The sequence below is a fragment of the Budorcas taxicolor genome, chromosome 3 (genome assembly GCF_023091745.1).
Source record: "Budorcas taxicolor isolate Tak-1 chromosome 3, Takin1.1, whole genome shotgun sequence".
NCBI lineage: Eukaryota > Metazoa > Chordata > Mammalia > Artiodactyla > Bovidae > Budorcas > Budorcas taxicolor.
Genome location: NC_068912.1, coordinates 30,760,373 through 30,832,461, shown reverse-complemented (window position 1 = coordinate 30,832,461; position 72,089 = coordinate 30,760,373). Strand labels below are relative to the sequence as shown.

The 72,089-nt window shown below is 43.3% G+C and overlaps 1 protein-coding gene across 2 annotated transcripts; it reads right to left on the bottom strand.

The window, feature by feature from the left end:
* Positions 1-34,791: 34,791 nt before the first annotated feature.
* SLC16A1 (solute carrier family 16 member 1) lies at positions 34,792-66,954 on the bottom strand. 2 transcript variants are annotated; one of them, XM_052636629.1, is made up of 6 exons: positions 65,986-66,240; positions 58,644-58,823; positions 49,604-49,864; positions 44,181-44,324; positions 42,285-43,151; positions 34,792-39,105 (listed from the first exon to the last, which is right to left on the bottom strand). In XM_052636629.1, exons 3-6 carry the CDS (start codon positions 49,818-49,820, stop codon positions 38,828-38,830), a joined length of 1,506 nt encoding a protein of 501 aa, XP_052492589.1. In that variant the 5' UTR covers positions 49,821-49,864; positions 58,644-58,823; positions 65,986-66,240; the 3' UTR covers positions 34,792-38,827. The 2 variants fall into 2 exon arrangements, with proteins under 2 accessions (XP_052492589.1, XP_052492588.1); XM_052636628.1 differs by lacking the exons at positions 58,644-58,823; positions 65,986-66,240 and adding an exon at positions 66,708-66,954.
* Positions 66,955-72,089: the final 5,135 nt, after the last annotated feature.

Sequence of the window (72,089 nt, the reverse complement as noted above, 5' to 3'; positions counted from 1 at the left end):
GAAAGTAGCAAAAGAGAAAAGATGCATTATTTATAGCAGATAAACAATTTGAATGACAACAGGTTTTCTTATCAAAATCCATGGAGGCCAGAAAGAGGTGGCACGTTTTTCATGTGTTAAAAGAAACGTCAACCCAGAATTCTATATCCATCAAACATGTCCTTTAGGTATGAAGGAGAAACCAGGACTTTCTCAGAGGGAGGAAAATTAAGAGAACTTTCCCAGAAGACCTGTCTCAAAAGAACGGCTAAAGGAAACTCTCTAAACAGAAAGAAAATAATGAAAGAAAAAATCTTGGCCCATCAGGAAGGAAGAAAGTGCAACACAAAATTAAAAGTATAGTGACAACATCTTGAGATAAAGAATACTTTGAGGAACTTCCCTGGTGGTCCAGTGGTTAAGAATCCACCTTCCAATGCAGGGAATATGAGTTCAATCCCTGGTTGGGGAGCTAAGATCCCACACGCCACAGGACTACTGAGCCAGAGCACTCCAGAGCCTGCGCACCACAACTAGAGAGAAGCCTGTGTGCCGCAAGGAAGATGCCACGTGCTGCAACTAAGACCCAACAGCAAAATAAAAAAGACAGGAGCAACCAAATGTCCACTGACGGAAAAATGGGTAAAGACGATGTGGTACATGTATACAAAGAAATATTAACTCAGCCAGTAAGGGAATGCAGTCATACCATTTGCAGCAACGTGGATGGACCTAGAGATTGTCACACTGAGTGAAGGAAGTCAGACAGGGAAGGAGAACTGTTGTATGACATCCCTTATATGTGGAATCTAAAAAGAAACAATACGAACGAACTTACAAAGGAGAAAGAGACTCACAGAGACCGAACTTGTGGTTGCTGGGCCAAAGGGATAGTTAGGGAATCAGGGATGAACATGTATACACTGCTGTATTCAAAATGGATAACCAACAAGAATTTATTCTATAGCACATGGAACTCTGCTTGATGTTATGTGGCAGCCTGGATGGGAGAGGAGTTTGGGGGAGAATGGATACATACCTATGTATGGCTGTGCCCCTCTGTTGTTCACCTGAAACTGTCACACCATTGTTAATCGGCAATATCCTAACACAAAATAAAAAGTTAAAAAAGACTACTTCAAATTGCTATTATAGATGGAGAGAAGTCCCACTAACCCACATCGGAGAATTTAAATTGTGTCTCCGTAAGTCATTACGATCTTGTTTGATACTTTCTCCTGCAGTGTATCCCGTCTATCCAGACTGATTAAATCATAGTGAATTGCTTTAACTTCGTGATTTTAATTTTCTATTATATTCATGTTCACTATAAATCTTTAAAAAATATTACTGTGGAATTTTAAATTGTCTTTAAAAAATCAATATAACTTTGGAAAGAATGATGCTAAAGCTGAAACTCCAGTACTCTGGCCACCTCATGCGAAGAGTTGACTCACTGGAAAAGACTCTGATGCTGGGAGGGATTGGGGGCAGGAGGAGAAGGGGATGACAGAGGATGAGATGGCTGGATGGCATCACTGACTCGATGGCATCACTGACTTGATGGACGTGAGTCTGAGTGAACTCCGGGAGTTGGTGATGGACAGGGAGGCCTGGCGTGCTGCGATTCACGGGGTCGCAAAGAGTCGGACACAACTGAGCGACTGAACTGAACTGAACTGAACCCTATAGGAGCGAAATCATTATGACCGGCTCAATAAATTCAGAGAAAATTATTGTCCAAAAAAAGTAATTAAAGGAATACTCAGTTAGAAAGAGAAAGTAGATCATGGGTGAACTGAATAGAATATAGACTTTTAGAGTCAAAAAGACCTACATTCAAATTATGATCATGGGATAACATTTCCTGAAAGTTTAACTCTTCAGAGACTGTTTCTTCTTTTGCAAAATGAATTGTTTAGAAGATTAGAGGAGGTACTGCTTATCAACAAGCTGTCTCGCATGTAATAGGGGCTCAATACCTAACTGTTACTGATAACATTTACATAGGATATATGTGCATCCTTAAAAGTCCTGTGCTTGTGGAAGACATAAAAAGAAAGGACCTGTTTGGGAAAACATATGAACTAATACTTGCATTATTAAGAAGTCCCAAAAGGTTGAAATCAACACTACATAAATACCTTATTCAAAGTTATACTTTGTTTTATTCATTTTTAAAAAATTATTTATAAAAATTAGTAATAAGTACTTTTAATTGAGAAAGAAAATCACACAAAAAATTAATAGCAAGAAATCAAGAGATGAGACAATGAGATGAGATGGGACAAACTGAGATTATAAGGGCCCTGTATGAGTGCTTTTTGAATTAGCAGCAGATACTACTTCTCCCAAACCACTCATCTGTAAAATTGTCCCTGTCAACCACACTTGGGTATGACCAGTGTGGGAACAATAAAAGGTACACAAAAATGATACTTTTCTTAAATATCAATCTTATATTTAATTATTGATATATTATCAATCTCTTATTTAATTATGTTAAGCTTTGACATGTGCAGAATTCCATCAAAATGTCTCTGTGTAATTTCATGGGAAGTATGTTTAACCAAAGCTCTCTGGCTGATCTTGAAGGAACCATTTTCCAAGCTTGTTTGCCCAGCTGTTGCCTGGAAGCCGTGGGGCTGGGATGAAATCAGTGATGAGGTTGGCAGGTGATCAGCCAGCCTTGGACAGAATATTTCAGATAATTGCCTGTATATTACTTTTTAAGCTTCTGCAGTTTTAACTTTAATAGATTTTTAATATTTTAAACATGTTTTAAAGTTCACATGTTTTTAGTTTTTGCACAAAGGCTCAAGTTGGATCCAAGTTTTTGTCCTGCTATTGCAATGAGAAGCTATAGGACTTGTTTTTAGTCCCACCGTCCTCACTGAACGGTGGTGCCTGTGGCCAGTCTCCCTGGGCCCGGCTAACATGGGCACTGTAGCACAACTCAGAAGCTGGCCACATCCGGTTATCTGACTGTCAGCTCTACGCATTCCACTTAACACTGCTAACTTTTGAGTCACCCATAGAGACATGGCTTCCTGCTTCTTCTCGGCAGCTGGGAAGAACTGGGAACGCTGAACATCATAAAGGAGCTGGTCAAGGCCACATAGAGGCCTCTACCACTGAAATTTTGAGTTCTTTTCTATTAACAGACAGCACTGACACTTGAAACATGCCACTAATTAAATGCCTAGATGTGAAGAAAAAATAAATAAGATTATGCTTAAAATAGGCCCTCAATAGATAGAAAATGAATAAGAGAGAACTCATAAACAGAGAAAGAGTAGACTACTCTGCACAAGTAGAAGGGAAAATGTTACTCTTTAAGAATTTTTTTTCCCAAGTGTGACAGCATTTAATTAATGAAAGAAAAAATTACGTTTCCCTGTGACTTCCCTGGTAGTCCAGTTAAGACTCTGCACTTTCACTGTAGGGGCATGAGTTCGATCCCTGTGCAGGGAACTAAGATCTTGCATGTCACAGGGCCAACCACACACACACACACACACACACACACACAAACACACACACACACACACACACACACACTGCATTTCCAGCCTCAGTCTGTACTTGTAGGATCTACCATTCTATTGAGATTTTCTTGGGCAGTGTGTCATCTAAGATGATCTAAGAATAATTTTTTTAAACAATAACATCTCTTAATTATTAAAAAAAAACCTTATAAAAATGTTTAATGAAAATGCCCAATTCTGATGAAGCTGGGGTGACATAGGCATATTCATCTAGGGCTGCAGCAGCTCAGGTTGATACAAAATAGACTTGAAAGGCCAGAATCTCATGAAAAACAATGCAGAATAGTTTTCTATTATATTACTCCCAGAATATATGTTTAATAGTTTGATTTCCTTAACAGTAAATTAATATGTGTGTGCACGTGCTCAGTCGGGGCTGACTCTTTGTGACCCCGTGGACTGTAGCCCGCCAGGCTCTTCTCTCCATAGAATTTTCCAGGCAAGAATACTGGAGTGAGTTGCTGTTTCTTCCTGCAGGGAATCTTTCTGACCCAGGGATCAAACCCATGTCTCATGCATCTCCTGCATTGGCAGGCAGATTCTTTACTACTAGCGCCACCTGGGAAGGACAAATTAATACGTACAGGATCAGTTCAGTCACTCAGTCGTGTCCGACTCTTTGCGACCCCGTGAATCGCAGCATGCCAGGCCTCCCTATCCATCACCAATTCCCGGAGTTCACTCAGACTCACGTCCATCGAGTGGGTGATGCCATCCAGCCATCTCATCCTCTGTCGTCCCCTTCTCCTCCTGCCGACTATGGTTTTTCCAGTGGTCATGTATGGATGTGAGAGTTGGACTGTGAAGAAAGCTGAGTGCTGAAGAATTGATGCTTTTGAACTGTGGTGTTGGAGAAGACTCTTGAGAGTCCCTTGGACTGCAAGAAGATCCAACAAGTCCATCCTAAAGGAGATCAGCCCTGGGTGTTCATTGGAAGGACTGATGCTGAAGATGAAACTCCAATACTTTGGCCACCTCATGAGAAGAGTTGACTCGTTGGAAAAGACCTTGATGTACAGGATAACAAACTACAAAAATGTACAGGTTGAGCTTACAGCCTTTTTTGAGGTGGTCACTTCTGAGGAGTCCAGAGAATTATCTCACCACTTCAGCTTTTCCAACCAATCTGAGCGTCCTGTATAAAATCCCTTTCTACTCAGAGCACCTAGAACACTCAGAGGGGTTTCAGTTCCTTGTGCAAAACCCTAACCACTGAATGGGTTTGATAACATAGCCCAAAGGAGCAATGTAATAGACTCAACCGGATGAAAGTAGCATTACTGCTTACTGCTGTGAGTTTTTCTCTTACTGCTGTGAGTTCAGTTCAGTTCAGTTCAGTCACTCAGCTGTGTGTGACTCTCTGAACCCATGGACTGCAGCACACCAGGCCTCCCTGTCCATCACCAACTCCCGGAGTTTACCCAAACTCATGTCCATTGAGTCGGTGATGCCATCCAACCATCTCATCCTCTGTTGTCCCCTTCTCCTCCTGCCTTCAATCTTTCCCAGCAGCAGGGTCTTTTCAAATGAGTCAGCTCTTTGCATCAGCTGGCCAAAATATTGGAGTTTCAGCTTCAACATCAGTCTTTCCAATAAACACCCAGGATTGGTCTCCTTTAGGATGGACTTGTTGGATCTTCTTGCAGTCCAAGGGACTCTCAAGAGTCTTCTCCAACACCACAGTTCAAAAGCATCAATTCTTCAGCGCTCAGCTTTCTTCACAGTCCAACTCCCACATCCATACATGACTACTGGAAAAACCATAGCCTTGACTAGATGGACCTTTGTTGGCAAAGTAATGTCTCTGCTTTTGAATATGCTATCTAGGTTGGTCATAACTTTTCTTCCAAGGAGTAAGCGTCTTTTAATTTCATGGCTGCAATCACCATCTGCAGTGATTTTGGAGCCCCCCAAAATAAAGTCAGCCACTGTTTCCCCATCTATTTCCCATGAACTGATGGGACCGGATGCTATGATCTTAGTTTTCTGAATATTGAGCTTTAAGCCAACTTTTTCACTCTCCGCTTTCACTTTCATCAAGAGGCTCTTTAGTTCTTCATTTTGTGCCACAAGGGTGGTGTCATCTGCATATCTGAGATTATTGATATTTTTCCCGGCAATCTTGATTCTACCTTGTGCTTCCTCCAGCCCAGGGTTTCTCATGATGTACTCTGCATAGAAGTTAAATAAGCAGAGTAACAATATACAGCCTTGTTGTACTCCTTTTCCTATTTGGAACCAGTCTGTTGTTCCATGTCCAGTTCTAACTGTTGCTTCCTGACCTGCATACAGTTTTCTCAAGAGGCAGGTCAACCTAAATCCCTTATTTACTTCTTGTCAATCCCTTACTGAATAGCTACAATGTCGAGCTCCAAATCAAGGGTCAGGAATTAACATCTCTGCTAGAGAAAGGTGCATCTTAGGCCAGACTGGTGGTGCCTTGGACCTAACCATGGCCCTCCCTACCCCAAAGGATGGTGTTTGAAAGGCCCTCATGATGAGTCCCTGGGAGAAGTTTTGTGCAGTTGGATGATACACTTGGTCACATTAGACTCAAAGCTAGCATCCGTCTGGTTGACACTGTGCTGCTAAAGTCTATTAATACCTGCAATGGGTGATCAGCCATTACCAAATCATGTTATTGTTCTACTCTAAGCACCTGTCATAAAATATTCAGAGCTAAAAATGAGTTTCAGCTTAAATGGTCACTAGGGCTTTAGTCTGGGCTTCCCGGGTGGCACCAGTGATAAAGAACCTGCCTGCCAGTGCAGGAGACATAGGGATGCCAATTTGATCCCTGGGTCAGTAAGATCCCCTGGAGGAGGGCATGGCAGTCCACTCCAATATTCCTGTCTGGAGAATTCCCATGGACAGAGGAGCCTGGCAGGCTACAGTCCATAGGGTCGCAAAGAGTTGGACCCAACTGAAGCGACTTAGCACGTACGCATACTTGCAGGCCTTTAGTCCCGTTCTGTGGTGAGCTCAGGTTTTATCATATTTTTGCATAGGCTAGATGTGGCCCACAAATGGAAGAGTTCCAGGAGAAGCACCAAAATGGCCCACCTGACACTGAAGGTGGGGGCCTCGGTGGTACAGGAATACGTGCTGGGAGGAAGACCCAGAGCCCTCCATATGGCTAGTCCTATCCCTAGCCTGACACTGACTCTGTGAGAGGCCACCTAAGGCCTGCTTAGTGGCGGATTAGAGTATCTATCCTCCCAGAGGTGTTTGCACCCTTATCAAGAGATATACTTCTGAGAGGCTTCCCTGGTGGCTCAGATGGTAAAGAATCTGCTGGCAATGCGGGAAACCCAGGTTCAATCTCTGGGTTGGGGAGATCCCCTGGAGAAGGAAATGGCAACCCACTCCAGTATTCTTGTCCTTGGAGAATCCCAAGGACAGAGGAATCTGGCAGGCTACAGTCCATGGGGTCCTAAAGAGTCAGACACAACTGAGCTTCTAACATTTTCACTTTCGCATGAATAAAGAAGATGAGAATAGATTTTGTTAGAGCATTGGAGGCCTTGGTTATCTTGAGTTAAAGAGGCTGCTAAGGGAGAACCTGGATGTTCCAAATGTGAGAATTCCAGTTTTGCACAGAGCCTTCCTCACAGTTCCCTGCTCATCCTCTCCTTTCCACCTACTTCCCTTATTCTCTCACCTCCTTTCCTGGCAAGTCAGTGCCCCTTGTTGACAGGAAACCACTGCCCCTTGCTCTGAGAACTCTCTAGAGTCCTCCCCAAGTGTGCTTGTCATGTGGCAGCTGACCTCTGGAGCAAGGAATGCCAGAGAGAGAGCATGGAGGAGCCCCCTCTTCTTTTTATTTCCTAATCTCTTATACACCATAATTTCTGCTACAGTCTATTTAATGGAAGGAACTGAGTTGTGAGATTTAGCGTACAACCTAAAGGGAGGTGAGTTGAGCGCCACCTTTGAAGGAAAGGGTATCAAAAAAGTTCTGAACATATTTTGCTTAAGCTGTGGGATGAGCCATTGTCACCGCCCTGTGCAGTTCAGTCCATCAGCAGGTCCTGTTGCTCTCCATTTAAAATGTATCTCAAACTTGAGCGTATTTTTCCATTTTATTAAGGTATGATTCATATACAGAAAAATGTACCCTTTTGAGGATATAGTGCTGCAAGTTTTGACAAACATATAAAGTCATATAATTAACACCACAATAAAGAGAACAGTTCTGTTAACTGTTAAATTTCCCCCATGACCCTCAGTGGGAAATCCGGGAAGGTCCTCCTGGGCTTTCTAATGCTAATGGAAATAGGCAGTCTGTCTTCATGGTAGCTGAATCTTCTGGAAACTCTCTGGGAAGAGGGGGTATTGATGTTTTTCAGGAGGCTCTCCTTTAGGCAGATAAGATTTCTTTCTGTATCTTTTATAGCTTAAAATTTTCACTTTTCCAACTGTGAGGGGCCCAGTGGCTCCACACCTCTCACCCTCTGGAAGGCTAGACTGGCTTCCTTATTTAGTATACTAGAGGCTGTGATGTGAGAGAAAGCAGAAGCTACAAGTGCCCTGAGACCGAGGCTCTGAAATACACACTGAGACAGGAGGGAAGGGGGCGGGGTGCAACCCTTAAAGAATGACACAGCTGCTGAGAAAAACTGACTATGACAAAAACTGGTTGGAACAAATTAGTCCTAAGATGGCAGAAGATTCGATGTCCAGTGGCCCTTGAGCCTCATTCTAAGCTCACTAAGACGTTAACATATGCTGCCAGAACACACCCACAGGCACCACGACAGTTCCAAGGTATATCATAAAAGGCCAAAAAGTGAGTGGTGGCCCAATTCCTGGAATTCCCTGTCTCTTCCCCAAAATAGTTGTAGCAATCTTCCTACTCGCTAGCCTAAGAAATTGCCCAGCCCTTAAAAACTAACCACCCCATGCGTCAGGGCCACGCTCGCCCTCTGAGATGGAACGCGTTCTGCCTGTGGAATGTCTCTCTCTCTGCACACCTGCTTTCACGCCACTGTGGCTCACTCCGGAAGCCAGGACCCTCACTTGGCATCCATGCCAGGGACTCACTTAAGACCTAGGACATGACCATCCTTGTCCCCCATTTTCTTGCAACATCTCTACAAAGGAAGAGGAAGAAGGTGGGCCTCTCTCCTCCCCCACTTTTCCTTTGATTATAAAAATGTAGGCAACTTAGTTCTTGAGCCCTTCTGCCTACCTGTTTCTGTCCCTCACAAGTGTAGTATATTAATAAATCTACACAAATTAGCTAGTAAACCACCACCACTGCTTCTTCCCTATCACTTTACCCCTCACTGAATCCCTTTTGCACTGAGACATAGCAAACTGGAGCTTCATTCAGTCCTGGGACAAGTTGTGTGGTTTCAATACAGTAGCCATTCTGCTGAATTCTCCTGGTCTAAGCAAGACGCGAGAACAGGCCAGACTCAAAGACTGGAGAAATAGACTCTACTTCTGAGGGAGGGAGAGCAAAGAATCTGTAGCCATATTCAATCTTCCACAAAGAGTTTGACTGGTATATGGAGTTGTTATTGTTATTTGCCAAGTCATGTCAGACTCTTTGAGACCCCATGGACTGTAGCCCACCAGGCTCTCTGTCCATGGAATTCTCCAGGCAAGAATACAGTAGTAAGTTGCCATTTCCTTCTCTAGAGGGTCTTCCTGACCCAGCTATTGAACCTGTGTCTCCTGAATTGCAGGCAAATTCTTTACCACTGAGCCACTGGGGAAACCGGGAACATGGGGTAGGTGAAGGCAAACCGTCCTTTGCCTTACTGAGCTGGAGTCTTGACGGAGCCATAAACCTCCCTCCCTACACACTGCTCTGCTCCCTTTAGAAAGAAATCAGCAAAAGCCTGATCACTCCCCGAAATGTTCCCCCGAAGCTCCCAGCATCTCTCCCTTCTCACAACCTCTCTCTGTTCTGTAGCTGAACTACAGCCAAGCTCTAGGATCTTGATTTGTTTCTGTTTGTTTTTAATTTTGTTATTTGGTTTTGGCTGTGCTGGGTCTTCCTTGCTGTGCATGGGCTTTCTCTAGTTGCAGAGACTAGGGGCTATTCTCCAGGTGGGGCATGCAGGCTTTTCGTTGCGCTGGCTTCTCCTTGCGGAGCATTGGCTTTAGGCATGCAGGCTTCGGTAGTTGCAGCACACAGGCTGAGTACTTGTGGTCCACCGGCTCACTTGCCCTGAGACGTGGGATTTTCCTGGGCCAGGGAGCAAAGCTGTGTTCCCTGTATTGGCAGGTGGACTCCCAACCACTGGGCCGCCAGGGGAATCCGCTCTGTGATCCTGGGCATGCCACTTTTCCTCCCTGGCCCTCCCTCTCAGATACACACTGCTCTCCCCACCTTTCACAGCCTGAAAAGTTAGCTCAGAATGAGTTGAGTGGAGAATCAGGAAAGCTCTCTGAGGCTCCTTAGACCTCCCAGTCACAAAAGAAATTTTAGAATAACAAATTTGGGTGAAAAAAGTGAATGATAGAATGGAAGGGCTTGGTGGGGGCACTCACAGGAAGTGGCATGGAAGGGAGCTAAAAACAGAAAGTTACCTTTAACTTCCCTGCCTCAGAGGGGTCACATGCTGCCCTAGGCATTAACTGTAACATTTGGGGCCAGTTGTCTTGCTGAGATGATAGCAACTAATAGCCCATAATTACCCATAATGACTTCATAGGGCTCAGCTCAGGTAGGAGCCCTGGCATCTCCAGGTAATGGCTTTTATTCCCTTTTAATTTTGAGCGTGTAAGCTCCCTGTATGGATTGAAAGGCATTCATTAACACAAGTGCCTTTGATAATTAGGTTGGTTTTGACTCATGTGCTTTTCATTAACTACTTCAAGTCAGTATGGATTAGGGCCCTGCTTCTGGGCCAGGGCAACAGAGACAGAAACTCAAAGTTTTCTCAAAAGGGGTCCTTGGTGTCCAAAGAAGACAGAGGGAGTTTCATAGCTGTGCTCCTGGGGGAAGAGGAAGAGCAGGCGGAAGACGCTTGAGGGGACAGCTGCAAGGGACAGCACCCACAGGCTGAGCCTCAGTTTTCTCATTTGTGAATTGAGGCTTACAATCAGGGAATTTATCAGGGATTCCTGCCTGCATTTTTATTCATGTAAGGACGAAAGGCTTCCCTGGTGGCTCAGTGGTAAAGAATCTGCCTGCCAGTGTAAGAGATGAAGATTCGATCCCTGCGTCAGGAAGATCCCCTAGAGAAGGAAGTGGCAGCCCGCTCCAGTGTTCTTGCCTGGGAGATCCCAGGGGTGGAGGAGCCTGGCAGTCCATGGGTTTGCAAAAGAGTTGGACACAACTTAGCAACTAAAACAAGGAAAAACAGAGAGGTGAGATTTTGAAATTAAGTGGGAGTCCTGACGTGGACAGCTCATAGATCCAGGTAATCTCTGCCTGGTTTGTCTTTGACTGGGCTATTTTATAACCTGTAGAGGTAAAAGTTTAAATACACATGCATGCATGCATGCCTAGTCACTTCAGTCATGTCTGAATCTTTGCGATCCTATAGGCTGTAGCCCGCCAGGCTTCTGTGTCCATGGGATTCTTCAGGCAAGAATCCTGGAATGGGTTGCCATGCCCTCCTCCAGGGGATCGTCCCGACCCAGCGATCGAGCCCACATCCTCGCCTCTCAGTCTCCTGCATTGGTAGGCGGGTTCTTTACCACTAGCGCCACCTCATAGTAGGGCAGTTAATTCATTTCTAAAGAAATGCAAACCGGCCATTCCACAATGGATGCTATTGATTCCTATGGGTATTGGCCAGTTTTGCCAGTTCCTCCAGTTTCCAACTATTTGTTTATTCATTTTTACATTCCTTATCTGACCATAAATCTGTAGTCCTTTGGCATTCTTTGGACTTGGTTGTAATACCTCAGGGCTTCCTCATTTAATAATGAGTTAAGTTTTTGACACAGGTGCATTTTGTATCTGAGTAAGAGCTGTATCCTCTTAACATCTTACAGAGAAGCATAAGAAGGTCCAGAGAGAGGATGGGACGTTCTCAGGATCACACAGCTTATTTGCGCCAAAGCCGTGACCAGAGGCAGGTTCTTTTGACTGATCTGTGTTCAGTAATCCCTGATGTAACTCACAGAATTGTCTGAAGAGCCAGAAGGTAGAAGAGAGAAAATGGTGTGAAAAGTGAGACACGCTACTGTGAAGAGGTGAGGGGTTCTTGTGCAGCGGGTGGGGGTGGGGAGAAGAGGCTCATCAGGTCCTGGGTTTCAGCCTCACCTACCAGGCACGTGAGCATAACCAGGTCATTCCGCCTCCCTCAGTCTTATTACCTGCCCTGCTTACCTCACAGAGCCCTGGTAAAGAGGAGGTGAGGTGAGAAAGGGTGCTTGCGAAAGAGTTCTCATGATTTTTTTAAAATGTACCCACGTATTCTCTGATACTCCTCTCTTCAAGAGATGGAGCCGCATTCCCCTTGCTTGCATGTGGGCTGAATTTTGTTAGACGTGACTCAGTTCTGACAGGGTAGAGCAGAAGTGAGGGTGTGTTATGTGTGTGACTAGGTCATGAAATAGCATGGTGGCTCCCACTTGGCTAAACTGTCTCGAGTTTCTCTTGGGGAAAAGCCAGCTGCCCTGTCTTGAGAATACTGACAGGAGAGGGCCTCATGAGGAACAGAGGCCTCCAGCCAACAGCCACGTGTAGTCAGTTTGAGAGATTTCAGGGCTGATCAAGGAAAAAGATAACCAGGAGGTTGGCAGTAGCAGACAATGAGCTTTATTTGGGTTCACACAGGTAAAAGGGCTTTCAAGTCCTTTATAACATGAGACTTTCCATGGTCAGTCACTTGGGGCCTTCACCGAGAAGAGGAGGGCAAGGAGACTCCTGGAGGAGAGGGAGATGGAGAGGCCCCTCATGTCTAGATGCTGTGTCCAGCAACGTGATGGGGAGTCTCAAGATGAGAGAGCCCCAAGGGGCAGCGGTGGCTTGGATCGTCAGTAGCCCCAGAGTTTACTGTACTGACGGGCTTGCAGATGGGGTTCAGCGTGGGGAGGGATGCAAAGCAGGCAGGGTCCAAATGGCTAGAGAGAAATTTAAAACAACTGGGGGTGTAAAAATTTGAATTTGGCACCAGTAGGCTTTTCAGCCAATGGTCTCAGCTGGCGTGAGGGGCCATCTTTGCCTCATTAAATAACCATGTCGGTCTTAGAAGCAGAGACTTCAGTCCCAATCAAGCCTCAGGTGACTGTAGCCCCAGAAGAATTCGATTGAAATTTCATGAGAGACTCTGAGCCACAACAACCCAGCCCCCACATTTCTAACCCTCAGACACTGTGTGAGATACAAATGCTTGTTGTCTTAAGCTACTAAGCTTTGGGATCTTTGTTCCACAGCAGTAGATAACTGATACAGCTGCACAGAGCCAGTCAAGTGGCAATAAAGGCTGGCTTTGTGCTCACGCCCCCTGTCTCCCAGGAGACCAGTTGTTGCTTTGGGACCGAAAAGGCACAAATCCCATCAGCAGCAGCCGCTTGCTTTCTAAATTATTTAGCCCTCCTTTGCCTTCATCCACGCCCCAGATCTTTTAAAATATCAAGACTTTAAATAGGCTTGGGAACCTATCAATACCTTTCTCTCCCACCCTGCCACACTCTCAACCCAAAGCCAGAAAGGTCTTGAAGAAAGCTGTGTCTGCCCTGATTGATCTTTCCCCTCTGCTGTGGCTCAGAGTCATTGACTCCAACTGAGTGCTAAGTAGGGAATTGGCTTCACCAGTCCTGGGAGCTGGATGATGGTGCTGCCAAGCTGGCGGACACCTGTCCCCTTGCAGTCTCACCACCCTCAGCCTGGATGTTCTTTCAGGGCTCTGGCTTGAATCTCTCCTGATCCAGCTTAACTCTGTACCCTTCTCACTTTCTCGACAAAGGAGTTTCTTCCCAGCAAATGCAGCCTCCTGTTTGCCCCAGCTCATGGGGCTTTGTCAGAGCTGGTGATCTGAGCCCAGCTCCTCTTGCTCCCAGCATGGCCCACTGACCCCCTCCCAGAAGGGGACAAAGCCCACACTGTGTGTGGCATGCTTCATCATCAGCCAACCCTCAGCTCCCTTGCTGCCCCAGGGAGGCCAGTGAAGCTTCTGGGGATCCCTGCACCCCACACAGCTGAGACCAGGAGAGGAGTCCTGAGCTCTCGTCTCAGCTCTGTCCTCTGCTCTCCTGGGTGGCTCCCCTGGACCTCCATGTCCTCACTTGCTAGTCAAGAGCGGGGCATCTGTCTCTCTGGGCTGCAGAAGCTTGAGTCTCCATTTGACCAATAGAAAAGCTAAGACAGGCAGTCCAGCTTGGCTGGGTCCCTGGGACCAGAGTTCCTGCTCAGTGCTCAGTCCCCCAGACAGCCAGGCTAGCCCTCACCTGCCACCCAGACCCTGCACTGGGGTGGCAGGGCCGGGAAGTGGGCCCCGGGATTCAAGGATGGTTCCCTCCTGTTTCCCAACCTCCCCCGGGGTTCTCCCCCCATCTCCTCTGTCTGGTGAACTCTGACGCTTCCTTCTGAGCTCAGTGCAGAGGCCACCTTCTCTGATCCTTCCCTGTCCCATCAGAGGAGGACTGGAGGACCCGGGGACCCCTCCAGCCCCTTCCCACCCTATCCTGGTACGAGGAGAGCATTCCCAATTTACACCTATTCTCTCTCCCCCTGTTAGTTTGTCACCTCCAGCCAGGATAGGAAAGGGCCCCGGGTGCTCACGGCTGTGTCTGTGTTTCAGCCCTTCCTGGTTGTTGCAGCCGTAAGTTTGAGAACCACTTGGCTAATTCCCAGCCTCTCCTGACTAGGGAGGCACCACAGCTTCAGCTTAACACACCCCACTTGGGCTACTGGAAGGGAGGACGCAAGATCCGGCTCAGCCCGGGAGGACCTCAGAAGGGCCCTGGAAATGTCTGACTGGAGCCAGCGGCTGACGGGGCTGCTTACAGAAGGCCATGGGGTGTCCAGGCCATGGGCTGACCGTCTTACTATGCATTGGCTCTGCTGTCTGGGGGCAGTTCGGCACCTCAGCTGTGGGTCACACGCGCGTCCTCAGGGCTGCTGAGGGGCGGGGCCGAGGTCTACACATCCTGTCTTCCTCACAGCCTGGGCCATCCTGGCCCCACACAGAACCGTGCGCTGTGGCTCTGCGTGGCAGGAGCTGACCGGTATGAGAAGAGCTGTCAAGCAGTCCCCACTGTCCAGGCACTGGAAGGGCCACTCTGAGATGATATGTCCCTTCACGGTCAGCGTTCCACCAGGGCCCCATCAGCCGGGTCAGATCTAGCCGCGTCGCTGTGCTGGGAGGGAGGCTGGGCTAGGTGACTCCTGTAAGTTGTCAGTTGCTCAGTATGAATTCCTTTCCACCACAGTTTAATACCTGAGTAAGTAAAGTTCCTCTGGTGAGCCCTTAGGTGATAGCTGAGGAAGGTAGTTTTTGGGCAGTGGATCCAGGTCAGCGTTTCTGAAATCACTGCTCCTGGACAATTAGTACCCTGTTCCTCTAACTGCGCTGGGTCACCCCAGCTGACCTGTCCCTGAGAGATAGGAGCCAGGGTCCTGACTGGGGTGGTCTGTTTCCTCCACCCCTTCCTCTCTGCCCTCCCCTGAGAGGCCCATAGAAGGAGTGAGTAAGGAACGGGCATCCAGAGTCAGACTATCTCTTTAATTATCATCCAGAAGTTCCAAGAGAAACCAGCTCATTCCAGTTCCCACCACGCAAAACAGTGCAAGCCGCTCAGTCGTGTCCGACTCTTTGCAACCCTGGGAAGCAAGAAGCCAGCCTCACCTGAGGAGGGCTCACTGGTGCTCTGAATGGAGCACCTCCTGCCATGCAGAGGCCCTAAGCAAAACTTAAAATCCCGTCTCCTTTTTTGGGGGGCGTGGGGGTAAGCAATTAATGAGTGCTCTGTTCATAATGATGGAGATCAGAATTATGATTTGTTTGCGAGTTTTTCATTTTCTTTCACTTTCTCGAGAAGCAGCTTCAGTGCAGGAAAGGAACAAGAAAAAAAAGGGAACTAATATTTAGTGAGCATTTGTTAAATGCAGCAGGATTCTGTGTTAAGGGCTCTCATGAAATTGCTACCAGTTGCACAGAACCTGTTCCCCTTTCTTAACATATAAGGAGGAGATATGTGATTCTCCTCTGATCAACACAAGACCCGGGTGCAAAGGTAGGTATCTCCATTCAGAGCACCAGTGAGCTTTCCTCAGGTGGGGCTAGTCTCTTGCTTCCCCAGTGACACACAAGTTCATCTGTTGGCTGGGGTCCATGAAAGCCTCTTTCACCTCCCAGGCTTGTGGGCCCCTCCACACACACACAGAGGCATATGTGGAATCTGGATATGTGAATAAGCAGGATATTATTGCATACAATGCAGTGTAAACCAGAAACAGATTTGACAGTTGCCTGTTAAATGGGACGTTTGTATACCCTAATACCCAGCATCTTATTTCTTATACATACATAGGGAAATGTTAGGACTGTGTACAGAACACATGTACAAAATGTCTTGGTATCATTGTTCAAAGTGAAATCGTAGAAGTAGAACATAGAAACAGTAGTAGGATTAGAAACAGTGCCAGCATCTATCAAAAGGTGAATGGGTGAACAGATAATGGCATATTCACTGTATCAGCTGGGACCCAGTCTGGAAAGCAGAAGTTACACTTTCAATTAGAGAAGTTAATACAGCGTGTTGTTAGCAGATGCCCCGGAGGGCTGAAAGAAGACAGAGGGAGTGCTGAGCTCGTCCCTTAATAAAAGTCAGAAAGCAGCTCCCCGCTTTCTGGAGAAGCAAAGGGTGGAGAAGCAACGGGTCAGGAGAGGGTTATATAGACTTCGCAGGGGCTTGGAGGAAGAGCTCTAAGGAAGTGGAACTCTGACCTCCGAGGACCCCACCCACTGCTGCCTCTGAGAGGAAGTGAGAGGTTTGAGGGGAATGAAGAAAGGACTGGAGGCTGGGGTTAAGTGCCACCACTGGAGAATCGCTGGAAGGAACCAGCAGGGATGGAGATAAAGGGAGCCTTTTCTTCACTCCTCCACCCTTTTTCTTCAGTGCTCCCCGTTAGCAGAACCTGACAGATGCCAACTGAAAATGCATCAAGAACCTAAGCGCAAGAACTTAAAAAAAAAAAAAAAATTATCAATTTATTTTTCCTTCTGGCTGTGCTGGGTCTTCGCTGCTCCACCAGAGTTTTCTCCAGTTGCGGGGCTGGGGGTGCCACTCTTCATTGCAGTGCACAGGCTTCTGGCTGTGCTGCCTTCTCTTGCTTCCGAGTGCAGGCTCCGGGACATGCAGGCTCTGTAGTTTCGACTTGCCGGCTCTAGCGCAGAGGCTCAGGCTCAGTGGTTGTGGAGCGTGGGCTTAGTTGCTCCTAGGCATGTGGAATCTTCTGGACCAGGGATTGAGCTGGTGTCCCTCGCATTGCAAGGTGGATTCTTAGCCACTGAACCACCAGGGAAACCCCAACTATACACTTTCAAATGGCTAATTTTAAAAGGAAAATTGGGGTAAAAAAAAAAAGGCAAGAGAAAATATGAAATTTAGGACAGTGGTTACTTCTCGTTTGGGGAGAAAGAGGGAATGGGATGGAGAGCAACACAAAGGAAGATGCAGGGAGTTGATATTTCACCTCTCTTGGGTTGCAGCCTCATGGGTGTTAACCATATTATGTTTTATAGATCATATTTCCTTATCTTATGGATGTATCTTATGTTTCGTATCTTATGTATCTTTCTTACCGTATGTCTTTTAAAATGCATTGTTGTTCAATCAGTCATGTCCAACTCTTTGCGAGCCCACAGACTGCAGCATGCCAGGCTTCCTACTCCGGTATTCTGGCCTGGAGAATTCCATGGACTGTGTAGTCCATGGGGGTCACAGAGAGTCGGACACGACTGAGCAACTTTCACTTCACTTCTAGGTTTTAAAATGCGTAGAATTTTGAATTTTAAAATATAAATGAGAAAACATTCAGAGGTAAAAGGAGGGAATGTAGCTTGGAGGCAGGCTAGTTGGAATAGTGGACGTGGGCAGTGCAGAGCCCTGACGTCTGTGGGACAGCCCGGGAGGGGCTCCCGGAGGAGGGCGGTTGGGGTGCAGGAAGAGGGCAGCCCGGGACCCTGGCGGTGGGGCTGCAGGTCTGCCCTTGCCCACACGAGGGCGCCCCACGCTGCTACATCTAAGCGGCGGTGGCGGCCGGGCGTGCCAGGATGGGCTGGGGACAGGAAAGGAGAGTAGCCCGGGAGAGGCCTTCTGGGGAAAGCAGGGTGGAGGAGAGCATCCTGTCCACCTACAGACTGGCCCCTCAGGTTTCTTGTGTGGTCAAACCTTGAAGACAGTCGGTGTGAGATTCGAATGGAAACAGAGCCGGCTTTCAGGCTGGGAGGAACTCATGGGAGTCTCCATCAAGGCTGCCTGTGGGGGGCGGGGTGGGCGTTTGCTGTTTATTGAGGGGTGTGTGGTATGCCTGTGCTGCGTTGGGAGTGACTATCTAGGTTAGAGGGTGTGGGTGTGTGTTTTCCCCAGGAATATAGTGGAGAGTGGGAGCAGGGCGCGGAGAGGGGCTGTTCCTGCTTCCCTAGGGTCTGAGGCTGGCACAAACAGGAAGAGGAACCTGCAGCAAGATCCAGCTGCTGAGGACTCAGAACTTTTCCCCCCCAGGAGCCCCGGGTGTGAAAGAGGAGGGAGGAGCCTGGCTGCTGGCCTGTGGAGGACACCTCCCTCAGTCTGGCCCAGCAGGACTGGGGCCTTCCTCGTGGGTCTGCAGACACCCCCTCCCCCACCAAGCCTTCTAGTGGTGGCTCAGCACCCAACGCTGGCATGCCACAGCGCCGTCAGACCCTGGATCCTGCCTCTTCCTGCTGCTCAGGGACTTGGTGTTACTAACTTGTGCCCCAGGGCATAGCCCAGCAGAGGCCTGTGACCTGAGAAACCCCGCTGACCTCACTTTAGGCCAGAACATTTTTTTTCTCCTAAAACCAGTGGCAGGGAGCCCAGGTTTGAGGAGGGTATGAAGAGTGGGAGAATAGGCCATCTCAAATACGCCTCCAGGGCAGAAGGATTATTTTGAGCTGATTATTTTCAGAAACTGCAGACAAAGGAAGCTTCTGAAAAACAGTAGAAATGACTCTTTTGAGAGAGATGTGCATTTATAAAAGAAATCTCCATTTGCGAGGGTGTCTCCCCCAGTGGGTGGAGAAGTTGACTATAAATCACAGAATTATAAAAATCTGTGGAAAGGGCGTTTACTTAAATCTACATAACAATCCTTCCCCTTGTTTACTCTGCTTTTCCTGGTAATCTCCCAGAACTGGCTTCCTCCCTGACCCGCTCTCACCTTTGCTTCCTCTGTTTTTGACGGAAGGTAGTGTTTAAACTGCTAGCTTAGGCCCCTTGGGAGAGTTAATTTTTTTCTCCTGGGTATCTCCCTGGTGTACAAGTATATGTGAATAAACTTCGGTTTCTTTCTTATTTGTCTTTTTGTTTACAGAGGTCTCAGTCGAGAGCTCAGAAGAGCTGAGGAAAGTTATTTTTCCTCCCCTATGGGGGATGGGGGTGAAGGGGGTTGGGGGCACAGCTAGGGGGACCTGGAGGCTCCTCCCCATCCCACCAGTCACAGCTACTGCATGTAAAAGTGCTCTGTGGGCTGTATCCTGAAGCCTCAGCCCAGAATTTGAGAGCATTATAGTGGAAATTAAGCCCAGGGTGGGAGCCTCTGGCCAGTAAGCTGAGGCCCCGGGCAGTGTCCCAGAGCAGAGGAGAAAGTCCTGCAACTTCTCAGTCAAAGGAAGAGGAGGGATAGGAAGTCACAGGTGTCCTCTGGATGAGCAGGACTTTGAGGTGCCAGGAGACACCCTATGGGGGAGGGAGAACAAGAGCGAGGCTCCAGACGTCTCCCCAGGGGCGGGGCCCTGGCTCTGTACACCTCATCTTTCTAGGCGCCTCATTTCTAGGTCCAGCCAAACAACCATGAGGAAGATGTGAGAGAACAGCATCCTTCTGGGATGGGACCACCCTGGGGAGTAGCGGAAACCTGGCTGGTTCAGGGAGCAAGGCTTAATGACCATGTAGTCATTAAGAAGGCATTAGTGGGCTTCCTTGGTGGCCCAGTGGTAAAGAATCTGCCTGCTAGTGTAGGGGACGTGGACCTGATCCCTGGGCTGGGAAGACACCACCTGCCACAGGACGGCTGAGCCCAGGCACCACAGTGACTAAGCCCTCGCTCTAGAGCCCAGGAAGACAAACAGAGAAGGCGCTGCAATCAGAAGCCTGCAAACTGCTAGAGAGCAGCACCCACTTGCTGAAACCGGAGAAGTCCCAGCATAGCATCAAGACTCAGCACAGCCATAAATAAATAAATCTTTAAAAAAAAAAAAAAAGGCATTAGCATCAGTCCTGGGTTGGTTGAAATTCCACTCAGCCACCTAGTAGCCATGTGAACTTAAATGAGCAGATTACTTAATTTCAGTTCCATCATCTGCAAAATGGGGACAATAATCACATTGCAGAATTATTAAGATTTAGAAATTAGAAGTGTGGAATGCTGAATCAATAGTAAATGCTGTTACTATTGAAACTGCTGCTGCTGCTAAGTCGCTTCAGTAGTATCCGACTCTGTGTGACCCCATAGACAGCAGCCCACCAGGCTCCACTGTCCCTGGGATTCTCCAGGCAAGAACACTGGAGTGGGTTGCCATTTCCTTCTCCAAATCATGAAAGTGAAAAGTGAAAGTGAAGTCACTGAGTCTCGTCCAACTCTCAGCGACCCCATGGACTGCAGCCCACCAGGCTCCTCCATCCATGGGATTTTCCAGGCAAGAGTACTGGAGTGGGGTGCCATTGCCTTCTCCTATTGAAACTGACCCCCCACCAAAAAAAAAAAACCTGAGTTCTTCTGCTGAGTTTATGCTTAATCTCTCTATGCAAAACTTTATTCCCTTTCTTGTCCCACATGTGTTCCCTTCAGGATTGAGGATTATCAAAGAAAAGAGTGAATTGAAACCTAGCAGGGGTCTCCCAACTACAAAAAGCCTTTCCATTTGTTTGTAGGAAAAGGCCTTAGTCTTCTAGGCCTGAGTAGACTCAAGCAGTTACTGACTAGGGAAGTGAGGGAATGCTGAAATAAAGGAGAAGCAGCCGAGAGACAATAGTTGAGTGATAAATCAGAGTCCTGATATATAGCAATCTGACATATATCTTTGAGTTGTTCTGCAGGAACTGAGACCCCTACTCAGGTGGAGGTCAAGCTGAGCACAAGCACACAGATCCAGAGGTAGGAACCAGAAGGCTGGTGATTAAGATTCCTGAATTATCACCCTGTTACCTCATCACCAGCCAGTCAGAAGAAAGTCACACACCCTGCAGCCCTTCACCCCAAATGTTGCCTTTAAAAACACTGCTGTGAAAGCCAGCTGGGAGTTTGGATCTTTCGAGGGTTCAAGCCACCTCTCCGCCTTGCTGGGCCCTGCAGTAAACGCTGTACCTCCCTTCATCACAGCTTGGAGTTAGTAAGTTGGCTTTGCTATGCCATGAGCAAGCAGACCCAAGTTCAGTTCGGTAACACTGTCGTTATTTTCCAATGCCCAGACCCACGTAGGATGGATGGCTCCAGGCCTCTCTCCTAGGCTCTGACCAAAGCCAGCCTGTAATTTGCCTGCACTATCCTACTGTGACAGTGAATGGCTAAGAAGATGCTATGTTATGACAGGGGCGGATTCATGTCTCTCTGTTGAAAAGAGCCTCTGGGGAAATGCCTTGGTTCCAAAGGCTGAGTCTGTTGGATGGTGGGCCTGTCCTTTCATCAGGAATCTCACAGCAGAAGGAACATAGAGCTTTCAGAGAAGGAGACCGGGGGTGGCGTCTGTCTCCACTGCCTGCCCCAGTAGAAGCTGGGAGCCCAGGAGCTCTGTGTAAGGCTGTGCTGATGTCCCTCGTACCTTGCGTATCATGAGGGTCAGAGGTCAGGGGTCAAGACCCTTTGGCTGGAGGAGGAAGAGAAAATGGCCTGAACTTAGGCTTTGCTACATTGTAACTTGTATGTATAGCTTTCCCCTTCTCTCTGCTCTGGAGTCTCTCAGACAACCAGTTAAAACTCCCTTAGGTGAGGTAGGGAGATGCCTCCCTGGTTCATAGCACATAAATAGTTGGTTAATAAATGTTGCTGGAACTGAATTGCATACAGCCACTAAGGTTGATGGGAGGGAAGGGGCTTTATGTGAGTTCAGTCTACAGGCAGGAGCCTGTAGGTGGGCACCACCCAGGATCAAGTGCCAGGAGTTGATGGGGGCCCCGCCCTTCCAGGTGTGCCTGCTGCTGAAACCTGGCAGCCACCCTGGGTTTCTCCCTGTTCCCACTCCCACCTTACTCTGTCCACTCCGCCTTGTAAACTCGATTGAATCTGCTCAGCCTTTTCTGTTGTCCTCTTCTTGGCAACCCTATTTCCAGCCCAGACTACTGTAACACCATACCTGAAACCCCTGCTTCCAACTGACTGCACAAAACGCATCGAAGTGATATTACTGAAACCAGAATGGGAGCTCCTTCTCCCTGCTTAAACTCTATGTGTACCCACTGCGCTTCCCTGGTGGCCTGCCTGCCAATGCAGGAGATGTGGGCTTGATCCCCTGGTCAGGAAGATCCCCTGGAGAGGGAAATGACAACCCAGTCCAGTATTCTGGCCTGGGAAATGCCACGGACAGAGGAGCCTGGTGGGCTACAGTCTGTGGGTCATGAAAGAGCTGGACACAGCAACTAAACAACAGCGGGCATCCCCATTGCCTACAAGATAAAGCTCAAATTCTTCCAAAAATGACATGTAAAACTCCATGCTCCTGCTTTCTTCTCCTTTCTTATACACGCCCCACCCCACCCCCACTCTGGGCACTGGGCAGACTTAACTGTCCACTAGTGGGGAATGCCAAGCACTCTTTTTTATCTTCCAGGGCTTTGTATATGTATATGCTTCCTCAAGGTGGAAATTAGCATAGACACACACACATAGACACACACACACACACACCCTATTTCCTCCTGCTTAGTCTGGTTAATTTCTGGCTCTCCCTCAAGCCTCATATTAGACTCCGCAGCTACTGGGACCTGGCGCTTGCCTCTGTCCCCTCCCCGCCCCACCAGTGTGGGCCTGGGTGCCCCCTCTGTGCTCCCAGGCCTTCACAGAACACTTGTGCATCAACTCCTTGCCTTCGTGATCCCAGCGTTTGCTCCCCTGCACTCTCCTCACTACTTCAGGATCTGGCCCTGCCTTGTTCACTGCTGTATCTCCAGGCCCTGGCCCAGCGCTTGCACGTGGCAGGCATGTAGCCATAACCACTGTAACATTTGCCAGAGCCCAGGACCTGGGAGGGTGCCTCCTGGCATAAATGCGGTTAATCCTCACATGGTTAAGTAGCACCCAGAATCCATCCCCACCTGTTTCCTGTCCTTAGAAGCGGAAAGCTAAAGCCTCACCTCCCAGACTCACTTCTCTGGGAGTGGTGGGTGCACACTGAGAAACCCTCACATGGGATTTGGAGGGTGGAAGGGAACCAGAGACCGCCTTCCTGCTGCTTTGGCTGCTCCCTTCTGGCAAGCAGGGTCACACAGATGGGCATCATTTCTGGCAGCGTGTCCAGCGTGCGGTCCCCACCCCTAGCGGCAGCAGTGGAGCCGCTGCCTGCTCCCGGGATCACAGCCAAGTCAGTGTATCCTGAACTGAGAACACAGGTTGCCAGTGGCAACCTCCATTTGCCCACCTTCCTCTCCTGCCTGGGACTAGGGAGCAGATCTCCAGAGACTCAGCCTTACCTCCTCCCCTCCTCCATCCAACCATCCCATAAGCATCTAGCCCCGTCCGTCTCGTCACTCTGTTCAAAACACCTTGAGTGGTTCCTATTTCCTGCAGTGAACTCCGGCCGATATGACTGTTGTCATCCATATTTTACAGATGGGAAGACCGAGGCACGGGAAAGCAAAGTGGTCTTCCCAGAGCTACACAGCCAGTGAGTGGTAGGGCCAAGCTCGAAACCGATATTCCTGAGCTCCGAGCTGTTAGCCCACCAGGCTCTTCTGCCCATGGTATTCTCCAGGCAAGAATACTGGAGTAGGTTGTCATTTCCTTCTCCATGGGAACTTCTTGACCCAGATGGAACCTGTGTCTACTGCTTTGGCAGGTGGATTCTTTACCACTGAGGCATCAGGAAAGCCCTCCTGCCAGCATACCCTCTCCTGTTAGGCAGCTAAGAGTATAGAGGATGCCAAAGGATTGTCCTGTGAGAAGAAAAGTAAATCAAAGCAGTTGGTTGATACTTAAATACTAATTCCTTTAGTATTTAAAGGACACCAGTCTTGCTGACGACATGTGTGGGCAGCCAGTGGGCTAGCCCCTCTCCCTGGACAGATCTTCCTCTGGAGTCTTCACTCATTTATTCATTCATTTTTTTATAGATTCAACAAATAAGTGCGATCATAATCAGATCTCCCATGCCTCACAGAGATGTTCCAGGGGGAAACAAGTCTTCTACATTTCGTTGTTGGCTAGCCCCCTTTCAACATCCCCTCTTTCCACAGGTGGACACCAATTTCTTAGCAATGACTCCAAGCGTGCTAGTTGCCTGTGAGACGTGGAGAGTGCTGCTGGATTGCCTATGCCTGTAATGAGGACTTATTCCTAGAGATCTGAGATAACTCGGATGTTGATTCTCCACAGCCACAGGTCTGCCAGCAGAAGTTCAGCCAAAAGGTAGGAAGGGAGGGGAGGGAGCCTAACAATGGGTGTAGAACACAGATGGTTTTTCATTCACTTCTCTGAGGCTGTGAATAGGCTTCGCAGGATCTCCTGTGTTTGTCCCTTTATCAGACCTGGGCTTGGAAAATGTTGCTGGTAATTCACTTGAGCTCCTGAAGGCCACCTTCTGGGTTTTTAGGGTCCTCATCACACTGTATTGTAAGCACTGGTTTTCTGTGGTTGCCCTCATCAGACAGAGACTGTGTTCCTAGTCTAACCCAGGGCCTTGTGCATGGTCTGCGTCTCACACTTGCTTGCCAGTCGTTTCTACCTTGGTGCCAACACAGGTCTCTCTGGATGCTTTCCTCCAGGAGAAATGTTGCTTTCTCTTTCTCTACCCAGCTCAAATCAAAAGGGCTCAACAACTTTGCATGTTATCCCCTCTATCTCAAGGAGCTCACAGTCTGGTTCAGGTTTAGAAAAGCAAACTGACGTGTGCCATGCAGTGCAGTGCCAGGAAAAACTATGACAGACTTTGAAATGGGCACAGGCTCACTGGATGTTCTTTCAGTGGAACGCTCTGAGTTGTCTAGGATTCCAGGCTGTCTGATCCTCTAGGGGACTAACTGCACATTTGATTGTCTTTTTGCTGGGCCAGTTTGTAACTCTGCAGTGATGGAAATTAACTTGTAGAGGGCTGATGATGGTGCACATGCTTCCTGTCTGATGTGCGATACAAACTGTTTCTGTTCAAGGCAATGCAAATGAGTTTTGTCCAGTACAGAGTCTGTTGTTGTTCAGTCACGAGTCATGTCTGTATCTTTGCGACCCCATGGACTGTAGCACGCCTCTTCCCTCCACTGTCTCCAAGAGTTTGCCCAAATTCCTGTCCATTGAGTCAGTGATGCTATCCAACCACCTCATCCTCAGTCGCCCTCCCCTCCTTTTGCTTTCAGTCTTTCCCAACATCAGGGAGTTGGCTCTTTGCATCAGGTGGCCAAAGTATTGGAGTTTCAGCATCAGACCTTCTAGAGAATATTCAGGATTGATCTCCTTGCAGTCCAAGGGACCCTCAGGAGAGATAAGTCTCTGTGAGTCCAGTTCTCATTTAAAAGTTGTAAGATCTTACTGATTCTTTCCTTAATTAATGAGTTATATAAACATGTTAATTTTATTATTTCTCTATGAGAGGCTTGATTTTACCACTTTGAAAATTATGCTTCAGTGGTCACTGTTTGTGACAGAGGCAGTGAAAATAGGTACTGAGTATTTATTCTGTGTCAGGTTTTATAGTTATTGTATTTAATTCTCATAGCAGCCCTATAAGGTAAGTTCTATTTATTAGCCCCATTTTATAGATATAGAAACTGAAGCCTAGAGGTTAAGTAACTTGCTTAAAGACCAAGAGATAATCAGTGGTCTGTCTGTACTTTGAACCCAGAGACCTGGGATTTGACACTAAGATTCATGTTCTAACTGCACTGTAGACAGAAAGACACTCAAAAACAAATTGGGGCAGCCACTGTGGAAAGCAATATGGAGGTTTCTCAGGAAAACAAAAATAGAGCTACCATATGACCCAGCAATTCCACTCCTGGCTATATGTCTGAAAAAAAAAGTACTAATTTGAAAAGATACATGCATCCCAGGGTATATAATAATAGCATTATTTGCAACTGTTAAGATATGGTAACTTCCCAGGCAGTCTAGTGGCTGAGACTTTGAGTTCCCACTGCAGGGGGTGAGATTTCGATCCCTAATCAGGGAACTAAGATCCTACATGCCATATGGAGTGGCAAAAAAACTAAAAAAGAAAGGATATGGAAGCAGCCTAAGTGTCTATCAACAGATGAACGGATAAAGAAGTGGGTATACATACGTATACACACACACACACACACACACACAGACACACACAGACAGACAGACAGACACACACACACACACACACACACACACACACACACACACACAGTGGAATACTCATGGGCGGTCCTGCTGTCAGTCACTAAGTCCTGTCTGGCTCTTTGCAACCCCACAGTCTATAGCCTGACAGTCTCCTCTGTCCATGGGATTATCCAAGCAAGAATACTGGAGTGGGTTGCCATTTCTTCCTCCAGGGGATCTTCTGGACCCAGGGATTGAACCTGCATGTCTGGCACTGGCAGGCGGATTCTATACCACTGAGCCACCTGGGAAGCCCACAGTGGAATACTATTCAGTCATAAAAAAAGGATGTAAACTTCCCATCTGCAGCAACATGGACGGACTTGGAGGGTGTTACACTAAGTGAATTAAGTCAAAGACATACTATATGTTATCATTTGTATGTGGAATCTTAAAATTACAGTAAACCTGTGAATAAAACAAAGAAGCAGACTCACAGACATAGAGAACAATCTAGTCCCGCTACCAGTGGGGAGGGAGGGGCAATATAGGGGCAGGAGGAAAAAATGTGTTATCAAGAAGGGATTCTATGAAATCACATGTGTGAAACTTTTGAAGATTGTAATGCGCTCATCTCCTCCTGAGAGAGCACCGAAATCGCAACTAGCTGTTGAAGAACCATCAAAAGGAGGATGGCTGGAACCCACTCCCAAAGACAATGAAGAGACAGTAGGAGGGGTGCAGGCATGATAAAATCCAATCCTAGACCTGTCAGACGGGCGACCCACAAACTGGAGAACAGTAATACCGAAGGAAGTCTCCCACTGTTGTGACAGTTCCTAGCCTCATATCAGGCTTCCCAGCTTGGGGATCCAGCAAAGGGACTGGGAATCCCCCGGGAATCTGACTTTGAAGGCCAGTGAGATATGATTACAGAACTTCCACAGGACTGGGGGAAACAGAAGACTCTTGGGGGATACAGACACAGCCTTGTGGACACTGGGACCCAGGGGAAAGGAGCAGTGGCCCCACAGTAGACTAAGCCAGACCTGCCTGTGAATGTCTGAGGGTCTTTTGCAGAGGTGTGGGTCAAGAGTGGCCTGCCGCAGGGGCAGGGGTCCTAGCGGCATCTGTCCTGGGAGACACCAGTTGGCCTAAGTCCCCTTGGAGGTCGCCAGCAGCCCTACAACAGAGCCTGCGGACTCCAGGACTGGGTTGCCTCAGGACAAGAAACCGGGAGGGAGCTCAGCCCCACTCTTCAGCAGACAATTGGATTAAAGTCTTACTGAGCATGGCTCTGCCGACCCAGATTTCCCCATAGCAAGTCCCTCCCATCAGACACCTTGCACAAGCCTCTTATCCTCATCCATCAGAGGGCAGACAGAAGAAGCAAGAACTACAATGCCACAGCCTCCAGAACGAAAACCACAATCACACAAGGCTAACCAAAATGATCACATGGATGACTTGTGGCAAAGGGGCCTGTGTAACTCAATGAAGCTATGACAAAACGTGGCCCACTGGAAAAGGGAATGACAAATCACTCTAGTATTCTTGCCTCAAGAATGCCATGAACAGTATGAAAAGGCAAAAAGATATGACCCTGGAAGTTGAGCCCCTCGCCCCCAGGTCAGTAGGCATCCAGTATGCTACTGGGCAAGAGCAGAGAAATAGCTCCAGAAATAGAGCTGTGCCAAAGTAGAGACAAAGCTCAGCTGTGGATGTGTCTGACATCACAAAGTCAAGTCTGATGTTATAAAGAACAATATTGCATAGAAACCTGAAATGTTAGGTCCATGAGTCACGGTAAATTGGAGGTGGTCAAGCAGAAGATGGCAAGAGTGAACATCAACATTTTAGGAATCAGTGAACTAACATGGATGGGAATGGGCAAATTTAATTCAGATGAGCATTGTATCTACTACTGTGGGCAAGGATCCCTTAGAAGAAATGGAGTAACCTTCATAGTCAACAAAAGAGTCCAAAATGCAGTACTTGGGTGCAGCCACAAAAACAACAGAATGATCTGTTCATTTCCAAGGCAAACCATTCAAAGTCACACTAATCCAAGTCTGTGCCCCAACCACTAGTGCCAAAGAGTATGAAGACAAACTTCTAGACCGTCTAGAACTAACACTCAAAAGAGATGTCCTTTTTAAAATAGGGAATTGGAATGCAAAAGTAGAAATGCAGGAGACACCCGGAGTAACAGGCAAGTTTTGCCTTGGAGTACAAAATGAAGCAGGGCAAAGGCTAACAGAGCTTTGTCAAGAGAACATGCTGGTCATAGCAAACACCCTCTTCCAGTAACACAAGAAACAACTCTGCACATGGACATCACCAGACGGTCAATAATGAAATCAGATTGTACAGAGTTTCTCCATCTTTTATATTCTTTGCAGCCAAAGATGGAGAAGCTCTATGCAGTCAGGAAAAATAAGGCCTGGTGCTGACTGTGGCCCAGATTGTGAGCTTCCTTTGCAAAATTCAGGCTTAAATTGAAGAAAGTAGGGAAAACCACTAGGCCATTCAGGTTTTGCCTAAATCAAATCCCTTATGATTATACACTGGAGGAGGTGAATAAATTTGAGGGGCTAGATCTGGTAGACAGAGTGCCTGAAGAACTATGGATGAAGGTTCATAGCACTGTAGAGGAGGCAGTGACCAAAACTATCCCAAAGAAAAAGAAATGCAAGAAGGCAAAGTGGTTGTCTGAGGAGGCCTTAAGGATAGTTAAGAAGACACGTGAAAGGCAAAGGAGAAAGGGGGAAATATACCCAAATGAATGCAGAGTTCCAGAGAATAGCAATGAGAGATAAGAAAGCATTCTTGTGTGAACAATGCAAAAAAATAGAGGAAAACAATTGAATGGGAAAGACTAGAGATCTCTTCAAGAAAATTGGGGACATCAAGGGAATATTTCATACAAGGATGGGCACAATAAAGGAGAGAGACAGCAAGGACCTAACAGAAGTAGAAGAGATTAAGAAAAGGTGGCAAGAATACACAGAAGAACTATACATAAAAGGTCATAATGACTTGGATAACCATGATGGTGAGGTCACACACCTAGAGCCAGACATCCTGGAGTGTGAAGTCAAGTGGGCCTTAGGAAGCATTACTACAAACAAAGCTAATGGAGGTGATGGAATTCCCGCTCAGCTATTTCAAATCCTAAACGATGATGCTATTAAAATGCTGCACTGAATACTTCAGCGAATTTGGAAAACTCAGCAGTGGCCACAGGACTGGAAAAGGTCAGTTTTCATTCCAGTCCCAAAAAGGAGCAATGCCAAAGAATGTTCTAACTACTGTAAATTGTGTTCATTTCACATGCTCACAAGGTAATAGTCAAAATCCTTCAAGCTAGGCTTCAACAGCATGTGAACTGAGAACTTACAGATGTACCAGTTGCATTTAGAAAAGGCAGAGGAACCAGAGATCAAACTGCCAACATCCACTGGATCATAGAGAAAGCAAGGAATTCCAGAAAAATGTCTACTTCTGCTTCATTGACTATGCTAAGGCCTTTGACTGTGTGGATCACAACAAACTGTGGAAAATTCTTAAAGGGATGGAAATACCAGACCACCTTACCTGCCTCCTGAGAAACCCCTATGCAGGTCAAGAAGCAACAGTCAGAACCAGACATGGAACAACAGAATGGTTCAAAATTGAGACAGGAGTTTGCCAAGTTTGTCACCCTACTTATTTAACTTCTATGCAAAGTATATCATGCAAAATGCTGGGCTGGATGAATCACAAGCTGGAATCAAGACTGCCGGGAAAAACAGCAACAACCTCAGATATACAGATGACATACCACTATAATGGCAGAAAGCAAAGAGGAACTGAAGAGCCTCTTGATGAGGGTGAAAGAGGAGAGTGAAAAAGCTGACTTAAAACTCAAAATTCAAAAAACTCCGGTCCCATTACTTCATGGTGAATAGATGTGGAAAAAGTGGAAACAGTGACAAATTTTATTTTCCTGGGCTCCAGAATCACTGTGAATGCTGACTGTAGCCATGAAATTAAGACACTTGCTTCTTTGAAGGAAAGCTGTGACAAACCTAGACAGCATATTAAAAATCAGAGACATTACTTTGCCAACAAAGGTCCGTCTAGTCAAAGCTATGGTTTTTCCAGTGTCATGTATGGATGTGAGAGTTGGACACATCTGAGCACTGAAGGAAGCTAAGCACTGAAGAACTGATGCTTTTTAATTGTGGCGCTGAAGACTCTTTAGAGTCCCTTGGACTGCAAGGAGATCAAATCAGTCCATCCTAAAGGAAATCAACCCTGAATATTCATTGAAAGGACTGATGCTGAAGCTTCAGCTTTGGCCACCTGATACAAAGAGCTGACTCACTGGAAAAGACCCTGATGCTGGGAAAGATTGAAGACAGGAGAAGCGGTTGACAGGAGGATGAGACTGTTGGATGGCATTATTGACACAATGAATTTGAGCAAACTCTAGGAGATAGTGAAGGACAGGGAAGCCTGGCATGCAGCAGTCTGTGGGGTCGCTAATAGATATATGCCTTTGCAACTGAACAAAAACACACTACAGAATTTAAAGAATCCTTCATTCAGTTAAAAAACAACAACAGATCAGCAGGACAACAAAAATGATCTGGGGACTCAGATAAGGCCCCCTGTAAAAGCAGGGATCAACCAAGTTTCAAAAGTCAGATAGGAGTTGGTGCTGAGGAGAAAGGAGGGAGGGGCTTCTGCTGTTGCTGCTAAGTCGCTTCAGTCGTTTCCGACTCTGTGTGACCCCATAGACGGCAGCCCACCAGGCTCCCCCGTCCCTGGGATTCTCCAGGCAAGAACACCGGAGTGGGTTGCCATTTCCCTCTCCAATGCATGAAAGTGAAAAGTGAAAGTGAAGTCGCTCAGTCGTGCCTGACTCTTAGTGACCCCATGGACTGCAGCCCACCAGGCTCCTCCATCCATGGGATTTTCCAGGCAAGAGTGCTGGACTGGGGTGCCATTGCCTTCTCTGGAGGGGCTTCTAGGCATTAGCATTTAGGAAGGCAGGGGTCTGAAACAAGGTCTTAGTTAAAGAACTAAGTAATTCAGTTGGGCTGGGGAGCAGGGTGTGGGCTGAGGACTGATCTGATGCAGAAGCTAATTAAGAAGGGCCCTATGGGTCCTGCTAAGGACTTTGGACTTTATTCTCAAATTACAGGATTTAAAGCAGAGTGAGTGATTAATGAATTTTATCTTTATTGCTTTGAGGTTATAAAGGCAGCTGAAAATCTGGCCTTTTTAGAAAAGTCTTTTAGCAGCAGTGTTGAGGCTGGATTGAAGGTGGAGAGAACTGATAGGGAGGCTGTTAAAAATGAAGCCTATGGCAGGGAAGAGGGCACTGTAAGGAGAAACAGTAAGTAAAGTATAAGTATTTGGGCAACCATAGAGGAATGTGGGGGTGGGAATGGGGAGAGGTGTGGAAGGGGCTGGGGCACAGGTAGTTTAAGCTCACAGCTCTGTCTGCTGCAGGCCTGTTTATGCTCATTTTTTAAAGTTAACTGATTTATTTGGCTGTATCAGGTCTTAATTGTGGCACACGAGATGTTCATTGCATCATGGGGGAATCTTTCCTTGTGGGGCAAGGACTCCCAAGGGTTTTTTTTTTTTTTCTTTTGGTTTAGTTGCTCCATGCATGTGGCATGTTAGTTCCCCAGCCAGGGATCAAACCTATCCCTGCATCCCCTGCATTGCAAGGTGGTCCTTGTTTATGCTCATTCTTAGCATCTGAGAAACAAGATAGTACTGGGAACTTACAAGGTTGTTACCAAAAAGTCTCTAAAGTTCCCATGCTGAAAAGTATATATAAATAAGGCCTAACACAAAAGCAGACCCCGGTTTCATTGCTGGGTCAGGAAGATGCCCTGGAGGAGGCTCAGGATGCCCACTCCAGCATTCCTGGGCTTCCCTGGTGGCTCTGACGGTAAAGAATCTGCCTGCAATGGAGGAGACCTGGGTTCGATCCATGGGTTGGGAAGATCCCTGGAAGAGGGCACGGCAACCCACTCCAGTATTCTTGCCTGGAGACTCCGATGGACAAAGGAGCCTGGCGGGCTACAGTCCATGGGGTCACAGAGTCGGACACGACTGAACGAGTAAGCATAGCATAACACGAAAGCACCCAGGTGGCACTAGTGGTAAAGAACCCACTTGCCAATGCAAGAGATCCAAGAGACATGGGTTCGATCTCTGGTGGGAAAGATCTCCTGGAGAAGGAAATGGCAACCCACTCCAGTCAGTGTTCTTGCCCGAAGAACCCCAGGGACAGATGAGCCTGGGGAGACCATGAGTTGCAAAGAGTCAGACACGACTGCAGTGACTTAGCAGGCACACATTTTTGTTTTGGTTTCAAAGGAAAAAAAAATAAGATAGGGAAAGATAGACCACAATGACAAGAACTATTACAAACCTTCTCTTGATAGCTATGGATGTGCAGATTGTCAGCATACCAGGTGATTTTTAATCACCTCCTGGCTACTTAATGGCTGCTAGCCACTTCCTCTTGGGACCTGGCCAGAGTAAGCTCCGGAAATGCAAACTTTTAATTCTGGAATCAGTAAAGCACATTAGGAAAGGAAATCTCACAAGTAAAGAAATCACAGTATGAATTCCGAGGCCAAGGAAAATGACTGTAAGTCAGATTGTGAACTCACTGGGGTCAGGACCATTGGTGCAGAGTCCAAGTGATTGGTCTCTATTCATCCTTCAAGATTACCCAGGATACAACCTTTCTCATTCTTGTGTTTCCAAACTTCCATGCAGTACAACCTTCAGCTCCAGCAGCTGAGCTGTATGCAGGGGCTGGGGAGAGTGGTAAAACCCAGTTAAAGGGTATTTTTCACTTATACCCACTGGTGGTACAGTGGTAAAGAATCTACCACCTGCCAATGCAGGAGATGCAAGAGACAGTGGTTCAATCCCTGGGTCGGGAAGATCCCCTGGAGTAGGAAATGGCAACCCACTCCTGCATTCTTGCCTGGGAAATCCTAGGGACAGAGGAGCTTGGCAAGCTACAGTTCATGGGGTCACAAAGAATGGGACATGACTCAGTGACTGAGCACACACACAACACACACCCTAGGATATTGCATGAATCAGATGATATACTGCAAAGGCCCTTGTGTACTCCAGTGACTGTTCTGGTTGATGACAACTGACACTGTTTAATTTTTAAAACTACTATGAGCTCAACTAATACTACTGTTCATTCAACTGTATGCAGCGTACATTCACAATCCTCACAATAATTATGTTTAATTTACCAAAGAGGCTTAGACAAATTAACTTGCTCAAGGGTATATACTTTTTTGTCCTCTTTAGGCCCTCCTGAGATTGGGTTAGAGACTTCTCCATGTGATGTCCTGTCACAGCACTTACTATGCAGTCTTCCCTCTGGAACAGAAGCTGTGGGTGCCAAGGAACCCTGATCATTATTATCCCTTCTGTCTAGAAACCGGACAGGCACATAGACAGCACTCCAAAAATACTATTTAGGTGAATGAATTAATGAAGGTTTTATCTCATATCCATATTCCTGTTTTCCTTTTAACTTGCTCTTCACTGTCTGTTTTCCCTTACTACAAAGTAGCATGTAAAGACATTATTACGTTCATGGCTGGATTCTCAAAACTTTGAACAATGCTTGGGAACTAGTAGTTCAGTTAAGTTGCTCAGTTGTGTCCGACTCTGCAACCCCATGGACCGCAGCACACCAGGCCTCCCTGTCCATCACCAACTCCTGGAGTTTGCTCAAACTCATGTCCATTGAGTCGGTGATGCCATCCAACCATCTCATCCCCTGTCATCCCCTTCTCCTCCCACCTTCAATCTTTCCCAGCATCAGGGTCTTTTCCAACGAGTCAGTTCTTCACATCAGGTGGCCAAAGTATTGGAATTTTAGCTTCAGCATCAGTCCTTCCAATGAATATTCAGGACTGATTTCCTTTAGAATGGACTGATTTGGTCTTGCAGTCCGGGGAACTATCAAGAGTCTTCTCCCACACCACAGTTCAAAAGCATCACTTCTTCAGCACTCGGCTTTCTGTCTAGGTTTGTCATAGTTTTCCTTCCAAAGAGCAATCGTCTTTTAATTTCATGGCTGCAGTCACTACCTGCAGTGATTTTAGGGCCCAAGGAAACAAAGTCTGTCACTGTTTCCATTGTTTCCCCATCTATTTGCCATGAAGTGATGGGACCAGATGCCATGATCTTAGTTTTCTGAATCTTGAATTTTAAGCCAGCTTTTTCACTCTCCTCTTTCACTTTCATCAAGAGGCTCTTTAGTTCTTCTTTGCTTTCTGCCATAAGGGTGGTGTCATCTGCATATCTGAGGTTATTGATATTTCTTCCGGCAATCTTGGTTTCAGCTTGTGCTTCATCCAGCCTGGCATTTCACATGACATACGCTGCATATAAGTTAAATAAGCAGGGTAACAATATACAGCCTTGATGTACTCATTTCTCAATTTGGAACCAGTCAATTTTCCCATGTCCTGTTCTAACTGTTGCTTCTTGACCTGCATATAGATTTCTCAGGAGGCAGGTCAGGTGATCTGGTATTCTCATCTCTTTAAGAATTTTCCAGTTTGTTGTGATCCACACAGTTAAAGGCTTTTGTGTAGTCAATAAAAGCAGCAAAACTTTGCAATATGTTGTACCAATTTATTCAGCCACCAACTGATGACAATTTATTATTTAAATCATGTTATCAATGTAGTAGGGAAAAATTCAAAGCTCATCAATCTTTCAGTTTACATTAAGAACATTTACATTTAAGAACTAGGTAGAGAGGACTTCAATCATGACTGGCTTCTCATTATATTTCTGCTCTTTTTATTAATCAGGTGCCTCTTCCTTGTAGGGGCAGTGAACAAAGACCAAGGGCTTTGGGATTCAAACCTGCCTACTTAAAGAGCACCACTCTCATGCGGTGTTAGTTTCCACTCATTACCAAACAGGGACCATTACATTTGTAAGAGTAAAATGAGGATAGGTCTAAAAGGAGTTTGATCATTTAGCTAATAGTCTTACCTTTAAGAGTCACTCCCAAACTATCCTCTGTGAGGCTCCACCCACCTTGGGAATTAGAACAGCTCAATTTTTCCCCAAGTACTACATATCTTTGATATATATATATTTTAAATAGGTGCTTACATTTATTAAGCCCTTGCCTAATACAAGCTGTCACATATCAACTAAACTTCATTACAGCCCTGGGGCAACAAATGGCATTAATTATTAACACCTTTACAGAAGAAAACACCTGATGCTTAGGGTTGAGGTCACATAGCCTTTGTTTGAACCCTGGCAGTCTATACTGCTAAACATACCAGTAGGCTGTGATTTCTTTGCTAGCTATTCCAGTGTCTTCTAGCAAGTCACAGTAAAAAGCCAGCAGAAAGTACATCAGTGCTGTATAGCCAAGAAGAGATATTCTACTGAATGACTGTCACAACGGCCCAGACTAAGTGGGGAAAGGATGACTGAAATCTGAAATCCTAAAGCTAAAACACATTTCAGGAATGATGTATTTGAAACCGCCTTAGATGCTTCTAATCTGAAGCAACTTGGCTTAATTGCTCATATTTGGGTAAGCCAGGCAAGCTTGGGCCATTACTTCCTCACAAGTTTTCATAGTAGCCAAAGTCTGTCATTAACCTCTTTCTTCAAGTACCTGACCTGATTATTAAAACAAGCCATGTTGCAAAGGTAGACATACAGTGTTCACCTTTTCTCATCTTTCCAACAACAAGGGGGTGGGGGGTGGGGTGGGGTGGGACGAGTGACGCACACCTGATAATTAAATATATATACTATGAACCATTTCCTAGGGAAGATGTAAAACCTGGACATTGAGGTTTTTCATATAAACCAATTCTGAATTTATCAATCTGAAATTCAATACAATAAAACAAGAATAAGATTATTCATTAGTGTGATTAAACCAGGGATAAAAATACCTCCCTGAATTTTCTAGTTTTAGCATCATCCTTTACTGAGTACTTTCTGTAGAAATTATTTTGAATAGGTCAAGATGATTTCAGTTCTCAAAAATGACTATAATGTGACAATATGGTCTTGTTGCCATGGTCATCTGCAACTGTCCAGTCTACCAGTTTCTTAAACAATTTTTCAGCTTTGAACTGAGACTATTTCAGAGCATACTCTTGACCAGTCCCCAGCCTCTTTGGGCACAACAATCTAGAGAGCTATATGTTTTGTGACTTAGCAGAGTGTGGGACAGAGGGAAGCAAGGATAGGCAGGTACTCTATTTTCCCAAAGCAGCCACTGAAACTCTGTCAACTGAAATAAAACTTCAGAGGTCTGTCTAGTCAGGCTTCACATGGAGCAAGGGACAACAGACTGCCCAGTCAGAAAGCTCAGATGCATCCAGTGTTGAAAACAGCACTGCAACACGAGAGGATTAGCTGATTGTTAGCAAGGACTAGATGGCAGAGTAGGCCTATATTGGCCTTTAGTGTTGGCTCTGTTACCAAAACTGATCCTGAATAAATCCCTTAAGCCTGTGTCTTCAGTGGGAAAAAGTCAGAGTTGGATTGGGTGGTAAAAGGTTTTGTTTAGTCCAGCTTTGAGCCAGTTTTTAACCTTTTGCTTCTGAATACAGCAACTTGAGAACCCTTCCTCCTAATAAATGGTGATCATTCTGCACCAAAATTTCATCACTTCACTAGCAAGTTTCAGTTAGTGGGAAAAAACTAGGCAGCGTCTTATGTATGGATGTCGCTTAACAACTGGGATGGGGGAAAATAATCTTATACTCCTGGTTTACTCCCCCACCCCACATTTTTTACTTACTCAGGATGATCCTCACTTTTATAGAAAGGGAAAGAGGCATACAGAGGTTAGGTCTGTGGAAAATGGCCGAGCCCAAACTGGAGCCAAGCCTGTCAACAATCACAGCAGGCTTCTCCCCTAAAATTCCTCCTCCATCTGCCATGATACCTGAGCACAGAAAGGGAGTTTTCATTGTGTCCTTAAGATTAACTGCTCTGCTTTCAAAATGCTTTCAGAGAAGTAGTTTTAAAAAATTTCTCTCCTGCTTGCCTGGAAGAAGACGTTAAGGAGAAAAATCAAAATAAGCCATATATACAAATTCCAATGCACATATGCTGAATTATTTAACATTAGCAAGGGCCAGACTGAATCTTGATAATGAAAATGAAGACACAGAATATTTTCCTCAAGAAAATAAACATTTGGAAGAAGAAACATTTCTTAAAAAAAAAAAAAGAAAATTTTTATTTTAAAAAGCCAGCCTGTTAAATAAGGTTTTATGTCTATACTTTCACACTGTCAACCGCAATATTTTTAAATGCATTGAATATAATTCATTGAATGTCTAACATTATCTTCCTGCTGCAATTTAAAAGATACTAGGTTAAAAAAAAATTTACAGTTTTCATTCTGGTTTGTCCCCCTCCCTATCTATATACTAAACCCATTTCTTTACATTTCAGATAAAGTGGAAAAGGGTCACAAAATCTTTAGGGTTGTGTGAGGAATAAGAATATTTCCAATAATTCTAAGCAAAATCTAATTTCCTTTAAGGCCTTATCAGAAAAAGAAAAAGAGTTATGTGTTGATAAGCCAAAATAGCAACTTCTCTCCCTATCTTATCCCTATTGGTTTCTGTGGGCCACATTTCTATGGTTCTCTTTAATTAGCAAACACTACACAGACTGAGTGTCTCATACTCAGTGCTAAGCTAGATATGGATATAAATGAAACCACTAGGAATCAAAGGGGTAAAATTCCAGGAAAACAGCAACCAAAAAAGATTCCAAGTCTCACAGTTTAACTGATGTTTTGGAAAAGTTTAAGCTGAATTCAGCTGCTGTATGAAATAGCTTTCTACATTTAATTTAGTGAGGAGGCACTAATACATAGTTGTGTATTTTAATACTAATTTTTACATTGAAAAAAATAGTATGTAATCTCAAAAAGGGCAATTATCTATGACTACACAAAATGTATCTTTGGAAAGGGGAACAAAAATAGTAATTTAATGAAATCAACTCTCAAGCACTTGACTTCTAATAAGCAACCCAAGAGAAGATACTGGAGGGTTGATGATGAGTAAGTACAATGCATCCTGAAAAGCCAAGATGTTTTCAAAGCTTCATGCCTTAAATTTCCTAAATACATATCTAGCAGGCACATATGCCAAGCAACTACTGATGCTAGGAAAATATTTTAGTCAGGGTTTTATAAAACCACCAACTTTCAAATCTTCTAGTGACAATATGAAACAAAATTTATTTAAAATTTTAGATTTGCCTCAAAGCAGTTATTTTTATTTGTAACGGAACACTGAAAATGGATGAGTTAAGCAGAACAGTTTTAATAGTTAAGGCTCCCTAAAGACTAAAACTTAAGGCACGTATTATAATCTTCATGACACTGTTAAATGCAAAGATTTAAACAAAGAAACAAACACAGAAACTGACTTCCTTTTCTCATTCTTTTTCAACCACTCCCTTCCCAAGGCTAGGCATTTTTAATCCAGGCTACTGGTAAGGAGTGAAACAAAAATTCCATCAATAAACCCCTGGTATGATTCCCACAGAAATGTCCAGTATTTGCATTGAGCACCACTGGTAGATCACAGGCCAATAGAATATTTTGGGTCATGAGCTGCACCATTTACCCTTCAGTCCCACAGGTTCAAACTGGACTCTCCGCCTCTCTGAGGTCTCCTTCTGTGGCTTTTTGTTCTGGAGATTCTGCTGCATCGGTGACTTCTTTTGGCTTCTCAGCAACATCTACATTGGTCTCCTCGTCTTTACTTTCCTTTTTCTGCTGCTTCTCAGCTTTCTGTTCTTTTTCAAGAAGTCGGTAATTGATGCCCATGCCAATGAAAAGATAGATGCCTGCGACAATAAGGATTATGCCACATGCCCAGTATGTGTATTTATAGTCTCCATATATGTCATTGAGACGACCTGAGGAATGTAAAAAAAAAAAAGTTATGAGGGCAAACAATTATACCTTTTCCCAAGTAAAGCTTAAGGATCCATTCAAAGAGCTCATAAATGCCAAATTAGTATAAAAAGAAACTGCTCAAAATTATTTGATCTTTTGTCTATGATGTCACACTGATTTGGGGTGTCCCCGCACACTGTTATCTTTAGCAACTTGAAAATTATTAAATTGTGGTAATTTTGAATTGCAAAGTCCTTGAGGTCACCTGGGGCTCTCTAGTGGAAAAGACAGTAAAGAATCTGCGTGCAATGCAGGAAACCTGTATTTGATCCCTGGGTCAAGAAGATCCCCTGGAGAAGGGAATAGCAACCCACCCTAGTATTCTTGCCTGGAGAATCCCATGAACAGAGAAGCTTAGCAGGTTACAGTCCAAAGAGTTGGATACGGCTGAGTGACTAACACTTGAGATCACGTAAAATCAGTTTTCTCAATATGCAATGGAAAAATTTGCTCAAAAGAGGTTTAAGAGTCTTGCCCAAGGCCACAGGCCAATGCACTTTTTCTGACATCAGCATTTCCCAAAGAGCATTCCTGGGGACACTCATCCTCTGCTAAAACATTAACTAACAGCAATACTTTCCACCATTCTAACCTCACACCAGGAAGATTCTATCATCATTTCCACTGTATAACATAAAAGCTGAAGTACAGAAACTTTAAGGAAGGTCACAAAGTTTTAAGTGAAACAGGTTGGCTTTAACCCCAGCGAGTCTGACTCTGAGGCATGCACCCATAACCTCTGTGCTTCAGGCTACCTCCCTCATGTTTCCATAGTCAAGTAAATTTGGAAATGACACACCATAGTCTTTTCTATTCACATTTTTATGAGGTCTGATATTAAAGAAACTTAAAGACACTTTGGAAAACTCTACACATATAAAGGATATAATAACCAATTCAAATATGATTCCATATGGTTTTCCAAAGTAGGGCATCACTCACTCAGCAATACTTAGTTTCTGTATATCAATACAGCCCTGGGTCTGCTAAGCCCTGAGTTAAGAGTAAGTAAAGGAGATAACGTCCATAGTTCAGCAGAGAAATGTTAATCCAATAACCACACAGACTGTGACAAGTGCTACAGAAATGTTTGAAGGCAGAAAATAGGAGGTTTGGGCCAGTAAGAAGGGTCAGGAAGGCTTTTCTTTTCCTGGTAAATATTTATTAAATGGGAAAAAAAGTTTATTAAAAAAAAATGCTGGGGGTTGGTTAAAACTCTATTAAGGAGAGGGCTTCCCTGGTGGCTTTTGCTGGTGAAAAATCCACCTTCCAATGCAGGAGACATGGGTTTGATCCCTGCATTGGGAACATCCCCTGGAGGAGAAAATGGCAACCCATCCCAGTATTCTTGCCTGGGAAATCCCATGGATAGAGGAACCTCACAGGGTACAGTTCTATAATAAGCAGGCATTAAAAATATTTTTTCTCTTTAAGGAAATTGACTGAAATGTAATCAGTGCAAAGAGGTTCCAAAAGGTCATTTATGGCACTGCACACATTTTCTTTGAAAGAATATGTGCTTTTATCTGTTCCCCCAAATAGCAAATTAGCTACCAGCAATGGTTTCTGTGTGGTAGGATAACAGGTTATTATTTTATTGCTTGCTGTTTTCTGTTAAAGCCTTAAAACATGCTAACAAAAGTTTACCCCAGTGTGAAACTCAGTACCAGGAAGGTTTTTATCTTAAAAAAAAAATTTATTTGACTGCACCAGGTCTTAGTTGTGGCACACAGGATCTTTAGTTGCGGCATGCAAACTCTTAGTTGTAGCATGTGGGATCTAGTTCCCCAACCAGGGATTAAACCCAGGGCCCCTGCACTGGGAGCAAAGAGACTTAGTCACCAGACCACCAGGAAGTCCCAGGAAGGCTTTTCTTAAAGTGTAAACTTAACCAAGACTTACAGGATAAGAGTTAATCTAGGAGAAAGGAGATGGGAAAAGGATCTGGGCAGAGAACAGCTGGTGCAAAGCCAGGTGGTAGGAGGAAGCACCACGTGAGAGGGGAAGCCCAGAGAGCAAACTGGGTGGTAGGAAATGAAGCTGGAGATGGTGGGCCAGGCCATGCAGGAACCAGGAGCCACAGTAGGGAATTTGATCTTCACCCTAAGAATGCAGGAAGCAACTGGAGTGTCCTAAGAGACTGGAGAACAGCTAGAGCAAATATGGGTAAAGTTAGAAGACTACAAGACGATATGGATAAGAGCAGTAGTTCTGATGGAGGAAAAATGGGCAGATTAGATAGAGATTTAGGAAGCAAAAATGGACAGGATTTAGAGTCTCCTTAGGTATAGGGAGGGCTTCCCTAGTGGCTCAGACGGTAAAGTGTCTGCCTACAATGTGGGAGACCTGGGTTCGATCCCTGGGTTGGGAAGATCCTCTGGAGAAGGAAATGGCAACCCACTCCAGTACTCTTGCCTGGAAAATCCCATGGACGGAGAAGCCTGGTGGACTACAGTCCATGGGGTCGCCAAGAGTCAGACACTCACTGAGCGACTTCACTTAGGAATAGGGAGGAGAGAGGGTAGAAAAGTTTTGATGGGTCAGTAATGGGTCTTCTATTATGTATCCTTCCTGACTTTATACTGTACAATCTGAAAAGCATGAGTTACATCCAGAAGTCAAAATTATTGTTGTTTTGTATTAATGATAATTTTTAAATGTAAACTGGTTAGCATTCTTGAGAGAATAATACATCAGGTTTTATAGTCACTCACGAGCTGTGTGATCCTGGGCAAGCAAGTAATTTCACTTTCAGAAGCCTCTATTTCTTGGTTTATAAAATGAGGACAGTAATAGTCTGACATCATAGACTTGTAATATATGACAGAATATAGAAAATGATTAGTAGCAGAGTTCCTGGTATACTGTGAGCCCTCACCTACTGTACCTACGGCACCTACTGTTATTATTATTTTAATAAATATGTGTTTAAAGTCATTTTTATTCTTCTTTCAATTTGATGATTCACCTTAATTCAAGTATTTGAGCCATTATGATATGATAAACACCGTGTCAGCCCTGAGGATACAGAAATGAGGACTATCAAGCAGCCCACTGACTTCTGCTTTCCATCACCTTCCCAATCTTCTCTGCCTGTTTTATGTTAATAGAACCATAGAAATTGGGAGACATACTGTACCTAAAACTGGTGGCCCCAGGAGTACAGGACAGCACTCCACAATGGTCACCAACCCCACAGCACTGGAGAATCTCTGGGGTCCAACAAGGTCCATCAGTGTTTCAAACAATACTGAGCTGAGCCACCCAAAAGCAAATCCAAAGAATCCTGCATAGATACAGAGCTCTATATAGGTAGAGGATAAAGGTGCTGCCAGATGACACAGTCCATTTGCAATAATAGATGCAGCAAAAAAATACTGAACTCGAGGTCTTATCCACTTTGTGTTGGCTACAAGTCCCATAGAAGGTCTGGCTACCATGTCAACAAAAGCCAGAATGGAAAGGAGGAAGGCAGCCTTCTCACTAGAGTAATGCTTACTCTTGCCATAATTACTAAGAAAGACCAGTGGTGTAAATAGTCCAAAAAACATGAGCACATTTCCAGACAGATATAACAAAAAGCCTCTGTGCTTGAATAGGCTTAAGTCCAGAAATGTATTAAGTGTTTGGAAGATTGACTTTTTCTCTTCTTTGGGGTTTCCTCCAATGAGATCTGTATTTGCATCACTTGCCCCCTTATTTATCTCGTATTTTCCAGCTTCCTGAAGGGATCCTTTAGACTTCCCTTTCTCTACAGTGGTTGGCTTTGGCCCTATTGGTCTCATCAGAGCTCCAGCCACACAGCAGTTTAATAGTAAGCCCCCGAGAATTAGGAAGCTTCCTCTCCAGCCGTAGATCATAAAGAAAGCCTGGTTGAGGGGGGCCAGGGTAGAGAGGAACACAGGGCTGCCTGCCATGGCTAGTCCATTTGCCAGCGGTCGTCTCTTATAGAAATATTTGCCAATCATGGTCAAAGCCGGATTTAAGTTGAAGGCAAGCCCAAGACCTGGGGAGAAGAGAAAAAAGAATCATATATTACAATAAATGTCAGAGACATATTTTGCATTACTTAACCAGACGAAGAAATTACAATAAGAGGTATATAATTCAAAAAGATACCAATAAAATGGAAAGATATTCTGTGCTCATGGACTGGAAGAATCAACACTGTCAAAATCTCCTTATTACCTAAAGCAACCTACATGTTCAGTGCAATCCCTATCAAAATCCCAAGGATATTTTCCACAGAAATAGAACAAAAACATTCTAAAATATATGTGAAACCTCAAGAGACCCACTGTTCATCACAGCATTATTCTTCCTCTGGGGATCTTCCCCACCCAGGGATCAAACATGCGTCTCCTTTATCTCCTGCACTGCAAGCAGATTCTTGACAGCTGAACCACTGGGGAAGCTCAATTGATAAATATATGCAACTGAATACTACTCAGCCATAAAAAAGAACACAAAAAATTTGCTATTTTCAACAACATGGGTGGACTTGGGAGGGCATTATGCTGTGAAATAAGTCAGACAGAATAAGGCAAATACTGCATGTTACCAGTTATACATGGAATCTAAACAATACAAACTAGCAAATATAACAAGAAAAAAACAGACTCATAGAGAACAACCTGGATGTTGTACCAGATAATTCCTGCTTTATGTTTAATACTCTCTGGTGCTCCAATAGATGTCTATTGCCTGGTAAGAGGAATAGGTAATACAATAGTAACCAGTGACCACTCTTGCAACAAACTGCGGAACACATTTTATCTACAACCATTGACTATTCTTAGGACAAGAGATACAATGATTTCTTTCAATTCATTCATTTATTCAACAATGTATACCTACTGTATGACAGTAATTTCTTTAAAAATTAGACTTTCTATTGCTCTTAAATTTACAGCTTGTCAAAATGATAATCAGCTAATTTCTATGAGGGACTTTCATTCAAAAGATCTGAAAGACCAATGTAGGTGAATACCAAATAACCAGCAATATATCAATACTTGAAAATGAATCAACTCACCTCCAATGACTCCAACAGAAAAGTAAAGTTCCTGCACAGTGTTACAGAAGGAAGCAGCAATCAAGCCACTGCCTGATAAGATGCCACCAACAATCATGACTGGACGACTGCCATATTTATTCACTAGGACACTGCTGATAGGACCTAAAAGATAACCAAACGTTCAGTAGTACACAGGCACTGATCACTGCATTAAATGACAAGTCCTCCAAAATTAGCAGATACACAAAGGCAATGATAAGAATATTGCTACCTATAATTATTTCATAGCCTTATAGGTATGTGTGCTGGAAAATAAAGATGGTAAAAGAATCATTAACTCTGTACCTTCTCTGACTTGAAACACTGGATGGAATTTTACTAAAATATAAGACTCTAGTCTATCCTTAATCTTTCTCTTATAAGGCAGAATAGGCTGCAAACACTTTGATAACATGTTCATAGGCTTCTTGATATATCAAGGATATGATCAACACATATTAGGTAAGTTTGGTCTATATTTTTGGACAGGCAGTCTGATGAGATAATGTGGTTTGTGTCATATTTTTAAAAAACAAGAAAAAGCAAAGGCAAAACTAATTATTTTTTCCAAGTTCAGTAGTTTTGTGATTAGGACATCTAAATTTAAAACAAAACTGTTCCTAATTACACCTATATATCTCAGGTACTGAATTGAATGGAATGCCTGTCAACCTGGTTCTGTGCTTATATTTTGTGGTATCAAAACTATGAAAAAATGTTCGTACAAGATTTAGTCAGATAATGGTCAAAACATCATCAGGTCTAACAATGCAAACAAGATTAAATTTTCTCAGCTAAAGATGAACGTGAACGTGAAGTGGCTCAGTTGTGTCCGACTCTTTGCGACCCCATGGACTGTAGCCTACCAGGCTCCTCCATCCATGGGATTTTCCAGGCAATAGTATTGGAGTAGATTGCCATTTCCTTCTCCAAGGGATCTTCCCAACCCAGGGATCGAACCTGGGTCTCCTGCATTGTAGACAGACACTTTATGCATACCAAAAAATCAGTTTTTCTTTAACATGAGAGAAGAGACCAAATAAATGTGTAGTGTTCTAAGGATCACAAAAAGATTTTGTGCATTTCACGTATTTTTCAAATACAAAAAAATCAAATGGCCTCTCTCTACTTGAAACTGTAATTTCCTCTTTTAAGTCTTAATTATGTGTCTTATCCAAAGCAAACAATGTTTCAAAAGCTGTCACACAACTTTTAAGTAGACTAACAATATTTGTTGATTACAAACTTGAATGACATTTCACATTCACTGTTTCATTTATTTACAAGAATACTTACATCCCTACTTCGTGGCTCTGGACATGACAACTTTGTTTACATGACACCTGGTTAAGGCAGATGACTGCAAAAAGAAAGGGTCACTGCAAGGGTCATCAGGGAAGGGGACACAAGGAGAACTGATATTTGAACTTGCAACATCACAAAGCTAGCAAGAACCAAGTTTCAAAACTATCCCGTTTTTTCTCCATTACATAGTGTTTCTGGAACTATGGTTTCAGAGTTACAAAGCAGAAGACATACAAATTCAAATTTTTCTTCCATTAGCACAGTAAATTCTTACATTATTCTGTTTATTCTATCTTAGCTCCCTAGAAGATAGTAAGTCTGTTTTTAAAAACAGAATACACATATTCTGAATATCGTATGTATATACCATATGTATGGGGCTTCCTTGGTGGCTCAGACGGTAAAGCGTCTGCCTGCAATGCAGGAGACCCGAGTTCGATCCCTGGGTCGGGAAGACCCCTTGGAGAAGGAAATGGCAACCCACTCCAGTATTCTTGCCTGGAGAATCCCATGGATGGAGGAGCCTGGTGGGCTACAGTCCACGGAGTTGCAAAGAGTCGGACACGACTGAGCGACTTCACTTTCTTTTCCCTATACCATATGTATATGTGTGTACGTTCAGTCGTGTTTGACTCTGTGGGACCCCATGGACTGTAGCCTGCCAGACTCCTCTGTGGGATTTCCCAGGCAAGAATACTGGAGTGGGTTGTCATTTCCTTCTCCAGGGGATCTTCCCAACCCAGGGATCAAACCCAGTCTCTTGCATTTCATGCACTGGCAGGCGGATTCTTTACCACTGTGCCACCTAGGAAGCCCTATATATGTATACATACATACAATAAACACACAAGAAGTAATTAAAGCTTTTGATATCCTAGTATTTCAGAGGACCAATTCTCTTTAAAAGGCTGGGTCAAGAGATGGCTGCAAGAGAGACTTCAGCCTCAACCAGGGATGTGTCTAAAGACGTTTTCATCAAACTTCTAAGACACTTCATGAAAATATTAGGCCACAGATGGTTTGGAAATAATTTGAATTTATAGTTTATATATGATGAAAGAATTAAATATTGAAAAAATATTAGTCATTAAACAGATTTTTGTATAGTCAGAGTTACAAAGCCCACAAAGACTGCCACATTGTTGATGCTGTGAAGTAAAAGTAAAATGCTGTAAAGTTTGAAATATTTTAAGTTAGGAATGTTAAGATGACATTACTGTGGAACTAAAAATATGTAAATTCATACTTTCATGTTAAAAAAGGGGGAAAAAAAAAAACCTCAGCAATCCAAGAGTACGTAACTAAGATCCTCTCCTTTAAAAATATAATTTAACAAGAACCAGTATGTATCTGTGAACCAAAGCACACAAAAAAGAAATTAAGAAGAGAAAAGGAAGGAAGGAGGAAGGCAGGCAGGCATGAACCCTAAACCACTCCTAAAGCAAAATGATTAGGGTTGAGGGAGTGGCCCAAATGCACAAGTTAAAAGTTAAGGCAGTTTCACCTAGGAGCCAAACAAAACAAAATAACCATTTGGTAAAAATTATGCCACAGGGTTCTTGATATGCAATTCGTCTTTCAGAGTTATTTCAGGAAGGATGACCCCAATTAGCTATCATTAAAAATAGAGAAGGGTACAGTTTATAGGCCTGTTATAACACAAATTCAAAGAAATGTGCTAGTTATCTCTGGGTGAGAACAAAAGAAGAAACTGTTCTCCCAAAAGAAAAGTGTCATGTGCAATCAGCACTACTGACATCACTTACTTCTGATGCAAAATGCAAACAGCTTTCAAGCTTTTGCTTTCAGAATTACAACATGTGAACCTGTTGTTTGTAGTCAGCTTAAAAATACTCTGAACACCTGGAGTAACTAGATAATAGCAATTTCTTCAAGCCATCAGAGTCAAAATCTGATTAGAAATCCTAGCAGATGGAGTTCAGAGCCTCCAAAATGAATGGTTCTCAGAAGCTAGAAAATGTCCAAAATCCCTTTTAATTTCTCTGGACTCATGAAAAACAAGTAATATAATTTAGAACTTCTGGTCTCTTTAAAAGTACTTAATTTTAGGTATTTTTCCTGTAGGCCCAGTGATTAAGACTTCCCCTTCCAGGGGGTGTGAGTTCAATCCCTGGACAGGGAGCAAAGATCCCACATGCTTTGTGGCCAAAAAACAGAAGCAATGTTTTAAGAAATTCAACAGACTTTAAAAAAGGCCCACATCAAAAAAATCTTAAAAAAAAAAAAAAAAGTACTTATAACAGACAATACAGACATGCATTCAAAATTTAAAAAGCACAAAGAAACATTCGGTGGAAAAAAAAATAAATCTTCCATCTCCATTCCCACTTTATGTCCCCTTAAGGCAGCCAGCTTACCCTTTTTCTGTGCAATGAGATTAAGCACTGAACTGAATTATGACTTCAAATACTTATTCCTGTTTCATGAGTTGTTTACATTATTGTCTCAACAGGATTACAGACTTCTCAAGGGCAGTCTGTAAGATCAGTGTCCTCTATAACTTAGACCTAGCCTAGTGAGGAATATGTGTGTACAGCTTGATAAATATGGGTTTAAAAATACATATGTATATTGGTTGAATCTGCCACCAGTTTAGAAGCCTAAGGCTAAGGTTTTACAGATGAAATACAGAATCTCTTTGAAGGCCTTATGTGAAAATAATTTGAGGTACTAGTGAAAGTCGCTCAGTCATGTCTGACTCTTTGCGACCCTGTGGACTAATACAGTCCATAGAATTCTCCAGGCCCGAATACTGGAGTGGGTAGCCTTTCCCTTCTCTCCAGGGAATCTTCCCAACCCAGGGATCAAACCCAGGCCTCCCGCATTGCAGGTGGATTTTTTACCAGCTGAGCCACAAGGGAAGCCCCAACAATACTGGAGTGGTTAGCCTAGCCTTGGAGAAGGCAATGGCACCCCACTCCAGTACTCTTGCCTGGAAAATCCCATGGATGGAGAAGCCTGGTGGGCTGCAGTCCATGGGGTCACGAAGAGTGGGACACGACTGAGCGACTTCACTTTCACGCATTGGAGAAGGAAATGGCAACCCACTCCAGTGTTCTTGCCTGGAGAATCCCAGGGACGGAGGAGCCTGGTGGACTGCCGTCTATGGGGTCGCACAGAGTCGGACACGACTGAAGCGACTTAGCAGCAGCAGCAGCAGCAGCAGCAGCAGCAGCAGCAGCCTAGCCCTTCTCCAGTGGATCTTTCCGACCCAGGAATCAACTGGGGTCTCCTGCACTGCAGGTGGATTCTTTACCAACTGAGCTATTAGGGAAGTTCCTCTGAGGTACTAAATTATCATTAAATAAAAAGTGAAAGGTTGGCTACATAATCAACATGTGAACTGTCAATCCCAGTAAATAAATATACTTAACTTTAGAATCTCTGCTAACTAAGCAACTACTTATTTTATTATTATGAGAGGTTTTGACTTTTATATGTTAAATTGTGATTTGATGTTCCAAGGCAAACAAATAACCCCAGTTATTTTAAATGATGCTAAGGTAAGCAAGTTACTCTCCACATTTCCTTCACTCCTTTACATGTCGAAGAAAACAGAAGGGTAAAAAATGATAAAACTTAAGTTAAGATGCAGCTGAAATGCTTCAGAACTAATTACATCACAAGGAACAAAACAAGGAGGGGATTTTTATCCAGTTCTTTAATTCTAACACCATGAAAAGATTTTACATGAGACTTTCAATTATGATATTCAAGTTAGCCTGATTTACTTTAATCCTCCCAACATCAATTAAAAAGAATCTTTATTTACATTTATATCAAGAATCTAGTGGAAGCAATAAGCAAAATCAATTGTGCACATGAAATTTTTCTAAGAGCTTTAAGTGCAATGACCTAACAATTTCTTATTTCTGTTTTTGGAATACTATAGTGCAACAAGCAAAGCAAGAGTTGTCATTGTTAATTAAAATAAAAAATGTGATTATTTTAAACACAAAGCTTTAAGGAATATCATTTCAAACCTAGTGAATAAGACATTTTTTAAAAAGTTACCTAAAACAGAGTATCTGGTTGCTTAGTGAAAATCAAAACAACAGGCCTCAGTGGGTACTCACCTCCACCGTACATGACAGCCAGCATGATGGAAGATATCCATGACACTTCACTGGTGGTGGCATTAAATATGCCTTCAATTTCTTTGAAGAACACAGTAATAGATTTGGGAAACGCATAAGAGAAGCCAATGGAAATGAAAGCTCCAACTACCACTGCCCACCCCCAGCCTCCATCTGGCGGGGTGTATCCAACTGGACCTCCAACTGCTGGTGGCATTGTAAATGTTGATAAATTCCAAAATGCAGTTCAAATCCAAGTATCTACACAATACAAAATTTAAATGCAATGTCAGCAATAAAGCACTCCCATCTAGTACTCCCAACAGCAAAGTACACTTTACACCTAACAGAACTATTTTTCAATACTCTATGAAAGTTCTAGGTTTTAAAACAGGCTTTGTAAGCTTTTCCCCTTTCTTGTGTATTCTTAAATACTTACTTTCTCTTATTAATATGCTGACTTAAAAGTAATAGGAAGTAGGCGCCTGACTTACTAGATACATAGTAATTTGCAAAATACAAGATCATTCTGAACACATAAGAATTGCATTTAATGAGCTGGAAAATAATTTCAAAAAGTTTCCTTTTATCTATCCAATTTCTTTGGTTAAATTCCTAAACAACACACAAGTTGAACTATAAAGTCAAAAGACAGTAGTTTCAAATAAAAGATTATCCCTTTTTCTTGAAGCTACCCAATACTAGTATTTAGCAAGGTTTAGACTGTTAGATTTTGAATAGTTTTGGAAAAGATGGGAGTGGCTGTTCGACAGTAGGCTTACCTGTTTTCTCATGAAGGTCTCTTTTAATTTATTTAAAGCCAGCTTCCACCCTATGTTTAACTCATCCTACAACAGTATGTGAGTATGTCCACTTCAAATTATCTTCACTCAGACTGTATTACTACAATAAATATAGGTCATAGATGACAAGCTCACTCTTGGCTGCAGCATTCGTTAGTCTAAAACACAAATCCCTAACCTCACACTGTAGGAGCAGTATATTGGTTATCTCCTAAATACTGTTCTTTCCAATCCATCTGAACACTTCCAATCTGATTTAAGACACTGGACATTGCAGGGTAAGGAAGAAGACAGTCCCAAAGGAAGGTTTCTGTAAAGGCAAGGATATAGGTTTCACCACTTCTACAACATTGCACTAAAGGTTCTAAGCCAGCTTGTGCAGGCAAGAGAAAGGAATTACAGGCATAAAGACTAGAAAGGAAGAAGTAAACCTGTCTTCATTCACAGATGAAAAATTATCTATGTGCACAATGCTAAGGAATAAAAAAAGTATTAGAACTAAAAATGAACTTAATTAGATAGATCTCAGGATATAAGACCAATAAATTGAAATCAACTCGTTAAGCCAATTTTGAGTTTTCCTTTCATCTAATTGGGCTTCCCTTGTGGCTCAGCTGGTAAAGAATCCACCTGCAATGTGGGAGAGCTGGGTAGGGAGACATCCCCTGGAGAAGGGAAAGGCTACCCACTTCAGTATTCTGGCCTGGAGAATTCCACGGACTAAGTCCAAGGGGTCGCAAAGAGTCGCACATGACTGAGCGACTTTCACTTCACTTTCTTCATCTAATTATGAAAAAAAGCACTTGAATTTTTTCAATCAAAGAAGCACTAAAAAGATTAATTTGCCTCAGAATGTTTACACACAGAGACACCCACACACAGACAGCAGAGTCACTTAACACATCAAGCTCTGACTCGAACAGCTAATTCGTGCTGGACGTGATTAAACTTTGAGCTTAGCTGCCAGCTATGATTTGTCCCAGTTAGTTATAGCAGTTACAATATTTAGTCACTAAGACTTGCCTCATCAAGTTAATAATATCTTATTCCATTGTGTAAAAATTAAGATTTAAAACTTGAAGCTTTAAAAAGATTCATTAGGAATAAGTATAAGAAATAAGAGTAACCAAATTTTGAAAGAAAGAACACTTCAAAACCCAGACATGGATTCAACAGTTCTGCCACCACCCAAAAAATGGTTGTCCTTCCTAACTTAAAAATTCTGACAGTACATAATAGAAAGTGTGTAATATCATCTAAACAAACTATTTTCTTCCAAACTGACCAAACGTGAGCTATAAACAAAAGGGTTCATTCAAAAAGTAAAATATGTGAGCAGGCCTCCTTGTACAGTATTCAGAGCCCCAGTGAGAAGAGGGAATGTGCAAGTCCAGAGGCTAAAAGAGATTAAAGTTTTATATTTTAATCCTTACAGTGTGCACAGTAGCCTTCCTATTAGCATAGCTATTAGTTTATGACTCTCCAGTAGTTGCCTGATAGTGATAGAAAGATTTTTTTTTAAGTGATAAGATAATGAGAAAGTTCTTCATCAATTGACTTGGAAAGAACAGGAAACAGTAAATAATCCTAACTTTTCTTAGCAATGATGGTGGTGACAAGAACCACCTTCTAGATTTTCCGATTTCTCTCCTTTTTTCGTAACTCTCAGGAATTGTGCAAGTAAACATTTGGAAATTCAAAGTTGAGCTTCCTACCCCTCATGCTCTGCCCCTACTCTAGAAGAGTTACAAAAGCCCCTGCAAATAGTATTATGTTCTCTACACTTTTTCCATCAACATTTAAAACAAAGCCATTGTCATTTCCTAAAATGATAATGGCCTGTATGTGAACTTAAAAGAGCAGAAAGTACCTAAAACCAATTATTGAAAAGAATGTTACTAAGTGTAACCAGTTTTACATATCAAATTCACATACAAACATTCACACCCAGAAAGGCTGATTAACTGAAGCTATTGATGCTGAAGTAGCCAATCTACTGCTCTCCCAGTCCAGCTTCACGGCTTTCAGAACCACTAGCCCCAAGGCAGATCGCAAGATACAAGGTCTAGGAAACCTCCTTGGCCTTTTCTATTTTGAAATGGAATACAATGAAAAAAACCAAAACAAACTTTTTTTAAAAAACTACAAACAAGCAGAAGGCACCAAAGAAAATGAGACAGGAGGGAAGGGGACAGGGCATAAGCTTTTTTCCGCCCCCTGCAAGATCTTAGTTCCCTGGCCAGGAAAGCATCAAGCCCTACCCACTGGACTGCCAGAGAATTCCCAGGATACAACTTTTAAAAGACGGTCATAGCTGTTCAGGACAAAAACTGGTTAGAACAGATCAGGTCAAGATGGTGTTAGTTTCAACTTCATGGACCTTGAGCATCCTTACAGATTCATTGTTACATATTAGCATACACATGAACACACCCATACGTGCTATGACAGTTCTAAGGTCAACCATTAAAGACCAAAGAGTCGGTGGTGGCCCAATTTCTAAAAATCTCTGCTCCTTCCCCACAAAAAAATGGAATCCTCCTCCCCCATAGTGAAACTAGCCAGCCCATAAAAACTAACACCCCATCCCCTGGGGCCACTCTCACATTCTGATACAGCCCACACTTATGGAGTGTGATCTCCCAGGGCTGCTCTTGCCTTTTGAGATGGACCACATTCTATCTATGGGGTGTGTGTCTCCCAGGGCATCTCACCTTCTGAGATGGCACATACTTTGTCTATGGAGTGTTTATCTCCTTAATGGGCTTCCCTGATAGCTCAGTTGATAAAGAATCAGGAGACCCTGGTTCAATCCCTGGGATGGGAAGATCCCCTGGAGAAGGGAAAGGCTACCCACTCCAGTATTCTGGCCTGGGAAATTCCATGGACTATACAATCCATGGGGTCGCAAAGTGTTGGACACTACTGAGCAGCTTTCACTTCATCTTAAATAAAACTGTTTTCCCACTTAGTTCTGGGGCAGAGCCTCTTGCCTACCCGCTTGTATCCTTCCAAGCATCCTATACTTAAATCTATTTCTTGTCAATTGCTTTGCCTCTTGCTGAATTCCTTCTGCACTGAGACATAAAAGAACCTGAGTTTCATTGTGTCCTGAGACCAAGTGTGTGGTTTCAGCTGAGAGACTGTGGATTTGTTCAGTTCAGTTGCTCAGTTGTGTCTGACTCTTTGTGATCCCATGGACTGCAGCACACCAGGCCTCCCTGTCCATCACCAACTCTTGGAGCTTACTCAAACTCATGCCCATTGAGTTGGTGATGCCATCCAACCATCTGTCGTCCCCTTCTCCTCCCGCCTTCAATCTTTCCCAGCATCAGGGTCTTTTCAAACGAGTCAGCTCTTTGCATCAGGTGGCCAAAGTATTGGAGTTTCAGCTTCAACATCAGTCCTTCCAATGAATATTCAGGACTGATTTCCTTTAGTTTGGACTGGTTGGGTCTCCTTGGAGTCTAAGGGACTCTCAAGAGTCTTCTCCAACACCACAGTTCAAAAGCATCAATTCTTCGGCACTCAGCTTTCTTTATAGTTCTAAACCAGAGTTTGTGTGTTCAAGTCCCATCTGAGAGGTATGTATGTGTTCGAGGTGTGCGGTTTCAAAAGGATAAATACTACTGTAACTGGTTAGGCCAACACCCAGCAGTTTTGAAATGCGTGATTTTTGATCAAATGGCATATAAAGAACTTAATCTCCGTTATCATTCAAAGTAAACCCAATCAATATTATAAGAAATTATACATAACACCCTTGAAGAGAAATGAACTATTTTCTAACCAGAATACTTCAGTATACATGAAAATTGATTCTAAATCTTGTTTTTAGTTTAACACATATTTATAATTCCCAAAATGTCAACATTCATAACTATTTACGGATTTAAAAATCATTTACATGATCATCCTACAAATAAGGTTTTGGATCTAAAGCAATTTTAAGCAGATATGTTGTTGGAAAAGAGAGTTTAATGGTCAGCTTCTTCAGATGATTGTGCATATTCTCTGATATGTTACCCAAAGTTGAGAAGTGATGCCTCTTTGAGACCTCCCCTGACTTCCCAAGTGCAGGTTCAAACAGTTGCTAATCAGGAAAGGGAGAAAATGAAGAAACCAGGATCAGTCAAGAATCAGTTCAGTTCAGTTGCTCAGTGTGTCCAACTCTTTTCAACCCCATGGACTGCAGCATGCCAGCCTTCTCTGTCCATTACCAATTTCCGGAGCTAGCTCAATCTTACGTCCATTGAGTCCATGATGCCATCCAACCATCTCATCCTCGTCCCCTTCTCCTCCTGCCTTCAATCTTTCCCAGCATCAGGGTCTTTTCCAGTGAGTCAGTTCTTCACATCAGGTGGCTAAAGTATTGGAGTTTCAGTTTCAACATCAGTCCTTCCATGGAACACCCAGGACTGATCTCCTTTAGGATGGACTGGTTGGATCTCCTTGCAGTGCAAGATACTCTTCAAGAGTCTTCTCCAACACCACAGTTCAAAAGCATCAGTTCTTTGGAAACAACAGTGTTTAATATTAATACTCTACAGTAACTCTTTGATATTGCTAAAGTGACCCCATTTTACCAAAGTGAATCTGAATTTTCTTTTATCTTCTTTTAGAAATGAGGATAAAAGCTTTATAAGTAGTATAGAAAACTGATGAAGCTGATCATATCTGCAAATGGTCAAACATGCAAACTTAAAGGGGATGAATATATTTACGTGTGTATATTTATAGTATGTACTGACTTCAAAAAGAAAAACATGAAGTTCATTTAGCTATTAAATATACCATCCAAGATGAAAAGTAATCTATAGTAGCAGATTAAACCCTCTTGTCTATAACAATTTCCTGTGTTCCATGCTGTATTTCTTGCCCATTTCACTCTTGCCACTATCCAAATACAAACTGTGGTATAACTTTATGAACTATATCATCCCTAAGAACAAGGGTTAGTTTTTATTAGTGCAATAAAAAAAACATACTTTGTTAATCAAGATTCTTTCAAAGGCAGGATTTTAGGGTCATTAGATCCCAAGAGGATCAACTGTCAATATGCTAAATCATCAAATTTCATCTGATTGTTATTGCAATTAAGACTTGCAAAATTATGAATCACAGGACTGTATAATCATTTAAAAGTTATATTAGGATACCCACCACGTTTTTGCTTTCATATAATAAAATCTGAGTGCCCCCAGTGAAAAGCAGTAAACAAGACAGGCATGGTCCCTGCCGTTGTAGAGATTAGATTCCAAAGAAGAAAGAAAACAAACAGGTAAACAAATTAAGTAAACTAAATAAATATGTTCTGCAGCTGCTGCTAAGTCGCTTCAGTAGTGTCCGACTCTGTGCAACCCCATAGACGGCAGCCCACCAGGCTCCTCTGCCCATGGGATTTTCCAGGCAAGAATACTGGAGTGGGTTGCCATTTCCTTCTCCAATGCATGAAAGTGAAAAGTGAAAGTGAAGTCACTCAGTCATGTCCGACTCTTCAGCCCCATGGACTGCAGCCTACCAGGCTTCTCCGTCCATGGGATTTTCCAGGCAAGAGTACTGGAGTGGGGTGCCATTGCCTTCTCTGAAATATGTTCTAAGTATACATAAAACTTTACAACGGTTGGAGGTTGGGAAGGGGAGATAACATCCTCTTTCCACATCCTTGTTTGACTTGTTCCAACTAACATACATTGCTTTATAATAAAGAAAACAGAAAGCAGCAAAGTTTTAAAAGATGACAAAGTTATATGTGCTTATGTGACTAGAAACATTAAATGTACCTGTCATTCTATCATCCTCATGTACTGAAAAGTGAAAGTTGCTCAGTCGTGTCCGACTCTTTGCAATCTCATTATAGTTCATGGAATTCTCCAGGCCAGAATACTGAGTGGGTAGCCTTTCCTTTCTCCAGGGGATCTTCCCAACCCAGGGACTGAACTCAGGTCTCTCGCATTGCAGGCAGATTCTTTACCAGCTGAGCCACCAGGGAAGCCCTGGTGTAAGCCCTCGTGTAAGTTAGTTACATGCAATGTAAATTCTAAACTTCTTTCTAGGATAGTCATGCATAAACATAAAAATAAACGTGAGACTGCATTTCATGCTTTATGGCCTGCTTTTCCTATTCAATATCTGAAGCATTTTTTGATACGTGCCTAGTTCTGTAACTTTTTTGGCTGCACTATGCAGCATGCGAGGTCTTAGTTCCCTGATTAGAGACTGAACCCATGCTCCTGCAATGGAAGCATGGAGTCCTAACCACAGGGCTGCCAGGGAATTCCCTCTAACGTTTTTTTAAAATAGTGTTATTCTATTCTGTGGATGTACCACACTTTAAAAAAATCACCTATTGTTGAACACATAGATTGTTACATGGAATTTCTACAAAATTCTAAGGTTTTTAATTCATATTGTAAAAAATAAAAGGAGCCTATTTTTCACTTTCATTGTATTTTGTGGCAAAAGCATTTTAAACTATGAATCACACTAATATTCAGAACTCTGGGAACAGTATCTCAAAAATGGTAAGGTTTACTTTAGACAGACAATAACATTTTTCTCTCCAATATAAAAGTCTGTGGATTAATTTAGGGCTGAGCATGAATTAAAATCTTTGGGTAAAGGTGGACATCTACTCAAAGAAGTAGCAAATTCACTTTTAAAAAAATATTTATTTTTGGCTGTGCCCTGTCTTCAGATGCTTGCAGGCTTGCTTTCTCTAGTTGCAGGCACTCTCCAGTTGCAGAGCGAGGGTTCGAGGGCTTCTCATTTCGGTGCTTCTCTTGTTGCAGGTCATGGGCTCCAGAGTATGGTCTCAGTAGTTGCCATGCACAGGCTGAGCTGCCCCACGCACGGCATGTGGGATCTTCCTGGACCAGGAATCAAACTTGTGTCCCCTGCGCTGGCAGGCAAATTCTTAATCAACGGATCACCAGGGAAGTCCGACAAATTCATTTTTTACTTTTCACTGCAAATTCCTAAATTGCAGAACATTATCCCACCTCAGTGTGGTTGGGCATCTGGGCTACCCTCAAATGTCACCACAGAGAAGCTAAAGTACTATATGTCTGTAATATAAGTATTTTAGAAAATAGCAGCATAATTAAATAAACAAAAAACCATGAGATCAAGTTAATTTAAATACGCTAACACTGGGGCTTACATATGGGGTTAAGGAGGCAAATAAAGATGTCCAAAGATTAGAAAATAACTTCTCTGGGGGAATACCCTGGCGGTCCAGTAGTGAGGATGCTGCGCTTTCACTGCTTTAACTGCTGTGGCAGTTATTTGCTCATTAAAAAACAAAAAAGAACTCATGGATATTTCAAAGCTTTAAGTTAATAAAATCAATTTTTCATTAAGACACAATTAAAATTGATAGTCACAAGAGGCACCAATGCTTTAGGATACCTTAAAGATCAATTCAGAAACAAAAGCAAAGACAGGAGTATAATTGTGTTCCAAATCCACATATTGATGTGACAGAAGCATTTAGAAATTTTCAAAAATGAAATTATTTTTCATTAACAATACCATAATTATAAGTTTATTTAATGCTAAAATTCTATTTCAGTCCACTAATATCATTACTGTTTTTCTGAATATACCTTGCCACATGAAATTAATGGCCTCTATGACATCTTATCTCAATGCTTCTTGGCTGCTGCTGCTGCTAAGTCAATCAGTCATGTCCGACTCTGTGCGACCCCACAGACGGCAGCCCACCAGGCTCCTCTGTCCCTGGGATTCTCCAGGCAAGAATACTGAAGTGGGTGGCCATAGCATGCTGGAAAAAACTAATAGAATAATTCCCATATTTGTTTCTTTCTTTGTAAGTAACTATTTCCCTCATTAGCTTAAGTGTGTGCTTCTAGATCTTTAAGACAGAAGCTATTGTTTCAACTTATAAAAAAGCTAAGGAACTCTCTGGCAGTCCAGTGGTTAGGATTCCATGCTTTTCAGTGCCAGGGAACAGGGTTTGGTTCCTAGTCAGAAAACCAAGCTGGGTGCAAAGCAAAACAAACAAAAACAAAACAAAACAAAACAAAAAATACCAACTAATCTCTCCACCAGGATCAAATGATGTTAGAATTCAAACAACGTGACTTTCCCGGTTTTTGACAGTGGGGGAAATATATGAAACAAAGAACCCTCCAGTGATGTTATGCTTTCTGTTATGCTTTCTGTGTTAAGAAACACAGGCAGAAAGGTATTTTGCTTCAGCACATAGAGCTTACCCGATCAGTCTCACTTTCTTGAGTTATTACTACAGCAGATTTTCTCTTCTTTAATGCTTCATTTTCACTTGATTCCAGCAGATTAAGAAAGTTGGAGGCTGTGTCCTCCAAAGGCAGGTTTTGCTTGGCAGAATTTCAGGCTATATTTTGGAATACCTTTATATGTTGTTTTCTACAGCACTACAAATACATATGCAACAAATCAATATCTAAGTGGGCCATTTCAGTTTATTATATGACCTACCTTGTTCCAAAATCTAAAGACTGAATTAAAATTATAATTAGACATACTGTCAAACAGTGTCATTTATGTTACACTTTGAATACAAATGAATATTTGAATACAATTAACGGTATTTCTGTTAGACTCTACTTCACTACCAGTATTCTGAAGCTTACTGGGGAAAATTACAAATTATTAACAGATGAACAGCAAAGAAAGCTTTTCCTTTTCTTGCAAAAGGCTGAGTTGAACTTCTCACTCACAGTGATAATTAACACTATACTTAGTTTCACATTAAAAAAAAAAAGTTTTGAAACTTAGAAGCAACAAAGTAATATGTGGACATTTCATTTCATAGCTTTTATTTTCATCCTGAAAGTTTCAAGCCATATTTTAAAATATGTATTTCTTCATCTTTTAGTAAGTTCTTGTATACATACTTGTTTAGTAAATATCCTTTGAATTGAGTCTGAACTTCATTACTATGCTACCTTTGACCCTCATTATCTCAAAGAACCAAGTTTAATTTTCTTACTTGTCTTATTAGTACTGTCAAACTACATAAGAGTATCAAAACTGAGTACTCTTTGGCATTAAAGCATTATCCACCATTCTCAAATGTTTGTTTACAAAGCTTTTTAAGACTAGACACTAAAGATGTATCAAAAAAGTTAGCATTATTACCTCAAAATATACTATAATTAAACTTAAATAGCCTTTTAATTGCTGACAATTAAAAAGATAATAATAAGTTCCTTTATTAGAAATACCTAATTTTCAAGTGAGTGTTTTATTTTCCCAGAAACAGGTAATTGTTAGGCCATTTCTCTGCCCTCTGCTACATCAAGTAGATGTACCTCTAGGAGATGGAGACAGTAATTTTAAAAATACGCTTCCTGAATACAAGGGAAAATTATTCTGTCTCAATTTGTGAAAGTCATTTTGTTCTCCCTTAGCATAGCTGTTGTTGTTTAAGTCATGTCCGACTCTTTGTGACCCCATGGACTGCAGCATGCCAGCCTTCCTTGTCCTCCACGATCTCCAGGAATGTGATTAATCTCATGTCCATTGAGTCAGTGATGCCATCCAGTCATCTCATCCTGTCATCCCCTTCTCTTCTTGCCCTCAATCTTTCCCAGCATCAGGGTCTTTTCCATGTGTCGGCTCTTCACATCAGGTGCCTAAGTATTGGAGCTTCAGCTTCAATTGGAATTCATATTCCAATGAATATTCAGGACTGATTTCTTTTAGATTGACTAGCTTGATCTCCTTGCAGTCCAAGGGACTCTCAAGAGTCTTCTCCAGCACAATTCAAAAGCATCAATTCTTTGGCACTTAGCCTTCTTTGGGCAAAGTGATGTCTCTGCTTTTTGATACACTGTCTAGGTTGGTCAGAGCTTTTCTTCCAAGAAGCAAGCATCTTTTAATTTCATAGCTGCAGTCCCCCTTTGATCCCTCTCATTTGTGAGGTCAGGATTTATGATTTAGTACACAGAAGTCAGTGGCCAAAAAATTTACTTAACTGACACCATGACTTGTGTGCTGTGTTGCATCACAGGTTCTGGCTAACTTCATTCTCACATCAGAAGTACAGGAGTTAGGAGCAGGAGTTCTTAGCTTTTTTGGTGCCACAAATTAAATTCTAAATTTTACATAGAGGTCAATGAAAAGTTTTTCCCCAACCAAGTTCATAGCCTCCTTGAATTCCATCCAACATGGAGTATCAACCTGCATATCTCAGGTTAAAACCTCTGATTGGGGAATAGAAGAGAAAGTTAATAAAGTAAAAAGCTTTGGTTCTCAAAAGCTCAATATGGCAATTTACAAAAGCTCTGTTATTATCCAAAACAACACACTAAAACAGTGTCATCAGGTCTTCATTCATTTAATAATCTTCAGAAGATTTATATAAGAAGAGCAAAATCAGAGGGAAGAACTATTTTTCAATGAATGATCAAATATGAAGCTTACACTGCCTATATATTTTGAGGAATTTCTCCTTTATATGAAGGCTAAATCGCTGTAATCAAATCAGATTCAATGTTATGAGTAGTTGTAATCAGCAATAGGGCAGTGTGGACAACCATAGGGGCTAGATCCCACTGTTTCTGCATAAATGGTCAGTAGCACTCTTCAGTGACTCAGCCCATGCAACCAATAACACTTGTGGATGTGAACTCATATAGTTATTGTGCATAATGTACCCCTAGAAGAGAAATCACCATTTCAATAGGATTCTAACTGCTCTTTTAATCACTTCTCTGTAAGACACCACAGCTCACAAGTCACCTATTCTAGTCTTTCTGCCATAAATCCATTATTAAATAGATCCTACAACCATAAAGAAAGAGGGGAAGCAGAAGGGGAAGAGGCATAAGAAGAGGGAGAAGGAGGAGGAGGAGAAGAAATTACAGAGGGAAAAAGAATGGAGAAAAATTTGTCAGGGCAAATTAAAAGATGAATACATACAACTTAAAAGGTCATGGTACTAATCTAATAATGACAACAGCCTAAACTAGGGGTGGGGTGGGATGGGAAAAAGTGGACGTAAGAGATAACCAAGGGAGGAAGGGGTTGGCACTTAAATGCGTTTGGTAGGGAAGGAACCAACTAGAGAAGTATTAAAATGACTCAGATTTTAAGCCTGGCTACCTGGAGTAATCAATCCCTGTCCTCAAGGAATTTAAAACCTGTAATCTGGTTACAGCTAGAGGTTTAGATTTGGTAGTAAGTGATTCTACCAGAAATTCCTTCAAACCTATGGTAACAGATAAGCTCTGCAAGAAAGAACAAAGACCAAAAGAATCCCTGCCAATTTAAGAAAAGAAATTCTAAATGTTCCTAATACTAAAAGCCATTTGAAACATTAAGGACAAATGCTAAAAAACATTCTAATAAAATATGTACTGGCTTTCAAAGAGAATGTATCTTGGTACATTTAAATACATTTCTCCAAAAAGACAGTGTTGCAATCATATATGATATATGATATGATATTGTGCTTCCCTCGTAGCTCAGTCGGTAAAGAATCTCCCTGCTAATGCAGGAGACCTGGGTTCAAGTCCTGGGTCGGGAAGATCCCCTGAAGAAGGAAATGGCAACCCACTCCAGTACTCTTGCCTGGAAAATCCATGGATGGAGGACCCTAGTAGGCTACAGTCCACGGGGTCACAAAAAGTCGGACATGACTGAGCGACTTCACTCTCACTCATGATATTATATTAAGCACATAAATTTTTAACTTGCCCTTCCTATTCAAACTAACTCTTTTTTATAGAGGTATTCTAGCTACTCAGTTAAGACAAAGGGACTTCCCTGTGGTCCAGTGGTTAAGAATCTACCTTGCAATGCAGGGGACATGGATTTGATCCCTGGTCAGAGAATAAAGATCCTACATGCCTCAGAGCAACTGAGCCTGCATGCCACAACTAGAAAGCCCAAGTGCCACAACTAAGACTCAACACAGCCAAATAAATAAATAAATATATTTCTTTTAATTAAGAAGTAATGTTAGAATTAAACTGCCATTTGCAAACCACCAATGAAATAACAGAATTAGGCCATCAAGATAGCAGTATGAAGGACAAACATCATATGCCCCCCAATGGAAATACACACCATCACCTATGAATTATATTTGCCCTTTCCACCGCACCATACCTCCTCTCAGAAATCAAACCTCAATCTAGCTACCAGTTTACAGAAAATATAATAGAATATGTTAAACTAGGACATGTTAAATCTATACCAGCAGGACACATTCAACAAAATCCAGAATGAGGGAAACTGCATAAAAATGACATGGTACCTTCAACAAATAACTTAAGAGGAAAATAAGAAAAAAGGGAGGACATACCAACCAAAAGTAATGTGTGACCTTATTTGGATCTCAAATCAAACTGATCAGTTATTTTGAAACAGTTTAGGAAAATGTGAATAGTGCTTGGTTATTTGGTGATGTTAATATTTAAAGGCAGAACAATGGTTATGGTTGTTTCTTTAAAGCATCATCTTGTTTTTGTTTTTTTTTTTTAAGGAAGAGTTACTTTAAATTTTTTTAAATTTATTTTTTGTTGTGCTGAGTCTTCAATGCTCCACGGTTTTCTCTAGTTGGGGCAAGCAGAGGCTACTGTCTAGTTGGGTGCTCGGGCTTCTCATTGTGGGGGCTTCTCTTGTTGCAGAGCACCTGGTCTAGAGCCTAACTGCTTCAGTAGTTGCGGCTCCCAGACTCTAGAGCACAGGCTCAATAGTTGTGGTACAAGAACTTAACTGCTCTGTGGCACGTGGGATCTTCCGAGATCAGGGATCAAACCTGTGTCTCCTGCACTGGCAGGCAAATTCATCACGGAGCCACCAGGGAAGCCCAAGAGTTATATCTTCTAGGGATATACTGAAATATTTACGTATTATTACACTGAAATATTTACTGTATCTGTTTTGCTTCACAATAATCTAAAAAGGGGCAGAGAGAAGTAGGTAGGAGTACAGGTGAAACATTAATGGCTGTTTGAAACTTCAATTGGGTTTTGAAAGTTGCCATAATAAATTGTATAGAAGGGGAAAAAATCACTATCAATAACTGCAAAAAGACATTTCCAGTCTTTACAAGCTGAACAGCCCTGGGCTAGTCGCATAACCTCTTAATGTCCACACTGGGTAGATGGAGAGAAAAAAAAAAAAAAACCTCTTATTTGTTCAAGCTAGAAACCTGGGAAATATTTTTAACTTCTCTGGCTTTCCCAGTCTCCGACATATGGTCTATCATTGAATCCTGTCTGTTTCCCTCTCTCTTCCATCTTCCCCCTACTGTCCATTTTGTCCATCACTGTGATCTCACAAAATTCCAAAAGCCTCCAACCTGTTCTCCACTTTGTAATCAGAGTGTTATTTCTAAAATTCAATCTGATCGTGCCATTCCCAACCCCATTTATAACCACTGAACTTGATTCATTTAGCTTCAAGAGCACTTCCTTAAATCTTTTTACTTAGTCCCTTTTCTACTCCTTAAAATGACTAATTAAGGCCTTTTCATTATCTGATATTGCCCATCTCTCCAACTCCTATCTTTCCATGTTCTCTGTGCTCTATTTTTATGCTTTAGCAAAACTCTTTTAAGTTTTTCTAATGTACCCTGTATTCTGACTGCAGCTTCAGTACTCAGATCTGGAATGCTCTTTTCACTATTACTCTCTGGCTTTAGCTAACTCCTACTCATCCTTCAAGTCTCAAGTTAAACAGCATTTCCTCAGAGAGGACTACCTTTGCTTCTATACTAAGCTGGGAGTTGACTCACACCTACATAATACAGTATTTCTTCCCATAGGAACCTCTACTTCCTCTATTACGTACTCAATAACTGTTTATAAAGAGTACATGTTCTGGTATTTATGTCAATATATATTATGCTTTCCAGTTAGACTATAAACTCCAGGAATGATAGGGCTAGAACTTATCAAAGCTGGGCCTCCTGTATTGGGAGTACAGAGTCTTTTTTTTTTAACTTTTATTTATTTGGCTGCACCAGGTCTTAGTTGTGGCATGATAACTCGTAGTTGCAGAATGTGGGATCTAGTTCCATGACCAAGGATTGAACCGGGGCCCCCTGCATTGGGAGCATGGAGTCTTAACTACTGGACCACCAGGGGAGTTCCAGGGCTGGAACTTGTTCTTGCTGAATCCTAGGTGTCTCTGAATCCTAGTGGCTGGTAGCCAACAAATCAGGTCCCATCTTCCTAATCCTCTTCTCTAACAAAATGCCATGTAGACATCTGCAGGGACCTAAATCCTTCACAGGAAGGCATATTATGAAGTGGATGGAAAACACAGTGAGAATGAAGGTATAAGTTGGGAAGTTACTAATTTTTCAAAATAACTTTTTTGGCATAAGATAATTCATATCTAGGGCTTCCCTGGTAGCTCAGATGGTAAAGAATCTGCCTGAAATGCAGAAGACTGGGGTCTAATCCCTGGGTCGAGAAGGTCCCCTGGAGAAGAAAATGGGCCTGGAGAATTCCACAGAGATGCCTGGTGGGCTACAGTCCATGGGGTTGCAAAGAGTCAGACACGACTTAGTGATTCTCTCTCTCACATACACACATTTCATACCTATATTTATAGTTTTTAAAGAAAGTTCAGGAGTGCTGAACTCATTAAATGGGAGTCGAAAGTTACATAATTCTCATCTAACCATTAAAGTTTTCAGAACTAAGATCAGAAGTCACTTAACCTCCCTAACAGTTTCCTAATCTATAAAATAAGGAAAACTGACTAGCTGGTCAGGAAGATCTTCTCCGGAGTTATATGAATTAACAATTAAAAGGCCAAAAGATATGTAAACTATTTAAACACTGATCAGTTGGTTCATCCTATGGTAACATGAATCTTTTTACTTTTTAATCTGTTTAGGTATGTTATAGCCTATTATGTCAAGCTTACAACTAAACCTTTAAACCTATTCAGCTATAAAAATATCCCCAGACCATTAACTTGCATTTTTAACAAGGGTCAATGCAGTCCAATGAAAGAACAGCATCCAATCCCTGAATTAATTACTAAAGTTCAACTTGTATTTAAATAATACCCAATACCTGTTTTAAGGGCTAAATGTCTTAAACTATATATTTTCTCTATGGCAACCTGAAGGCAAAATTGTACCCTAAGGCATAAAACTTGGTCTTAAGGATATTTTTAGTGCCTAACTAAAAAACTACACTAAAATACATATTCTCTGCATCACCTCACTGGGCTGGTAACAGCCATCAAAATTGCTTATTAATGGCTAATTCCTACACACTCTAAAAAACTCACAATTCAGAGTTCACTGTATCATATTCCCCTAGTAACTATACCCACATTTATCAGGGCACTGAGGTGTCCACATTTTACTTCAAAACCAGGATAATTTTTGGAAAAACAAGTTTCAAAACTAGTTATGACAGAGCAGATGCCAAGTATAGCACACTAGGAATATGACTCAAGTAGTACTTTTTCAGGGGTTAAGATTAATTACAAACTAATTTTGGCAACTGCCTGTCGCATTTGAGTCGTGACAAAGAAATGAAATGTTAAAACGCACGTGGGGAGAAAGTATGTATCTGGAACAAAAAGCGAGCATCATACCAAGTGTAACGCTATGCTTCAGACTCCTCTCCTCAGGGCCGCCTTAAAGTCCCAGGGTGAGGGCGCTGCGGCGGACGTTCCGCAGCCACAGGTTGAATGACAAAGAGTTCCCGTCAGCACCACTCCGGGAGTCTGCCAGTTGCAATGTTCCCTCGGCAAAGTCCACTCAAACCCTGCAGTCACGTCTTGGCTACGGGGACTGCAGCTCCCCAGAGCCACTGCCGCAAGTCACCAGGTGGGACAAGGATTGGCTGGCCGAAGAGGTTGGGGCGGGCGTGCCACGAGTCCAAAATAACTCCCACCCTGAATCCCTACCCTCGGAGAACGCGGCCAGCAGCTTGAAAGCACCACGTGAGTCAACCTCACGTCGTCCCTTTCCTAGATCAAAAGCATCTCCTGAAGAGTCTACTTAAGACTAGAGGGGAAGCGACTTTCCCAAGGTCACCGGCACCACGACCCAACTCCTCGGCCAGGCCGGTGGCCCGCACCTGACAACGGGGCCGCAGCTCTGAGAGGCGCTGTCCCCAGCGCTTCAAGGTCTCCTTCAGCAACACTGCGCTCCGAGGCCACGTGGCTGCTGCGGTCCTAAGCCCCCGCCCGGCCGTCGCCCCTCCCTCGGAGACCAAGCCCTCCACTCCCCCACGCCTCCCTCCAAACACGCGGAGGAAGCAAGGACACCGCAGGGTCCCCGCCAAGCACGCAACCGGCCGTTACCAACTAACCGTTATGCGCGGCTCGCGGCGCCTAGCGTGAGCGTGACGCGGCAGCGCGGCTGGAGTTTTCGCTGGGCCCACGGTCCAGGTCGCGTCCTTTACCGGCTGCCTAGTTCGCTCGTCCGGGAACCCACGCGCCCGGCTAGTCACGTAGCAGCTCGCCAGCACTTTGTCGGTCCCGGCCCGCGAGGCTGCCTTATAACCCGGGGCCGGAGCATGCGCACAGGGGTGGAGTTGGCCCTCACGGCCACCGCCCCCTCCCCCCTACACTTACACCCGAACCGCGACTCGCGCCTCCACAGCTCTCAGGCGCGCGCCCGCTCACTCGCTGTCTCTCGCTCGCGCGCGCTGCCGCCCCCCTCCCCGCCACGTGACCCGCGGCCCGGCAAGACCCGCGCGCGGCGCCCCAGCTATGCGGCAGGGACCTTGTAGCCGCGCTCCTCTGCGGAGTCTCCCCTTCGGCCCGCCGTCGGAGGACCTCGGGGTGATCTACTCGCATCTGGGACACCAACGTCGATCTCACCCTTAGTCTCTGGTGGAGAAAAGGGGAAAACCGCCAAGGATGGATTGGGCGAGCTGCCTGGGGCCTGACTCAGGTGTGGGGGGCGACGGTGCGCGGAGAAGCTGGGCAATGACTGGAAGTGAGGGATTGGGCGGGGTTTGAATGGATGCGGGTGCATCTCGGACCCGGGAAGAGGCCGAAAGCCGGCACTTTAGAGCGCGGGCTGCGGCCTCGCTACTTGAGATCAGTGACCTCGGGGAAGTCACTCAGATCGTCAGGGCCTGCTTCCTGCTCTCTGAAATGGAAACAGTAATACAGGCCACCTCATAAGGGATTTTGGTGATTTTGATGAGAGAATTTATGGAACTTTTTTACATTTGATGAATGGTGGGTATGGACACAGAAGTCGGGAGAAAAGAGCTGGTCAGACGGTGGCGACACTGGTCCCAAGAGAGGATCTGTGTGTCGGAAAGATGAAGAAATGAGACTGCAGAGAGGCCAAATCTTTATGGACGCTGAGGGTTTGTGACAAAATATAATTATAGCTAACGGTTCTGAAGGGCCGATTATATACTTAGCAGTTCACCTGAACTACCCTCAGGACCCTATGATGTTGAAGTGATCAAACTGAATAAACATGGAGTGCCTCTGATGTCCGAGACTTTTGAGAAGTACCGAAAATGTATGGGTCAAGGCGCCTGACTTAAAGATTTAGGGGGGAGGTCGAGTCAGATGGAGACAAACCAACACTGACCAGCACTGGAAGCCTGCGCTCCTCTCCTCCCCTGACCCCTCCTTACTTAATTCTCTTTACAATCCCGAGTGGTCAGCTTTTTGTTTTGCAAATGAAGAACCTAGGTTGTAATGGAATGGGCCCTGAGGGATAAGATTCTGAAAGTTTCCAAATACTTTCTCCCTCTCACCCACTCCGCCTCTGTTTCAAGCAAGGAAAAGTTTTCGGTAACAGTTCAACACGTTAGAAAACAGCATGGAATCTAAAGCCAAGTGCCACTTATGAGCAATAATTGTTTTTTACCTTTGATAAATACAGAGAAGGAAGGCTCTTCAGGTCCTTCAGTTGGTCAGGACTTCAGCAGCACTTCAGGACTGTGACGGGTATAATAAGCAGCATTCAGGGTAGATGGTAGGAGAGTTAGGAAGACAGACTAGGACTGGTTCAGATATGAACTGTCAGGACCTGAACAGTGGAATGTAGGAGGAGCATAGTGTGGTAGATTCACAATATGGACCCAGGATCAGATCTGAATTCCAGCTTGAATACTTGGCACTTACCACGTCTTTGTCCTTAGGTAAAATCATAACCCCCACCACCCCACCACCCCACGCTCTGAGCCTCATTCATTCTCTGCTTTGTAAAACAGGGACAGTACCTTCCTCATAAGGTTGTTATAATAATAAAATTAATATTTACTTTAGTGTCTGGCATATAGTAAGAACTAAATAAATGTATAGCTAGGGGAAACTGTGAAATTGAATGCTGAAGATTAACTCTAAAGGTCCCTCACTTGGTCCTAACAATGTAGTCACAGGATCATACTTAGTGATAGATTGTACTTTTGTATTCCTTTTCTTGAAGATGTCCACCAAAAATATATATACCACAAGCCCCATAAAATCTGGATCTGCCCCTAGTAGGCTTTCTAATGTTGTGAAAAGAATACAGGCTTTGGAATCAAAAGACTTGTTCCCAAAACTTATCCCTGTTACTTTGGGCAATTAATTCACTGACCTATTCTGGGCCTGTTTTTTTTAACCAGGTAATTTGAAGATAGTATCCATCAATCTGAATTGTTGTGATAGTCAGGTAAGATAGTATTTGCAAAAGTGATTGGTGGAACTTCAAAAGCGCCCTATAAATGTTTATGAATCAATATTATAATTTTTCCACAAAGTTTATAAGAGGCAAAGATAAAAAGCAATTCCATTGACATATATACACTACCATGTGTAAAACAGATAGTGGGAAGCTGCTATATAACACAGCAAGCTCAGCTTGGTGCTCTGTGATGACCTAGAGGTGCAGGATGGAGGGAGAGGGAGGGAGGTTCTAGAGGGAGAGACGATATGTATACATACAGCTGACTCACATTGTTGAACAGCAGAAACTAACACAACAGTGTAAAGCAATTATCCTCCAATTAAAAAAAAAAAAAGCAATTCCAAGATTCTTAGCTGAAAAAGTAAAAACAGGTGGGTGAGCTGGCAAAAGTGATGAAATGATACAGGTAAAATTCTTGCTTTTCTGCCAGGTTTTCTTCCTGGTTAATCCATGAGATTGAAGAGGTAAACTAGTAAGTGTAAGATCAGAAATTTAGAGCTGAGAGGAGGTTTAAGATCATTTAGCATAACTCCCTAATTTTACAGAAAAGGAAATTAAGGTCCAGGGAAGCTAAAAGACTTTTCCGAGGCCACCCATTTAATAAGTGGCATGATCAGAAGAACCAGATATCTAGGCTCAAAGTTATTGTACCAAGGAATTTTTAAGATAAAAGCATTTCATCACAGGGTCTTGCAAAATCAAAGAAGGAAGGTATGGTGCTCTCTAGTGGCTTTTGACTATCACAAAATTTTCCAGGTAGACTTTTCTATCTTAAATGTTGATGGACTGTTTGCAAGCTTGTTAATAAGTGAGCAAAACCTCTGAAGATTTCAAGGTAAGAGTTATAACTTCACAAATTAGTAATAGAATGAGAAAACGCAAATTTTGAAGGTTCAAAACAACTAGTTACTATTCAGACTGAGAAAGCTACTCAATTTTTTTATCTGGAAAAGGAGAAGAATAAAATTACCGTGTTTTTTCTGGAATTCAGCTGCATACTTCACTTCCATTCCCTCAGTTATTCCATCATTTCTGTGAGATAGGAAATAACAGGAAAGCATTCTTTTAAAACACAAGAATACTTAATAGATTAAAAACGTTCCCCCATTTAAAATTTATAGTATTTCGATTGGGAATATAGGAAGAGAAATTTACAGAACTATCCAAATGGGGAATAAGAATATTCCTTTTTGACCTGTTTATCCTCTTAATTCAATTTGATTTCAGCCAAATTGGGTGAGGCTCTTTTTTCCAAAGTCCTTTTCCCATATCGTCATCCCATTCAGTGGTCTGATGTGACTTGTCTCCTTGCCTCTGCCAGCACAGGCTGATTTGGGCTAATGTACCTCATAATCTCCATCACTGATTATGATCTTTCCTAGCAAGCATTTGTTTTAGGCATGGTCCTACGTATTTACCAGCCCTATCTACTTTCTTGATCTTGGCTGACCCTGAGCTTGCTCTTTCCTTCTTTTTTCCTCTCTCTTTCTGTCCCTTCTTCTATCCTCTCTCCCTCCCTCCCTTTTGTTATATGCCAGGCATTGATTGATCTAAGCACTTTACTCATATTAACTCATCTACTCCTCATAAAAATGCTATGGACTGGGTACTATTATAATCCCCATTTTACAGACCCGGTGGCTCAGATGGTAAAGACTCTGCCTGCAATGCAAGAAACCCGGGTTCGATCCTGGGGTTGGAAAGATGCCCTGGAGAAGGAAATAGCAATCCATGCCAATATTCTTGCCTGGAAAATCCCATGGACAGAGGAGCCTGGCAGGCTATAGTCCGTGGATTCGCAAAGAGTTGGACACGACTGAGTGATTAACACTTTCAGAGTTACAGAGGTAACAGATACAGAGAGGTTAAGTAACCCAAAGTCACACAATTAACATTGTCTGGAGTTAACAGAAAATAGTTATTATTTGGTTCTCAGTATACCCATCTGCTAATGCAGGAGAGAAATAGATGCAATTTCAACCCCTGGGTTAGGAAGATCCCCTGGAGGAGGGCACAGCAACCCACTCCGATATTCTTGCCTGGAGAATCCCATGGACCTAGGAGCCTAGCGGGTTAAGGTTCATAGGGTTGCAAAGAGTCAGACATGACTGAAGCGACTTAGCCTAGGCTATAAATACATGAGTAGAAATGGTCATTTGCTACTTATTAATACCATAGAAGACTAATCAATAGACTTTGAAGGTCATCTTAGGAAGACCATGTTCTAAATTGCTTCTACCACAGCTAAACAATCATTACCAAAAATCTGTTGGCCATAAAAGCTGCCTTTGAAGCTAGAAAGTTCAAAGAGAACCAACCCCTGCTTATCTGAATCTGGAATAGTTGTGAATCTCTGGGCAGCTAAATTGGGGGTGGAGATGTTGGGATATCTTTTTGAACAGCTAAATTTTAAGATCACCTGTATTCCAGAAAGTTCTAGGTGTCCTGGCACGTACATTCCATGCTGTGAGATCCTTCAGTAAGAGTACTTGGACTCTTCTTATAGCCTTCATCCAACAGCAGCAGCAGGCAGTTGGAACTCCTGAACATCTGTACCTCAGACCTAGTGTGAGTCAGGAGAGGGTTGCATGAAGGAGAGGGAAGCCTCTTAGGTCATAATGATCAGCTTTATGTATCCACTTGGCTGGGGAGCCAGGCCTGGTTGTTCTAACTGGACCTTGATACTGCTGCACTGGTGAACAAGATGAGGCTTGAATAAAGCACAGAAATCAATCTGTGGTGACCTCTGAGAACCCTGAATCTTCCGCAGTGCCCTGCACCATACAGTACCTCTGACACCTGTGCCCAGGTGAAGTCCGGGGGCTACCAACACTGCTTCTGAGCTGTGTATTAATAAAGTGAAGCCTCTCCACACCCAGTTCAGATGTCATGCCTATTGTATTTTACCCCGACAGGCCTATTTTTTGAGGTTGTAGAATAAGGCCATACTCCTTTGGATAGGGTATAAAGGTTTTCCTAAATAAGGTAAATGATTTCCATCATCAGTTGCTCAAAGAAGAAGAGAATTCTCACACAGGAAAACCTGGAA

Bases quoted from the DNA above. Each gene is read 5' to 3' on its own strand.
- SLC16A1 (XM_052636628.1), bottom strand. From the start codon at position 49,820: ATGCCACCAGCAGTTGGAGGTCCAGTTGGATACACCCCGCCAGATGGA. The intron at 44,325-49,603 runs GTGAGTACCCAC...GTTATCTTTTAG, and splicing joins GGCTGTCATGTACGGTGGAG to GTCCTATCAGCAGTGTCCTA. The intron at 39,106-42,284 runs GTACAGTATGTC...TACATTCCTCAG, and splicing joins CCTGGGGCCACCAGTTTTAG to GTCGTCTCAATGACATATAT.